The sequence below is a fragment of the Pimephales promelas genome, chromosome 5 (assembly GCF_988280905.1).
Source record: "Pimephales promelas chromosome 5, fPimPro1.hap1.1, whole genome shotgun sequence".
NCBI lineage: Eukaryota > Metazoa > Chordata > Actinopteri > Cypriniformes > Leuciscidae > Pimephales > Pimephales promelas.
The window spans coordinates 43587301-43648248 of record NC_142773.1 but is presented as its reverse complement, the minus strand read 5'-3'; the positions used below and the strand labels follow the sequence as shown (position 1 = coordinate 43648248).

At 38.3% G+C, this 60948-nt stretch overlaps 4 protein-coding genes across 9 annotated transcripts in view; all 4 read right to left on the bottom strand.

Moving 5' to 3' along the window:
- Positions 1 to 2408: 2408 nt before the first annotated feature.
- Positions 2409 to 8143, bottom strand: LOC120471327 (uncharacterized). Of its 3 annotated transcripts, XM_089131636.1 has the most exons (6): positions 7636 to 8140; positions 5411 to 5511; positions 5264 to 5333; positions 5080 to 5163; positions 4859 to 4978; positions 2409 to 3827 (listed from the first exon to the last, which is right to left on the bottom strand). In XM_089131636.1, the coding sequence occupies exons 1-6, from the start codon at positions 7868 to 7870 to the stop codon at positions 2923 to 2925; spliced, it is 1515 nt and encodes a 504-aa protein (XP_088987762.1). In that variant the 5' UTR covers positions 7871 to 8140; the 3' UTR covers positions 2409 to 2922. The 3 variants fall into 3 exon arrangements, with proteins under 3 accessions (XP_088987762.1, XP_039517066.2, XP_039517067.2); XM_039661133.2 differs by lacking the exon at positions 2409 to 3827 and having other exon boundaries at positions 4109 to 4978; XM_039661132.2 differs by lacking the exons at positions 4859 to 4978; positions 5080 to 5163; positions 5264 to 5333; positions 5411 to 5511 and having other exon boundaries at positions 7636 to 8143.
- A 576-nt stretch (positions 8144 to 8719) lies between these two features.
- LOC120471315 (uncharacterized) lies at positions 8720 to 20273 on the bottom strand. Its single transcript, XM_039661120.2, has 10 exons — positions 19840 to 20273; positions 18020 to 18109; positions 17836 to 17919; positions 17615 to 17734; positions 15612 to 15800; positions 15109 to 15214; positions 13253 to 13614; positions 11397 to 11608; positions 9835 to 9994; positions 8720 to 9691 (listed from the first exon to the last, which is right to left on the bottom strand). The coding sequence occupies exons 1-10, from the start codon at positions 20072 to 20074 to the stop codon at positions 9546 to 9548; spliced, it is 1704 nt and encodes a 567-aa protein (XP_039517054.2). The 5' UTR covers positions 20075 to 20273; the 3' UTR covers positions 8720 to 9545.
- A 484-nt stretch (positions 20274 to 20757) lies between these two features.
- Positions 20758 to 51796, bottom strand: arhgap30 (Rho GTPase activating protein 30). 3 transcript variants are annotated; one of them, XM_089131633.1, is made up of 17 exons: positions 51577 to 51796; positions 43241 to 43288; positions 42898 to 43070; positions 39436 to 39723; positions 39253 to 39355; positions 39035 to 39179; positions 37612 to 37694; positions 33146 to 33253; positions 32774 to 32892; positions 32381 to 32543; positions 31170 to 31267; positions 30646 to 30717; positions 29815 to 29972; positions 26364 to 26847; positions 26143 to 26279; positions 25455 to 26008; positions 20758 to 24280 (listed from the first exon to the last, which is right to left on the bottom strand). In XM_089131633.1, the coding sequence occupies exons 4-17, from the start codon at positions 39521 to 39523 to the stop codon at positions 22642 to 22644; spliced, it is 3951 nt and encodes a 1316-aa protein (XP_088987759.1). In that variant the 5' UTR covers positions 39524 to 39723; positions 42898 to 43070; positions 43241 to 43288; positions 51577 to 51796; the 3' UTR covers positions 20758 to 22641. The 3 variants fall into 3 exon arrangements, with proteins under 3 accessions (XP_088987759.1, XP_088987760.1, XP_088987761.1); XM_089131634.1 differs by lacking the exons at positions 42898 to 43070; positions 43241 to 43288; positions 51577 to 51796 and adding an exon at positions 42414 to 42891; XM_089131635.1 differs by lacking the exons at positions 42898 to 43070; positions 43241 to 43288; positions 51577 to 51796 and adding an exon at positions 42461 to 42891.
- A 4384-nt stretch (positions 51797 to 56180) lies between these two features.
- LOC120471329 (midnolin) overlaps positions 56181 to 60948 on the bottom strand; it is a 24753-nt gene continuing 19985 nt past the window's right edge. For both annotated transcript variants that reach the window (XM_089131641.1, XM_039661134.2), the window contains 2 exons: positions 59972 to 60196; positions 56181 to 57110 (listed from right to left, as the gene is read on the bottom strand). In XM_089131641.1, the coding sequence (XP_088987767.1) occupies positions 56884 to 57110; positions 59972 to 60196 (452 nt within the window). In that variant the 3' untranslated portion in view covers positions 56181 to 56883. The remainder of the gene's footprint in view (positions 57111 to 59971; positions 60197 to 60948) is intronic.

Here is a 60948-nt window from a genome sequence, read left to right as displayed (position 1 = left end):
CGGTTGGACACGACTTTGGTGGTCTTTGGTTTCTGTTCCTGAGCCGGTGTCGGTTCCGGTTCCGCACTGTTCTCCTGAATGGCAGGTTCCGCTCAGGCCACCCAAGGAGAAGTCTCTGCCCTGGCCGCCCAATGGACTGTCTGTTCTGCCTGGTCGATGAGATTTATTCTCGTGTCACGCAGCACGTTTGAGCTTTTGGAAGAACCAATGAGGTTTGTTCTTACAGTGGGGCCAAAAAGTATTTAGTCAGCCACTGATTGTGCAAGTTCTCCTACTTAGAATGATGAGAGAGGTCTGTAATTTTCATCATAGGTACACATTAACAATGAGAGACAAAATGAAAAAAAAAATCCAGGAAATCACATTGTAGGATTTTTAAAGAATTTATTTGTAAATTATGGTGGAAAATAAATATTTGTTCAATAACAAAAGTTCAACTCTATACTTTGTAACATAACGTTTGTTGGCAATGACAGAGGTCAAACGTTTCCTGTAAGTCTTCAGCAGGTTTGCACACACGGTAGCTGGTGTTTTGGCCCATTACTCCATGCAGATCTCCTCTAGAGCAGTCGCTGTCGCTGGCCAACACGGACTCCACAAATTTTCTATGGGGTTGAGGTCTGGACATTGGCTAGGCCACTCCAGGACCTTGAAATGCTTTGTACGGAGCCACTCCTTCGTTGCCCGAGCGGTGTGTTTGGGATCATTGTCACGTTTCATCTTCAAGGCTCTCACTGATGGAAGGAGGTTTTGGCTTAAAATCTCACAATACACGGCCCCGTTCATTCTTCCCTCAACACGGATCCTTTTTCCGGTCCCCTTTGCAGAGAAACAGCCCCAAAGCATGATGTTTCCTCCCGCATGCTTCACAGCAGGTATGGTGTTCTTGGGACGCAACTCTGCATTATTCTTCCTCCAAACACGACGAGTTGAGTTTTTACCAAAAAGTTCTATCTTGACCACATGATATTCTCCCAATCCTCTTCTGGATCATCCATATGCTCTCTGGCAAACTTCAGACAGGCCTGGACATGTGCTGGCTTCAGCAGGAGGACACGTCTGGCACTGCAGGATTAGGGTCCCTCTCGGTGTAGTGTGTTACTGCAGGATTAGGGTCCCTCTCGGTGTAGTGTGTTCCTGCAGGATTAGGGTCCCTCTCGGTGTAGTGTGTTCCTGCAGGATTAGGGTTCCTCTCGGTGTAGTGTGTTACTGCAGGATTAGGGTTCCTCTCGGTGTAGTGTGTTACTGCAGGATTAGGGTTCCTCTCGGTGTAGTGTGTTACTGCAGGATTAGGGTTCCTCTCGGTGTAGTGTGTTACTGCAGGATTAGGGTTCCTCTCGGTGTAGTGTGTTACTGCAGGATTAGGGTTCCTCTCGGTGTAGTGTGTTCCTGCAGGATTAGGGTCCCTCTCGGTGTAGTGTGTTACTGCAGGATTAGGGTTCCTCTCTGTGTAGTGTGTTACTGCAGGATTAGGGTTCCTCTCGGTGTAGTGTGTTACTGCAGGATTAGGGTTCCTCTCGGTGTAGTGTGTTACTGCAGGATTAGGGTCCCTCTCGGTGTAGTGTGTTCCTGCAGGATTAGGGTTCCTCTCGGTGTAGTGTGTTACTGCAGGATTAGGGTTCCTCTCGGTGTAGTGTGTTCCTGCAGGATTAGGGTTCCTCTCGGTGTAGTGTGTTCCTGCAGGATTAGAGTCCCTCTCGGTGTAGTGTGTTACTGCAGGATTAGGGTCCCTCTCGGTGTAGTGTGTTACTGCAGGATTAGGGTCCCTCTCGGTGTAGTGTGTTCCTGCAGGATTAGGGTCCCTCTCGGTGTAGTGTGTTACTGCAGGATTAGGGTTCCTCTCGGTGTAGTGTGTTCCTGCAGGATTAGGGTCCCTCTCGGTGTAGTGTGTTACTGCAGGATTAGGGTCCCTCTCGGTGTAGTGTGTTACTGCAGGATTAGGATCCCTCTCGGCGTAGTGTGTTCCTGCAGGATTAGGGTTCCTCTCGGTGTAGTGTGTTCCTGCAGGATTAGGGTCCCTCTCGGTGTAGTGTGTTCCTGCAGGATTAGGGTCCCTCTCGGTGTAGTGTGTTACTGCAGGATTAGGGTCCCTCTCGGTGTAGTGTGTTACTGCAGGATTAGAGTCCCTCTCGGTGTAGTGTGTTACTGCAGGATTAGGGTCCCTCTCGGTGTAGTGTGTTACTGCAGGATTAGGGTCCCTCTCGGTGTAGTGTGTTCCTGCAGGATTAGGGTTCCTCTCGGTGTAGTGTGTTACTGCAGGATTAGGGTCCCTCTCGGTGTAGTGTGTTACTGCAGGATTAGGGTCCCTCTCGGTGTAGTGTGTTCCTGCAGGATTAGGGTTCCTCTCGGTGTAGTGTGTTACTGCAGGATTAGGGTCCCTCTCGGTGTAGTGTGTTACTGATGGTAGCCTTCGTTACTTTGGTCCCAGCTCTCTGCAGGTCATTCATCAGGTCTTTTAATGTCCATAGTAGAGTGCATGTGATGTTTTTATTTTATGTGGGGCTTTTATTGAAAGCATTATGACATTCTGTTTGAGTCGCTGGTTTGGTAAGGCTTCAGAGGCTAAGAAGAAATCGCTAATAAAAGTTAGTAACAATGACAAGCAAACTGTTGGGAATTAAGTTAACAAGTATATAAGAGCAGAACAAAGCTAACATAATTGTTGATGATACAAGGCATCCCTTATCTTATGTTTTTGAATCATTGCCGTGATCTGGCCGTCGGTTCTGTGTTCCCCGATGCATGAAAACAGGTCCAAACTATCTTTTATCCCCCAAGCAATAAATTCTTCTTCCAGTGTTGATTGATGGTCAGCTGGTCTGTTTATCCTAAATCAGATTTATTTGCTTTAAATTATTGTTTGTATATGCCAACTGTGATTTCTTTTAAAAGTCTGTATGAGCTTGCTTTAAACTACTTTCCCTACGGGGACCAATGAACACTACTAATACTACAGTCGCTGTGCAAGCGCACATGTCTGAGACAGTTGTCCTGTCTGGAGAAGGTTTTACCGCACACCTGACAGCAGAAGGGTTTCTCGCCCGTGTGCACTAGTCTGTGTGTTAAAAGACGCTTTCTCTGTGTGAAGCCTTTCCCGCACTCCTCACATCTGAAGGGTTTTTCTTTCGAGTGCACTAGTTTGTGTGTTACTAGCCGCCCCCTCTGTGGGAAGCCTTTCCCGCACTCGTCACATCGGAAGGGTTTGGGTTCTGTGTGCTTGCCGGCATTCAGACTCTGTGGGAGTGTTTTGGGCAAACACGAGCTTGAATGTGAGGATGGGAGTGTGTTGAACGGCGTCGAGTCAGATGAGCTCGTTGTGGGAGAGTGTCTATGGGAATCCTGAAGATTCAAGTCATACTCAATGTCTGCAACGCCAAAGCTCTCGTTCTGCAGAACAGCCAATAAACCGGACTGAGTTGACGTGGTCGTGGGATCCTCCATCCCATATGGATCTGTAAAACTCTGGGAATGTTGTTCCGACTCCACAAGATTTTCCGGATGGTCAAACACTTTCCCGGAACACCATAAACGAGAGTTTCCGTCATGGCAGTGGTTTTGTCCTTTACACTTCTGCTTTTCCTGAACTTGACCCAGTGTCTGATCCACAAGTTCTTCCACCTGTTCGATCTTCATCTCAAACTCCAGTCCGCTGAGCTCCTCTTCCTCCGGTTCCTTCAGCGGCGGTACAGACTCTTCTTGTTTCAAAAGTTGTGCATTCACATCCGCCGCATGTGTAAAGTGAGGTTTCTCCTCTGAGAGATTCTTCACAACGACCTTTTCCTGGCTGCGATGATCAGTCTGAGCTTCCCGCGAATGAGCGGTTACACCTGTCGAGAAATACAAGACATAAGTCTTCAAGATTTTTTTTAAATTCTACAAAAAAAAACCCAATTAGGTTCATTCTCATGTTACTCAGGTATGGCTGAGTTTCTGTTCATGTTCCCTGATCAGTGTTTATATGTGAATAACAGCCTAAATTCAATCTGTTATCATATAAAGTAATCAAGTCTCCTCAGAAAATTATATTTATAAAATGTCAATGGAGGGACAGAAATCTCTCAAATTTACAAACATACACATATTCATGCAATAAATTGTGTAAACTAAATTGCCCAGAAAAACATGACCGCAACGATTTTACATCAGAAAGTCATAGGTTTTATTGTAATTTGCAAAATGCATCTAATCAATGCTTCCATTTTAAATAATTCACACAATCACAAAGTAGCAAAAAAACAACATAGAAGACACAGCATAGTTTTACTGGCTTTAAAAATAAAAATTTAAATCATGTATATAAATGAAATGCATTGTATGTGACAGTTGAAAAAAACAAATCCTGAAAAAAAGTACATCAAACTTAAAGCAATATTACTAATTTATCATAAAAAACAAGCAAGTCAAATTTAAAATATTGTGGGATTTCATAAAATCTTGTCAGCATGGATCTGTGACTGTGAATGCTACCAAAACGCATACGCCTCCTCTTCAGAGTGGCTGCGCTGGTGCAGTTTTAGCGAGTTTAGATGCGAGTAGGACTTGCCGCATTCTTCACAACTGTAAGGTTTCTCTCCGGTGTGTGAGCGCTGGTGTGAGATCAGGTGCGAGTTGCAGTAAAAGCCTTTGCCGCACTGAGGGCAGGTGTACGGTCTCTCTCCGGTGTGGATTCTTTGGTGGATCTTCAGGTAGAAGCGAGTAGTGAAGGTCTTTCCGCACTGAGGGCAGCGAGAGCTTCTCTCCGCATTTGTGTCCGCTCTGTGATCTGACGCTGATGGAAGCGCATGGTTAGCGGCCGCGGTTCTGTACGGTTCGTCCACGTGCCGACGGTTCGGAGACACACCTGTGACGAATCGCTCACCTGTTTCCAGAGGAGAAGCGTCCAAACTCAGGCCTCCGGAGTTCGCTGGATATTCCTGGGACACCGGTGAACTCCACAGTCCACCGGGCTTCATTTTACTCGTTAGCATAAAATCACTACCTAAAGATTGACGAACAAAGAACAGAGTTCATCATTCAGAGAGGCCCATAATTCTAAAGATTGGTTAGTCCAACTAGTCCTGATATGAAGTGATCTCTGACCAACTCTAGCTGGTCCTGTTGTTCCCGTGCCGAAACTATCCTGGTCTTCCACCTCTGGACCCAACGGGGAAAGAGCCGGAGAAACTAGGGATGAAATCAATCAACCAAATAAGCACAAAATGACTGAGAATGTATATTAGAATATCATGTTTTGGCATCTGATATAAAACAGAGTGTGTTTTACTCGGCCCACTGTCCCACTGGTCGTCCTCCATGTGTTCCTCTTTGATCTGAATTGGTTTGATTCCGTCTTCCTGCAGTTTAGAACGACAAAGAATCGGGTTACTCTATGACGTCTACTGAAGAAGAATCTAATAATGAAGATCCTTACGTTCAGTGTGAACGTCTGCGCTGAAGAAACGTCCGTGTGTGTCTCCGTCTGTGATTCTCCGTCATGATTATCATTTATCTTTACGCAGTTGAGATTTACCTCTGGTGAGAAATGGTTTTTGAAAAAGGATGAAATGCAACAGACACATGCACTGCTAAAGGTGCAGTGAGCGATTTCTGAGAAACTGCTGAAACTGCTCCGCCCCCAAAGTCACGATCACCTCCCCCATCATAAGTGGACACGCCCCTTATTGCTGACTGGCTACAAGTGTGTTGTAGCGCTTGGTCTGATTCTCTTCTAACAGGGTTTCTCAGAAATCTCTTACTGCACTCATTTATTTACCCTCATGTCTTTCCAAATCCATTGGACCCTATACCGCCTAAGCTACTGATATATCCATATCTAGATCAGATGGTGGACCTGCGCCTGACACGACCACATCGCATCCCTGAAGTGTCGGCAGGAATTGTGTCAACTAGACTCTAAAAGTTTTTTCCTCTTTACAGATAAAAAAGTTTTTCAAAAAGAATCCTGTTCACACACATCCGTGTGTTTAGTATTAAAGCTGCATTAAAGAAACACAGGTCTGGAACGATATGAGGGCGAGTACATGATAGAAGAAGGATCATTTTTGTATATAATACTCCTATAAGTGGTATTAACAACAGTACGCAGCCATCTGACACCTAGCCTATGTTTATATGTTGTATGATGTGTTTTTGCAAGCATTAATACTTAAAGTTAATATGATTTAGAATTTGCAACCCGTTTTACTTCAGTAACATAATAGTACTGAATAAAAGCATATGGAATGAGAATGTGAAAATCAGATGATGAAAAGTGAATGTTAAAGACCAGAATAGAGGCAGATCTGAATGAAGGTATAACTTTATCATAGATGAGTTTTAAAAGGATACAATGATTGACTACAGGGGGACTTTGAGTTATTCCAGTAATGTTAACAGAGCGTTTGTTTAGTTAATTGGTCTTCAAGAATGTTCTCAAAATATTAGCATAAATGCATTAAATACATTGTTACTGAAACGTTTTTATTTAAGTTGGATAATCATCAAAATTGTTTTAAATGTTACAGCTAATTTCAGAATGATCAGAGAACACTCAAAAGTAAGTTCCAATATCTGCAAAATTATAAACTTAAACGGTCCTTCAATATTCGCATAATAAAAAACGGTTTTGAAAAACTGGTGGAACTCTACAGCCTTGCCTCATTTAGTATTTTTTTTTGTTTTTATTTTATTTATTTACAGGGTCAATGCACATTAATAAACAAGTGTAAACGTGCCAGAATTAGCCCAAGAGGCTATTTTTCATCCGTAGACCCTTGACAGAATGTTACACAGTCACCCTAAAAACAGAGACAAAGCATCACATATACAAAAAAACAAAAAACAAGATAAAATAAAATAAACATATATTATCTAAAACAAAAACAACAACAACAACAACAACAAAAAAACATGAGAGAGAGAAAAAGAAAGATTGCTACACAGTATACGCGTTCTATATGTAAATTAGCCCCGCCTCCACTCACTCACAGCATCTCAGAGATCACACGTTGACCTGATTGTTTTAAACCTCGATGGTTGTAAAAACCTGGACTTTTAAGAGCATTCAAAAATAACATTTTTCATTACTTAATTTTTTTTCGGTAGCATGTTTTTTTTTTTTTTTTGGGCACTTTTTGTTAGGGTAGTAGCGCTTTTGAAGTTGGTGGCATACCAACGGTGTAAACTGACATTAAAATAATTTAAAAAAATGTAAGTTAATACTGTAAGGCAGATTGGTTTAATAAATAAACTCAAAATTGACCAAGCCATGATATTAAAGGCTTTTTAACTTTTCTATTTGAGTGTGCCTTGGAGTTCCTTTGCCTTTTCGTTATATCTAGTTTCCAATCCAAGAGCACCTCTATTTTAACCTAGCCTTGAAGTCCAGGAAGCGCTCCTTTGCCCTACTGTTGACTTTAAACTATCAAAGCTGTTTTTGACAAGAGCTGAAAAATCATGAAAATGACAGATTGAAGGGGCGGAGTCAAAACTTAGGTCTCTAGCTATTGGCTCAACAGCCGCGAGGCCTTGCATAGTACTTCACCGGTTTAAGAGCAAGTTAATACATTATGATTAAAGAGTGAATGGAGCAAAAGGCAGGGATGAGTCCCGCGTCATGTCGAGTTTAAACAGTGTCATCATGTGTGCCTGAAGTACCTCTCTGTCCGCTGGTGTTGACTTGTGTTCCCACTGAGCGCAGGTTCGACTGGTTCTTTCGGGCTGATCGCAGTTCGCTCTCGGTAAACTGCAGTTTGAGCATCAGCGTCTCGACCTCCATCTTCCGGCGCGTCATCTCCTGCTCCACCGCGCGACTCATCTCCAGCAGCGCGCATTTGGCGAAGCGCTCGAGGATCGACGCGAGCGTCGCGTGGATATCAGCCGACGCAGACATTACAGCCGCTTACAGTCGAACAACACAAGACTATTGTTTGTAAAGTGTTTTCCAAAGAGCCTCGCGTCCAATCTGGTGTTTTTTCTTTCTTTCTTTCAGCCGCGCGCTGGGTTCGAGGACGCGGACAGTCGAGCATGTATCAATAGTGTTTACACAAATCTCACAAAACAGTTGACCGTTTTCCTGGTGGAGTGACGTCACCGTTTAAAGGACCAGTATGCTCATTATGACCGTAAATCCTAGTGTAGAAGTGCCGTTATAAATCATCAGGGGATCTTTCGCTTTAAATCTCGCAAGATCCCTTTTCAGACGGTGATGACGTGTTTTAACGGTCATCATTGCAAATCCCGCAATTTTTTTATATTTAAATTTTTTAAATGTCTACAATGTATAACACTAATCTTTGTATTATAGTATGTATTATTTTACTTTTGCATCGAATTACAAAAAAAAAAAACTAGTTAACGCCGTGTAAAATTATTTCTCCCTTCGAACTGTGAATCTCTCTGTATTTTTTCTCATTTTGAAAGTTGTGGAAACAAGTTTTTCTTTTGCTATCTGAGAAAATTGGGACACATACACACTTAAAAAAAATGTAATCTCGTATTCACCGCTATAGAAGTTTACCCAACTATGCCAACGGCCGGAAATGGGTAAAATGTTTTTGTATGCACCCAAAAAATGAAAGCTGGTGTTTTGCATATTTAATATCCTATTCAAAAACGAGTAACAGAATCAGCCACAACTGGCCTAAAAAAGTGCGAGAATTGCAAATATAATATTCATATATTGTAAAATTTATTAACTGAAGAAGAGGGTGGGAAAAAGAAACTACAGAAACTAAGAAAATGCGAAGTATAATCCGTTTTATTAATACAGACAAAAATAACAAAAATGCTGAAACCCAGGTAATAGCACAAATGAAACACGGTGTTAAAAAGAGTCAGATGAACATAAGATAAAACTAGAATAAATAGTAGCCTAACAGTAGAATATATAATAAAATGTAAATTTAAAAGTTGTAGTGTATAAAGTTGCACAAATAACATAAACTAATGAACAAATGTGGTATATAGCCTAAGTGACAAATGAAAAATAAAATCTATACTTCTAGATGTGGAGATGCAAAGTGTAAATGGTTTTATGGAAGCTCGTTTCCACCACGGAATAAAAAAGGTAGGCTAATTGCGATTTTTAATCTCGCAATTCTTTATATATCGCAATTCTGACTTTATATCTCACAATTCTGACTTTATATATCGTAATTCTGACTTTATATCTCACAATTCTGACTTTATATCACACAATTCTGACTTTATATCTCACAATTCTGACTTTATAACACGCAATTCTGAAAAATAAAGTGACAATGTAAGATAAAGTGCCAGATATCTTTTAAAATGTTTAATTCTGTGGCAGAAACAAGCTTCCATAGAGTTCAGATAAGACAATAAAACGAAGGCAACAAATAAATAGGCACCCAAATAAAAAACATGCAATAAATATTTCAAACTATAAAGATGCACTTGAATATCTAACGCGGCATTGCATAGGGTAAGTGAATATAAAAGACTAATGAAATATAAAATATATCGACGGATGTGCAAATATGTACAGGCAAAATGCAAAGCAAAACAATACAAATGTAAAGGTACTGATGAACGCATGTTTGTCCTCAGTTCTCCAAGCCGACGTCTTGCAGCGGCGTTCTCTTCTTCCGTCCACCCTCGCGGTCGCCGGCCAGATGAAACCAGCGGATGATGGCCTTCTCCACCTCCAGCTCCGTTATCTGCGCACACGTGGGGTTTCTCCGCACAGCCTCTACACACACACACACACACACACACACACACACTTCTACTTTTACTCTCCCGCACGTCATCAGGAGATGAAACGCACCATTATAAATCGAGACGCCGCGGTGCCACAACACCCGGAAGAAGATTTACCTTGAAAGCACTTACCAATCACAACGTTCTTAAACTCTAAACTTTGGAAGGATGTTTTCCCGTTCACTCCTCTCCAGTTGACAGTTTTGGCCAGGTCGTTTTTGATGGCCTGCTTCATGATCCGCCACACCGTGTCCTTCACGTCCACTCCGCCCAGTAAGCCCAGCTCATCCACCTGCAGGTGTACAACACCTCTTACTGTGCCGTCGGGGAAACACACGCTCTGAATGCACTTTAACCACAACAGGGTTTTCTAAGTGACACTGATATTTTGGCAAATTACACTAAAGAATAAAGAACTAGAGAGTAATGTTGGCTTGACAATTCCCAGATAGCAAACTGACATTAAATCAACGTGGAAACATGAAACAAACAACGTTGATCTGACATTGTTTTGCTCATCGATCGAATTAACGTTGAACCAACGTCATTCTTTCAAAACTAACGGAAAATCAACTTGAAATCAACTTGAAATCAACAATATGAAAGCAAACCAATTTTCGATTTTCCGTTAGTTTTGAAAGAATGCCGCGTCTGACGTTGGTTCAACGTTAATTCGATGAGCAAAACAATGCCAGATCAACGTTGTTTCGATGTCATGAGAGACGTCGTTTCCACGTTGATTCAATGTCAGTTTGCTGTATGAAATTTAGAAAGCTTTAAATTTAGTGAAAAGGAAAGAGAAAGATATTCCTAGCATGAATTAACATCTTTTGCTAGCATATTTTAACACATTAATAACATTATTAGCATGAATTAGCATTTCGCTAGTATGAATTAACCGGTTTTAACACTCTGATAACATTTAATAAGCATTTTAATAACATGTTTTTACACATTTTAACATGTTGCTAGCATGTTTTAACATTTTGTTAGCATGTTGCTAACGTGAATTAGTATGTTATTAGCATGATTAGCACTTTGAGGTTTTTGTTAAATGTAAAGTGCTTTTACAAATAAAATGTATTATTATTATTATTATGATTAGAATATTTTAGCATGAATTAACATGTTGACCAACGATAGTCATGTTATTAGCATGATTAGCACTTTGAGTTTTTTTTTAAATGTAAAGTGCTTTTACAAATAAAATTTATTATTATTTTTATTATTATGATTAGAATATTTTAGCATGAATTAACATGTTGTCCTACGATAGTCATTAAGCTTTGCAAGTGATCAACAACTTAAATACTACATTTAGTCTTTTTAAGTTTAAGTTTTCTTGGTTCTCCGTGAAGTTTGAGTCCTATCAATATAAAGTGTTCTCACTCACACACACACACACACACACACACACACACACACACACACACACACTCATAAACAGTGTTTGTGTCCGTGTAATGGAGGAATAATGTGTTCTTCTGTTGCTGTTGACGGTGAGGGACTATTTTTTCCAGCGGAAGGAACGTTTTTAGAGATTTTACTTCATGAAAGTTGCATAAATACATATTTTCGGCTTTAATATGTGAATTGTGTGGTAACCGTTTAATAACAGCACTAATGTACTCGAGGCTAGCGCTGTATCGGGAATAATACAGCGTACGTAAAATAAGCATAACCGAGTCACGCACCACTTTCCTTCGGGTCTCGGGACAGGAGCGCAGCTGGTTCTCCAGGGCGGATAACGACCTCAGGTCTTCGATGGGAAAGCGTCTTTGATTTAAGCAGTCGGCGTCGGAGTTTTCCCGCACACCGTGTGGTTGCAGATCCTGAACCATCCTTATTAAGCTCATCTGCTGCCCGATAACAATCTCCTGTTTAGTGGTCAGGTCGTGAAGGAGCGCTGAAACATTAAACAGGAATCGTAAAGTTACATTCGAGTGTGTGTTTATTATAAATGATTTATAGGTGCACATCATCATTATTGTTTTGGTAATCTTGAAGCAGAATCAGTTCCTCTTGCAGCATCTCTTCTCTTCTTTGATGATGTGGGCGGGGCTATAACCTGTCACTCACATGACCTCTGCCAATAGTAAACCACAACCATCCAATCAATTCCTCACAGACACAATCAAGCTCCGCCCATGTGATCTCGTTACAGAAGCGTTTCACTCGATATACGACACAATAGAGAAAAGAGCAGTCATTAAAGTCCCCCTGTGGTGTAAATCCAGCGTTTAATGTTGTTTATGTGTGTATGTGGTGTTTTTAATTTGCTTTAACACACACCATGTGTAAGTTGATAAGTGGACAGAATTGCTGAGTATTTCCTCCTTAAAACAAAAGACAGTCTCAAAAAAATCGCCGGTGTTACTGACGTCACAAACGACCTTGTAACCAATCAGGGGTGCGTTTCCCGAAAGCATCGTTAGCCAACTATGGTCGCAAGTTTGTCGCAATTTCCATTGAACTCTATTGGTAACGACGGAACTTGCGACCATAGTAGGCTAACGATGCTTTCGGGAAACGCACCCCTGATCAACGTGTGATCGACAACCAGTGGATCTCTGAGTGAGTGAGTGAGTGGAGGCGGGGCTAATCTGAATATTCATAGAACTGCGCATACTAAATGAGGCAAGGGTGTCGAGTTACATTCAAGATATTTAAAGGCATGAAGAATTAAAAACGTTTAAATTAGGGCTGTCAGTTAAACGCATTATTAACGGTGTTAACGCAAACCCATTTTAATCGCGCGATTAACGATCTTTTTGGCCTAGCAAACTTTTTTTCACATGCTTTTGCAAATGGACGCGGCATGTGCGGCGCTGCGTTATTAAACCCATTCATTTCAATGGCGTGTGCCGCGCGATGATGTTTTGTCGCTTCGTCTACCAAAGCGCAAACGGATCTAGCTAGACAGAAGGCACGTCGCACACACTCGTTTGGGCTTGAGAGCCGGCTTTTCCATGTTGAATAGAGCATTAAAATGAGAAAAAAGAATGGGACAAAAATAAATCAAGAGAGATTTAGAATAGATAAAAATATGCGATTAATCGCGAGTTAACTGTGACATTAATGCGATTAATCGCGATTAAATATTTTAATCGTTTGACAGCACTAGTTTAAATATGTAATTTTGGTGATCAAAGATGAGTTTTAAAGGATAAAATAATTGACTACAGGGGGACTTTAAAGCCTGTTAAATGTGTGTGAAAAATTTGAACTTATGTTTTTAAAAAAAAAATTAAAAAATTTTTTTTTACGTTTTGAAAAAAAACAAAAAAAATTTTTCCCTAAAAAAACACACACACTGCAGTGTTAAATGTGTGTGAAAAAATTGAACTTATGTTTTTTTCAAAAAAATTAAAAACATTTTTTTTTTACGTTTTGAAAAAAAAAAAAAACAACGTTTTTTTTCCCTATTTATTGTATTAAAAAAAGGTCTTACATGTGGGATCGCTCATGAGAGCTCGTCTCCTGGCTCAAAGCGCTCCGCATGCGTATAATACACGTAAATTACACGTATGATGGAGTATGTGCTTCTTACATCTGATGAAGGGGTCGCAGCACGAGAGGCTGGCCTCCTGATGCCACAGAGACGGAGCCGCCGGTTCTGGAGACTGGGGGTCCGGTGTGGTTCTCTCGGGCCACGGATCGGGCAGCTCAATCGCCTGGCATGAAGACGACGACGACCCGAGAGTCACATGATGCCACTCCAGCGCGGGGGGCGTTGAGGGTTCACTCGGGCCCGTCTGGGTTCGGGCCAGGGGTCGACTCGGCTCGTTAGACGCTGATAAAATAGTTTTCTTGCATGGAGGTTGTATTTGAGGGGCTTGTGGTAAATTAGTGTTTTGGGGTGCGACGGCCTCCAAATCAGCGTCGTATTCATCCAGAAGCCGTCTGTTTCGTCTAGACATTGGATAGTTATTAAGTTAGGCTGGTACATCCATGATATTCAGTGAAATATGTGTGTTTGTGAAAAATCTGTGTGTTTCCCTGCACTAATATCTAAACATTCTTAAATCAAGACATTTACTGGAGAAGAAGCAAAATGGCCGTTTGTGATTAAAACGAGTCTGAAAAATAATCTTAATTTAAAGAGAAAACAAGGATATTTGTTCTTGTTTTAAGCTCAAACTCACTTCATTTTAATATTTTTTTTTTTCAATAAACAAGACTTAAGATCTTCTGTCATTTTGCTTTAGGGATTAGAGATGCATGATATATTCCTTATGTTCATTTTTAACGTTATGGTTATCGGCGTGATGAGACAATTTGGCCGATACATTAACCCTCAGGTGCTCTTCGGTCATTTCTGACTGAAAAATTTTCTGTTTTGAAATGTTAAAAATCACAGCTTCATCGGAATGTTACGAAACTTGGTGACCTTTATGGCATTGGGTATGTGAACACACAAAAAAATTGAGGTCATGATCTGAGCATGCTAAGTGGTCTTAAAAAATAGTCACACTTGTGGTCTTTGGTCAAAAATGACCCCATAGGAAATGAATGGGAAATTGTAAAAAAAAAAAAAAAAATGTGAATTTTTGTTTTTTGTCAATTTTTTTTATAAGAAATAGTTTTTGAGATTGTTTCAACTATATATTCAAATCCACCACCACCAACAACAAAAAAATGTGTCCATAAACACCTGGGGAATTCACATGCCTCTCCATAGAGAGCTGTACACGCCATCTAGTGGTTACATCATGATTTTAAGCTTTTTCTCTATACTTGAACCAGATGGTGCTAATTTTCTTCCAAAAAATTTTTTTCTGAAGGCCTAGACTCTATATTAAACTAAAATACTGCATTCATATTTTTTTGAAAAAAATAATATATATATATATATAAATATATATATATATATATATATATATATATATATTTCCATGGCAAAAATAAACCATAAATATTGCATAAATATTAATAAATTCAATTAAATTGTCTCAAAATACTAAATTAAAAAGAATAAATATTATAGAACAAAAATAAATTGCATTGGTTTTATTGGGATGGAGAAAGTTTCATTTTTAGGTGTCCGGTCACTTTTGACCGGGAAGATAACAAGTGTGACTCGAGGGTTAAAGCGATGAATAATGGATTATTTCCTTCAGATGCGCAGTGAATGTGACGTCATATCGGCTACATAAAATTAAACTGAGAACAGCATTATAATCGTGTGTTTGGGACGTGGCTTTTAATGCTTAGACTTTTGTTTTTGTAATCAGCCTCTCAAAAATTATATTAAAATTTGGATCTAGATTTATCGGCCGATATATCGGTTATCGGCTTTCAAATGTAAAGGATTATCGGTGTCAGCGTGGAAGTATTGTGGTAAATATGGCCTAATGTAATTGCGTGTAAATGTGATTCAAAGACCTTTTAGACATATTTACACACTTTATTTTGTGTTTGAGTGTCCTCGGGGAGCCGGGCCCGTCCTGCGAGCGGAGAGCGTTCTGCTGTTCCACGAGAGGAAGTTTCCGCATCGCTTCACTGTAGTTATCTATCAACGACACCATTACAAAATCAAAATACACACACGTGTTTACTGCGGTTACACTGCAAAAATACTTTTCTTACTTGGTATTTTTGTCTTGTTTCCAGTCCAAATATCAAAACATTATTATATAAAAGTGCATGAGTCCAATGCCATAAGATATTACATATACGATTATATTACGATTATTTTTCTGACCCCATTGGCAGATCATTTTGCTTGTTTTAAGCAACAACTCACTAAATTTTGATTTATTTCCCCGGAAAACAAGACTGAATATATTTACTCATCTAGTAAATGCTTCTTGATTTAAGACTTTTTTGATGTTTGGACTGAAAACAAGACAAAAATACTAAGTAAGAAAAGCAGTTTTTGCAGACATGACAAAAGTATTTGTACATACTTGCAGTGTAGATGATTTTGACCTTATGTGCGGGCCAGGACTCCTGCGGCTGCTCCGAGCTCTCGCTCGCTCTCTGAACGCCCTCATCCGTGTACGGAGGCCATGAACACACACCGTTCTTCACCCAGAACGCGGGCACGACCTCCACCTCTTCGGTGTCCACAAAGCTGATAATGTGGAACGTGTTTCCTGTCAACACGACTAATATCAATCAAATTATTCCACTGTCTAAAGGGCTGATATGCTCATGGTTCTCTGAACAGCAATTTCATATAATTGATCGACTGACCTTTGCTTGGATCCCATGATTTCACCTGCTACTCTTGTAATTCATTTGACTTTGTACGGTTTCTGTATGGTTCTGTACGGTTTCTGTATGGTTCTATACGGTTCTATACGGTTCTATAGGGTTCTGTACGGTTCTGTACGGTTTCTGTACGGTTCTATAGGGTTCTGTACGGTTCTATACGGTTCGGTGCTGTTCTGTACGGTTTATGTACGGTTCTATTCGGTTCTGTACGGTTCTGTACAGTTTCTGTACGGTTCTGTGCGGTTTCTGTACGGTTTCTGTGCGGTTCTGTACGGTACTGTACGGTTCTGTGCAGTTTCTGTACGGTTCTATACGGTTCTGTACGGTTCTATAGGGTTCTATACGGTTCTGTGCGGTTCTGTACGGTTTCTGTACGGTTCTATTCAGTTCTGTACGGTTCTGTACAGTTTCTGTACGGTTCTGTGCGGTTCTGTGCGGTTTCTGTACGGTTCTATACGGTTCTGTACAGTTTCTGTACGGTTCTGTGCGGTTCTGTGCGGTTTCTGTAAGGTTTCTGTACGGTTCTGTGAGTAGTTTCTGTACGGTTATGTACGGTCCTGTGCGGTTCTGTACGGTTCTGTACGGTTCTATAGGGTTCTGTACGGTTCTATACGGTTCTGTGCGGTTCTGTACGGTTTCTGTACAATTCTATTCGGTTCTGTACGGTTCTGTACAGTTTCTGTACGGTTCTGTGCGGTTCTGTGCGGTTTCTGTACGGTTCTATACGGTTCTGTGCGGTTCTGTACAGTTTCTGTACGGTTCTGTGCGGTTTCTGTAAGGTTTCTGTACGGTTCTGTGAGTAGTTTCTGTACGGTTATGTACGGTTCTGTGCGGTTTCTGTACGGTTTCTGTACGGTTCTATACGGTTCTGTACAGTTTCTGTACGGTTCTGTGCGGTTTCTGTAAGGTTTCTGTACGGTTCTGTGAGTAGTTTCTGTACGGTTATGTACGGTTCTGTGCGGTTCTGTACGGTTTCTGTATGGTTCTGTCAGTTGTTTCTGTATGGTTCTGTACGGTTCTGTGAGTAGTTTCTGTACGGTTCTGTGCAGTTTCTGTACGGTTCTGTACGGTTTCTGTATGGTTCTATACGGTTCTGTACAGTTCTATACGGTTCTATAAGGTTCTGTACGGTTCTTCACGGCTTCTGTACGGTTCTGTACGGTTTCTGTACATTTCTGTACGGTTTCTGTACGGTTTCTGTATGGTTCTGTACGGTTTCTATACGGTTCTGTGTGGTTCTGTACGTTTTCTGTGCGGTTCTGTACGGTTTCTGTACGGTTTCTGTACGGTTCTATATGGTTCTATACGGTTCTTCACGGCTTCTGTACGGTTCTGTACGTTTTCTGTGCGGTTCTGTACGTTTCTGTACGGTTCTATATGGTTCTATACGGTTCTTCACGGCTTCTGTACGGTTCTGTGCGGTTTCTGTACGGTTTCTGTAAGGTTCTGTATGGTTTCTGTATGGTTCTGTACGGTTTCTATACGGTTCTGTGTGGTTCTGTACTTTTTCTGTCCGTTTTCTGTGCGGTTCTGTATGGTTTCTGTACGGTTCTGTGCGGTTCTGTGCGGTCTCTGTACGGTTTCTGTATGGTTCTGTACGGTTTCTATACGGTTCTGTGCGGCTCTGTACGTTTTCTGTACGGTTCGTCCACGTGCTGACGGTTCGGAGACACACCTGTGACGAATCGCTCACCTGTTTCCAGAGGAGAAGCGTCCAAACTCAGGGCTCCGGAGTTCGCTGGATATTCCTGGGACACCGGTGAACTCCACAGTCCACCGGGCTTCATTTTACTCGTTAGCATAAAATCACTACCTAAAGATTGACGAACAAAGAACAGAGTTCATAATTCAGAGAGGCCCATAATTCTAAAGATTGGTTAGTCCAACTAGTCCTGATATGAAGTGATCTCTGACCAACTCTAGCTGGTCCTGTTGTTCCCGTGCCGAAACTATCCTGGTCTTCCACCTCTGGACCCAACGGGGAAAGAGCCGGAGAAACTAGGGATGAAATCAATCAACCAAATAAGCATAAAATGACTGAGAATGTGTATTAGAATATCATGTTTTGGCATCTGATATAAAACAGAGTGTGTTTTACTCGGCCCACTGTCCCACTGGTCGTCCTCCATGTGTTCCTCTTTGATCTGAATGGATTTGATTCCTCCTTCCTGCCCGAGTCTGCATACCTCTGATGAGGAAACAGTGAAACATGATGGATAAAACATGATATACAGCGATTTCTGAGAAACCGCCTCAATTCAATCAGTTCATCATTTAAAACCACGAGTCTCTTTAGAAAATTTGGTCTAAACCGGTCATTTCATATTAATTGTACATCTCATTATGAACTTCTCAAAGTGTCGCTGCATAGAGTGTCAATGGAGGGACAGAAATCTCATTTGTGTTCTGAAGATGAACAGAAGTCTCTGTTTGGAATGACTTGAGGGTGAATAATTATATGAAAAAATTTTCATTTTTGGTGTGAACCCTTATATTATTATAACATAAAAATTAATCAAAGCATACCGAGGTAGCAAATGTTTTTCCGCAGGCTCAGTTTTGCCTGCGGAAAAGGTCACATGGGCCACATCCTGGCCACACACAGCAACTCACACTAAATCCAGCTTGATGTATGTGGGCCAGATGTGGCCCATGTGACCTTTTCCGCAGCCAAAGCTGAGCCACGTGCGCCACAGATGAGGCCCGGATATAGTATGCTATCTGAGACGTGGAAAATTAGATGATGAGAGCGCAATTGTCAAAAGTTAATACGTTTATTTATCAGCGTTTTAATATGCTCTCATTCATAAAGATTTTTAGAGGGTAAACAAGGCTTTTTATGTTGTGTGGAATCTGCGATCTGACACAGTTTGTTTGCTCGTTTCCAAGCCTAAAATACCCTCCCTGCGTCCCAATTCGCATACTATCCGTCCTAAATAGTATTCGAAAATAGAATTAGTACGTCCCAAATCGTAGTATGTTGAAATGAGTGTTTCAAAGATACCCGGATGGTCTACTTTTTCCGGTCAGAATCCAAAGTGTAGATCGATGCACACTCTCTAACGGCTGATATTGCCCACAAACCATTGCGCGTCGGACGAGGATTCGGTTAGAACTACAAACACGAGTATAAAAGTGTTAAAAAAAACTACAGACACGTAGTCGATACGGAGGACGGTTGTGTAGAGAGGTTTAGATAAAGAGGTTTGAGTGATTAATTATCAGTATCTAACCTGACGAAAATGAATTATTCAATGTTGTCCACACAATATATTGCATTTGCAGCAGCATTGTGAACTTTTGTAAAGACACGTTTAGCCATTATACGTTTTAAATGCATCATTATATTCAAATTGCAAACACGAGGAGAGCATGAAAGACCCACAACGGGCAGATGAACGTGCTCTCCGAAACGGTAGGAAATAAAAGATAGAATGGAGGATTTTAACTGTGACAAGATGATTGACAGGGCAGTTTACGGTCGCAGCGCGCGACAGAGCCGTCCGTTAAAGATGACGTGATAGTATGTCCCAAAGCTTGCCTACTCTTTTGCTACACACTCAAAAGTATGTACTTTTTCCTCACAAAAAGAGTACATACTTTTAGGGCGTAGTATAAGTAAGCGAATTGGGACGCAGCATGAGTTTCCTGCCATCGCGGGGTGAACTTGCAGTGGGCGGAGTCACACAGACCAAAACAAAAACAGACATTCCAGCACGGAACGCACATTTCAAAGTATAATACCTGGCTGTAGAAGTGTTATTCTGAGGAACGAGTGTGTGAACTCATGTTTCCAATGCAAACATGGTATTTTTATGCTTTCGTAGAGTTAAAAAGTTACATACAGCATTCTTTAAAGAGTGAAAGGGGCGTCATGTCGAGTTTAAACAGTGTCATCATCATGTGTGACTGAAGTACCTCTCTGTCCGCTGGTGTTGACTTGTGTTCCCACTGAGCGCAGGTTCGACTGGTTCTTTCGGGCTGATCGCAGTTCGCTCTCGGTAAACTGCAGTTTGAGCATCAGCGTCTCGACCTCCATCTTCCGGCGCGTCATCTCCTGCTCCACCGCGCGACTCATCTCCAGCAGCGCGCATTTGGCGAAGCGCTCGAGGATCGACGCGAGCGTCGCGTGGATATCAGCCGACGCAGACATTACAGCCGCTTACAGTCGAACAACACAAGACTATTGTTTTAATATGAAGACTATGGGGATTCTGAGCCTGTCCTCGCGCTGGGTTAATAGTCGAGCATGTACCAATGTTTACACAAATCTCACAAAGAGATGACCAGTTCCAAGCGAAGTGACGTCACCGTTAGGAGGACCAATAGAAGTCGGATGGTTTCGTTTCAATGCAATAAAACCTAGTTTAGAAGCGCCATAGAAAAACGCACTGACCCGAATTACTGAGAGATGAATGCATACTGAAAGATTTTGGTTAACTTACACTATTTTTGATAGTGTCATTGTAACAGTGTTAGTTAAGTGCTGAGTATTATTAACTAACTACATGTACAGGTTATGGATTAGGTTGAAAGTTAGTTGCATGTAATAATGCAGTATTTACTGTTATTACTATGGTACTGTAAAATAAAGTGTTTACCAAAGATTTAATTCCAAATATTATTTTTCAACAGAGTAGAAGTTAATTCTAGTGAATGTTTGACAATGGTGAAAGAGGTAATCATTATCACATCAGTATTTCTTTTCGCATCTCATGATCACTTTGTTGTTTATAATAAACATTTTGTGCCGAATTTTAGAAATGGTCAGACTTACCATTCTGAAACCTGAAATATATATAAATGAGTAAAAAACAGCAAAACATAAACCATATATTTATAGTGAAAATACTAATTTATTGAAATTAAATGCATAGCGTGTTGGATGTATACAACAACAGAAATAAAAATACATAAAACAATTTCCTGTCTATACAGATGTCTTAAGCTGTTGGGTTAGTCTTTATGTGTGTGTCCTTGAATGCAACGATCACAACATTAAACCATTAAGGGTGAAAATGAACACCACTGACATCAGATAATTATTTAATATGGAAACACTTTACAATAAGATCTCATTTGTCAACGTTAGTTAAAACAACAGCTAACATGAACTATCAATATATTCTTACAGCATTTATGTTGGTTCACATTTTGATCTGCATGTTCAAATTAACATGAACTAAGATTAATAAATGCTTCAGAAAGATTTATCATTGTTAGTTCATGAAACTATTTTATAGTAAAGTGTTACCATTAATATTCACAAGGGTGACTGTGTTAAATGTAAAAATATTTATTACATTTTAAATTGATTTGAGATACATAAGCTATACAAACAGTCTCATCCCCATATATTTATATATTTTATCATAAGAAAATTACTATATTGAAAAAGAATATAAAAATATTGAAAAGAATGTAAAAGTGTTGGTACATCCACAACTTTCCATTCTTTGCATAATAATATTTTACACTACACGAACATGTTATGGAAGCTTGTTTCTGTCACGGAATAAAAAGGTAATTGTGACGTGGATATAAACTCGCAGTTACACTTTATTTTAAGGTGTCTTTGTTACACTGTAATTATATATTTAAAAATTAAGTAACTACATTTTACTATGGGGTAATGGTTAGTTGCATGTAATTACGTATAATTTATAGTAACAATATGTAACGAGGACACTTTAACGAAGTGTTAGCATACCAGGTTAGGATGAGGGTTTGGCTTAGTTCCATGTAATTACGTATAATTATAGCTATTAACCCCTCAGCTGTCACGCCCTTTTTTGAGAATGGGGGTTAAAAATGCACAATTCAAACTTAAATGGTTTTGAATATATACCCCAAGTTTGGTCTTGTTTTAAAGGAAACACTCAGCAGATTATTGCTGAAGTGAAAACACTTAAAAAAAATGAAAGAATGAAAAAGTTATGGACGTTTAAATTTACAGTCAATCAGAAATACTGTACTAAATATTTTTTATTTTATATAAAATATATGTTTTACAAAATATTTTTTTACTATAAAATCAAAGCCATATATCTAACCAAGTTATGTTCCAAATTTGAAGTTGATATCACAAAAATTTGGGCGTAGTACCAAAAATAGCCACCGGGTGCCATTGAATTCCATTAAATTTAGTTGCATATATTCTGCCGACATTTCTGTCCAAATATCAATTTTGAACATTGAGACACAGACCTTTCTGACAATATGTGTTTTGTCAAAATTAGAAGATCATAAATTATTAAATCTAATGATGCCCAAAAGGGGAGGAGCCTGATAAAATAACTTAGATTACCGTTTCTAAGGTAACGCAACGTTCAATTATAAAACGGTTTTCACAGGATGAATAAGCTTTCAAATGATACCTAATTTATGATAACTACTAAAATATGTGATGCGATAAAAACAGATCAGAACTCCTGTTATGGTGCATATTTTTTTTGAGGTGCACACAAAAAAACAGCAGTCAAAAATCTATTTAGCAGTAGTCTTAGACCTTTCCAACAAAATATATAGTTTGTCATGACTAGATTAGGATTAAATAGTGAAGTAAGTTTAGGTTTCCCGTATACGGGCAGGTGACAGTAAAGCGTAATATAGTATTATAGCAACGTGTAATAAAGACACTGTAACAGAAAGTGTTACCAAACTGCGAGTTATAAAGTCCAGAGAATGCCCTTTTTGATCGGTGGCGGAGACGCGCTTTCGTCAGTTTTCCCCTTTCCTGCTGTCTCTGTCCCAGTGCGCTCCGGAGAGCCGGTCCGTGTTTTCCTTCTCTCTGCTCCTCTTCTCTGTGGCGCGAGCGACGGCTTCGTCGAAGCACATGCTGACGCCGCTGTTCCTCTTCCCGTCTCGCTCCGCTTCCCTGTGCAGATCTTTCCTCCGGTCCACCACACCGTCCCAGCTCCCCGGCCGCGCTCTCGGCCCCGCGTCCTCCTCCTGCGCTCCGTCCGCCGCGTGTCTGTGCTCGAACTGCTGCCGGAGCGCCAACGCCGTGAGCTTTGAGTTCTGAGGTTTGGGCGGGACGGCGGGGACCGCTTTGACTTGATTGGCCGAGCGTTTGGGAGCCGTTGACGAGATGCTGTCGTTTTCTTCACGCTGAATCTCCTCAGCTTCATCTGGTCCTTCAAGGATCTCCTCAATGACACAAGCGTCTGTGTTCAGGCTCACCTCCTCCTCCTCCTCCTCCTCCTCCTCAGGGCTTTGTTCTCCTTCTTCTACAGGTTCAGTCTTTGCTTTTTCCATTAAATCTTCCTTTCTTTCATCTTCTTGTCTTTCTTTTACAAATTCAACCGTTGAATTTTCCTCTTCCTCACATTCTCCACTATTTTCCTCTAATTCTTTGCTTTCATCTTGTTCTGCTTTTACAGTTTCATCCTTTGCATGTTCCTCTTCTCCATCGCTTTCTCTACTAATTTCCACTAAATCTTGTTCTCCTTCTACAGGTTCATTTTCCACTAAATCTTCCTTTCTTTCATCTTCTTGTCTTTCTTTTACAGATTCAGCCGTTGAATTTTCCTCTTCCTCACATTCTACACTATTTTCCACTAATCCTTGCTCTTCTTCTTTCCTTTTTTCCTCTAAATCTTTTCTTTCATCTTGTTCTCCTTTTATAATTTCATCCGTTGAAATGATCTCACTTTCTCTAGTATTTTCCACTAAATCTTGTTCTCCTTCTTTCACAGTTTCATTAATTGAGTTTTCCTCTTCACATTCTCCACTATTGTCCTCTAAATCGTCTTTTCTTTCATCTTGTTCTCCTTCTTTTGTTGTTTCATCCTTTGAATTTTGCTCCTCTTCCTCACATTCTTCACTTTTTTCCTCTAAATCTTCTTTTCTTTCATCTTGTTCTCCTTCTATAATTTCATCCGTTGAAATGATCTCACTTTCTCTAGTATTTTCCACTAAATCTCCTTGTACAGTTTCTTCCTCCTCTTCCTCACACTCTAAGTCTTCCTTTCTCTCGTCTTGTTGTCTTCCAAGTGTTGAATTTCCCTCTTTCTCCTCTCCACTGTTTCCCTCCAAATCTTCCCTCCTTTCAGTCTCGCTCACTTCCTTCTCATCAGCGTGTTCTTCATCATCATCATCATCACACTGTCCTTCCTCGGTGTCGGCTCTGTTGATGCCGTCCTCATCCTCGCTCATGATCGCCGTTTGTTTCTCCGATGGTGGATCTCGAGGAGCCAATGAGATGCAGTCGACAACAGTGAGCTCATTGGTCGTCACCTCACTGTTACCATGGTAACCGGCACCTGGAAGCTCATTGGCCGCGGTTTTCGGCTCTGGTGAAGAAGGGATCGAGTCCGGCCCGAAATACGTGTCCTCGTCACTGGCTTCATCTTCCCTTCTGTACACAAACAAGAGATGTAAAATATTACAGTGACACTTTATTTTACGGTGTTCTTGTTACATCACATGTTCTTACCACAGTAAATTAGGCATAAATACACCAGATCAGGCACGTGCACACATAGACATCAAAGGGGGCTTGAGCACCTGCCCTTTTTATTCCTGGGGAGATAGTGCCCTTTTTTCTGGGGTGCTTTTTTATTTTATTTTTTAAGAAAATACATATTACTATTTGCGCAAAGTTTCCCTGTCAAAGAAATATATTTAACGCATAGTGTATCTAAATATCAGGTCAGGAGTTCTGAAGCGCCGATCAGAGTAAACGCGTCACCTCTGCCGTTTGGACTTTGAGCCGAGCGGATAAACAGTCGCGCGCGTCAATTGAGTTTCGTTGTGCTTTTGCCACATAAATATTATCGAACGTTTATCGAACTCTATATTGATATCGAGTATTGACGATTTTGACTTGAACTTGATATCGTTTTATCGCGAAAAATTGTGTAGTGATAATGAATGAATGAGATGTGGCTAAATTTATGGCCTTCTATGGAAAATCCGGACGTTTTTATGCATTTTTATGGCCTAAAATTCTTATTATTAAAGTTAATGACTTACATAGCTACATCAAGAGTCTTTCCCCTGAAGTTTAGAAATCTAAATTGGTGAATTTAGAAGAAATCTACAGATGCAAACAGAAACAAACTCGAAATGTGGATTTTGAAGGTTTTATTTGATGATGATACAGTTCTCTCGGGTGTATCAAATATGTACTTGATTGTGAACTGATTATTTTGTAGACATCTTTTGAAAATTAAACAATTGTATGAGTTTGAGGAAGATAAAATTAATTAACTTTTTAAATATTTAAAAAAAAATATTAGAGTTGTGTTAATATATATACTTTTTTGTTTAAAAAAAAGTAAAATAAATGTAAAAAAAATTATAAGAAGTGCCCTTTTTTTCACTTGAGCCCCTGCCCCTCAAAATGTCTGTGCACGTCCCTGCACCAGATCCTACTCCTGGCTACCCTAACCCTATAGCAAGTGCATGTTGTTAAATAATATTACTCAGCACTAATTAAAATATACAACAACGACACCTCAAAATAAAGCGTAGCCAATATCACACAAGCAGCGGAAGAGATTATAAATCCACATGCTTCAGGTACTTACATCAACGTGTGTTTCTCATTCCCAGCATCCTCCTCTTTCTGGTGTTCATCCGTGTTTAATTCACCTGAACTGAGATGAACAGAGTTTTCACTGTTGTCTGTAGGAATCACATCTTCCGATTGGTCGGCATCTCTACTAAGTGCGTTTTGCATCCCATCTGAGCATTCTGATTGGCTACTGCAGTGGGCGGCGACATCGCTGCTAGTGGTGGTTTCCGGACCCGACCAAGAGAGACCCTGAAAACACCGACTGGATGGGAGACTGTGACAAAACATGTCCTCATATTCAGACCCTTTATCAGACTCTTCATCGTCGTCATCATCATCAGCAGGGCTGTAGTCGTCGTCTGATGATGATGATGACAGAGCTGGTAGGAAGGGCCGGGACTTGTAAGGCAAACTGTGTGATTTCCCAGGAATAAGCCTGTGTGTGGTTTTCTCACAGTCATTAGTGCAGTTTTGTAATGAGAATGAAGCGGCCCGATTATCCTGGATTTGATCTTCCTCTTCCTCGTATTCCGTTTCGAAACATGGCGCTTCGACTGAAAACTCAACCTGGCGAACAGACGTCAGATGCAGGAAGACAATATGAACAGCGTTTCAAACAAAAGCTCAAGGATCAGTGTGTTGCACCGGCCCAGTCAATCTGAGGTTGTATTTACCTCATTTTAAGACCAGATTATACACACCTGGTTTGAAGCAGAGTTGTCCATCGAGTCCAAGAACCCGAACGCCTCCTGTAGATCCATCGGAAGCTCCTGGTCTGGAAACTCCATGTCCTCGTAGAAGCGCGGACTGGCCGGCGCCGGATGGTTTCCTTTCATCTCTGTAGGAAAAGTGGGACTTTAAAATTAAAAAAAACAATGTCTTAATTTACAATAAAAACACCGCCAAACTAAATTCAATATACCCATGTAATCCTCCTCTTTGACCTCTGGGATTGGATCTTCTTCCTTCTTCACCGACTCTTGATTCAGAATCTGATCTTCTTTGTCACTCGGTGCATGTCCGTCTTCTGGCACAGTTTCTTCTTTAATATCCACCATATTCTTCCCACAATCCACCTGAGCTTCTTCTAGGCAAACACTGATTTCTCTTTTACTCTCGTCATGAACATCGTCATGTTTGCTCTTGACGTCCTCGTCTTCCTCCACGGTTTGCTCTTTCTCGCTCCAGCCGCCGTGTAACACACCCAGAGCCAGCCCGGATGTGATGTGAAGCGGGACGGTCACGGAAAAAGGCCCGGAGATGTGGATCCCGGCGCGCCGGTCCGCTTTGCTGGTCATGGCTGGCGATCGGGACACGCCCTGCGACGCCCCCTCGGCCCCGTTGGCTCCGCCCCCAGAGTCCAGGCGATTGTACGTTCCCGGAGTCCCTCCGCTCACCATACTGACCTGAGCTCACAACATGGAGATGCCATATGCGTTTAGAGTAGTTATGAGTAGTTCACTTTAAAATGATAAAAAAATTAGCACATGATTTACTCTCAATCCATCCTAGGTGTATATGACATTCTTCTTTTAGACGAATACAATCAGAGGAATATTAAAAAATTTCCTGGCTCTTCCAAGCTTTAGAATCGCAATGGATTGCAACCAACAGAAAAAAGTGCATCTGTCCATCATAAAAGTGCATCTATCCATCATAAAAGTGCATCTATCCATCATAAAAGTGCATCTGTCCATCATAAAAGTGCATCTATCCATCATAAAAGTGCATCTGTCCATCATAAAAGTGCATCTATCCATCATAAAAGTGCATCTGTCCATCATAAAAGTGCATCTGTTCATCATAAAAGTGCATCTGTCCATCATAAAAGTGCATCTATCCATCATAAAAGTGCATCTGTCCATCATAAAAGTGCATATATCCATCATAAAAGTGCATCTGTCCATCATAAAAGTGCATCTATCCATCATAAAAGTGCATCTATCCATCATAAAAGTGCATCTGTCCATCATAAAAGTGCATCTGTCCATCATAAAAGTGCATCTGTCCATCATAAAAGTGAATCTGTCCATCATAAAAGTGCATCTGTCCATCATAAAAGTGCATCTATCCATCATAAAAGTGCATCTGTCCATCATAAAAGTGCATCTATCCATCATAAAAGTGCCTCTGTCCATCATAAAAGTGCATCTGTCCATCATAAAAGTGCATCTGTCCATCATAAAAGTGCATCTATCCATCATAAAAGTGCCTCTGTCCATCATAAAAGTGCATCTATCCATCATAAAAGTGCCTCTGTCCATCATAAAAGTGCATCTATCCATCATAAAAGTGCATCTGTCCATCATAAAAGTGCATCTATCCATCATAAAAGTGCCTCTGTCCATCATAAAAGTGCATCTATCCATCATAAAAGTGCATCTGTCCATCATAAAAGTGAATCTGTCCATCATAAAAGTGCATCTGTCCATCATAAAAGTGCATCTATCCATCATAAAAGTGCATCTGTCCATCATAAAAGTGCATCTATCCATCATAAAAGTGCCTCTGTCCATCATAAAAGTGCATCTGTCCATCATAAAAGTGCATCTATCCATCATAAAAGTGCATCTATCCATCATAAAAGTGCATCTGTCCATCATAAAAGTGCATCTATCCATCATAAAAGTGCATCTATCCATCATAAAAGTGCATCTGTCCATCATAAAAGTGCATCTGTCATCATAAAAGTGCATCTATCCATCATAAAAGTGCATCTATCCATCATAAAAGTGCATCTGTCCATCATAAAAGTGCATCTATCCATCATAAAAGTGCATCTATCCATCATAAAAGTGCATCTGTCCATCATAAAAGTGCATCTGTCATCATAAAAGTGCATCTATCCATCATAAAAGTGCATCTATCCATCATAAAAGTGCATCTGTCCATCATAAAAGTGCATCTATCCATCATAAAAGTGCATCTGTCCATCATAAAAGTGCATCTATCCATCATAAAAGTGCATCTGTCCATCATAAAAGTGCATCTATCCATCATAAAAGTGCATCTATCCATCATAAAAGTGCATCTGTCCATCATAAAAGTGCATCTATCCATCATAAAAGTGCATCTGTCCATCATAAAAGTGCATCTGTCCATCATAAAAGTGCATCTGTCCATCATAAAAGTGCATCTATCCATCATAAAAGTGCATCTGTCCATCATAAAAGTGCATCTATCCATCATAAAAGTGCATCTGTCCATCATAAAAGTGCATCTGTCCATCATAAAAGTGCATCTGTCCATCATAAAAGTGCATCTGTCCATCATAAAAGTGCATCTATCCATCATAAAAGTGCATCTGTCCATCATAAAAGTGCATCTATCCATCATAAAAGTGCCTCTGTCCATCATAAAAGTGCATCTATCCATCATAAAAGTGCATCTGTCCATCATAAAAGTGCATCTATCCATCATAAAAGTGCATCTATCCATCATAAAAGTGCCTCTGTCCATCATAAAAGTGCATCTATCCATCATAAAAGTGCATCTATCCATCATAAAAGTGCATCTATCCATCATAAAAGTGCATCTATCCATCATAAAAGTGCATCTGTCCATCATAAAAGTGCATCTATCCATCATAAAAGTGAATCTGTCCATCATAAAAGTGCATCTGTCCATCATAAAAGTGGATTTATGATGGATAGATGCATTTTTAAAGACTTCAAAACAGAAACAACCATTCACTGTGATTATAAAGCTTGGAAGAGACAGCACATTTATTAATATTACTCTGTATTCGTCTGAAAGAAGAATGTCATGTACACCTAGGATGGCTTGAGGATGGATAAATCATGGGGTCATTTTAATTTTAAAGTGAACTACTGCTTTAAACACAAAATTAAGGAACTGTCTTGCAAAATACTTGACAGTATTCATCCTGCTACGCATGTTTAGGAAAGATTTAAGCTTATTATTTCATTTACCTGTGAATTTTGTGCACTAGAAAAAACATTATTATTATTATCCTATTTTGGAAAGATTTAGAAACCTTTATTAAAACTGAAGTGTACGATAGATATCTGAGTATTTGATGTGCTTTTTAATAATCAGAATAGCAATTTGGAATGTAAAGAACAACATATTATACAATTATTTATTTTGTTAGGAAAATACCATATCCATAAAAAAAATGAGCAGCTCAATGCAAACCATTTTTTTTTTTTTACATTTAAAAAATGACTAAATTATATGAGAATCTTATGGAACAAACAAAAAGGTACTAAAAACATGTAATGCTTTGAAAGGACTGGATTTTATGTAATGTTTTTTATTTTATTTTTTCATGTCCTGCCAGCTAATGTTAATACATGAATATGTGAATATGTAAAACTCTTGTTCTCATGGCATTGAATTAATATACTGACCTGAGCTCCACCCGTCCGCCTGTACGTCACCGCGTATCCGCTGGACACGCCCCCTCCGGCAGAGGCCACGCCCCCTCCAGCAGAAGCCACGCCCTCTGAGCTGCCCGAGGCCGAGGCCAAAAGCAGAGGAGGAAGATGAGCGGGAGGATGTTTCGAATCTGAGACACATGAACACACACATGCAAGAGGATGCGTCATTACTACACTACCACGCAACAATACTGGAACCATTTTTAATAAGAGTCTTTTCTGCTCACCGAGGCTGCATTTATTGGATTAAAAATACAAAAAAATGTGTAATATTGTGAAATATTATTCCACTGTAAATCATCTGTTTTCTATGTGAATATATAATAAAGTGTAATTTATTCCTGTGATCAAAGCTGAATTTATTTGATCAAAAATACAGTAAAAAATTTTAAATATTACAATAATATTACAATGTTTTCTATGCAAGTGTAATTTATTCGTGTGAACTTTCAATTCATCAAAGAATCCTGAATTAAAAATGTAAATAACTATTTTTAACACTGATAATAATCATAAATGTTTCAATGTCATATTAGAGTGATTTCTGTAGGATCATGTGACTCTGAAGACTGGAGTAATAATGATAAATTCAGCTTTGATCACAGGAATAAATTACACTTCACTATATATTCACATAAAGAACAGATGATTTAAATTACAAAAATATTTCACAATATTACAATTTTTTTTGTATTTTTAATTCAATAAACACAGGCTTGGTGAGCAGAAGAGACTCTTTTAAAAACACAAAAAATCTGGTAGTGTGTGTGGCTGTAGAGTGTGTGATAAAGCTGGTCTTACCTTCGGCGGGGAACGGGCCGCAGCTCAGCGAGTCCATGCTCTTCGCCGGCCTCAGCGTCGTCTTCTCTTTGTCTGAGCGATGAGGAACGACAGCGTTAGATGTGACCGAGAGAGATCTCACTAATCAAACCATATCTTTATTACCTTCCAATTCTAAAAAAGGGGATTGGTTAAAAATAAACCAATAAAAACAAAATGGTTCAAATAAAGGGTGACTATATGAGATATCAGTTTCCTGATTCAAATTGTTTTTTCCCCTCTTGAATATATAATTGACCTGAAGAATTTATTCATTTATATGAAAATAAAAATATGTTTATAATATAATGCTCACAGCCATGAAAAACGGCTCTATCCCAGATGAGCTGCAGCGATGAAATTAAACACTAATTACACATATTATTGTCTTCATAAACACGGCTGTTCCAGGACTGGGATTGAAATATTCTATATTCAGCACTTTCAGCATGTTGTGTGAACCCTGAACCCTGAACCCTGAGCCGCTCGAGAGGTTTCGCTCGTACCTTTAGGACAGTATTTGCTCTTCTTGCGGGGATCGTGGAGTCTCCCGCCCAGATTAAAGATGGACTTCCACTTCCTTCCTTTGAGGGAGCCCTTCCTCCTGAACACACACACACACACACACGTCAAAACATCAGTATATAGCTATACATCATCCTCAAAATCATGATTATTGAACTTTTAGGCATTTTTGTCATACTTTTCTCAACTCTTGATGCGAGTGATGCTACACTGGCTAATAAATAAACTAATAAATAAAAAGAACATGAAATGAAACTGTAAAAAAATGGGATTGTGGATGAGATAATCCTCATCTAACACACTTTATAATGGTGACGCTATACTTGGGTTAATATAATTAAATAAAATCATTAAAAATTAGAAAAATAACATTAAAATTAATTAAAATATTTAATTAAATTAAAATAACATGAAATATAATAAAATAAAAAAATATATATCATGAAATAGAAAATAAAATTGATTGGGGATGCATAAAATAAAATAAAATGAAATTGCACTAATGTTGATCTCACAAACTTTACAGTAGTGACGCTTCACTTCATAATAAAATAAATAATCAATCAAATAAAAAATAATATAAAAAACATTTTAATTTTAAAAAACAAAAATAACATGGAAAAAAATACATAAATATAAATAACATGAACTAAAAAATAAAATAAAAGTAATGTTAATCTCACATCCTTTATAGTAGTGAAGCTACAAAATAAAAATTTTATTAAAAAAAAAAAATTTAAAAATAAAAACAACATGAAAAAATAAATACATAAATGAAATAAAAAATAACATGTCATTAAATTAAATGGAAAATAAACTTGATTGGGGATGCACTATTGTTAATCTCACATACTTTATAGTAGTGACGCTACACTAAAATAAAATAATTAAATATTTTTTAAATAAAAATTACTTAAAAAAAATAAAAATTAAAAATAACATAAAATTAAATTAAATGGAAAATAAACTTGATTGGGGATTCTAAAAAATAAAATAAATATAGCATGTAATAAAAAAAAAAATAACATCAATAATCTTGATTGGGGATGCATAAAACAAATGAAATATAAAATGAATTAATTAATTTAAAGAAAGTAAGACAGAAATGGCCGTTGTTCTTTTGGAGCAGCAGATTAAAGCACTGTGACGGGTTTGACAGCATCGCTCCGTGGAGACGTGGCGGCGCTCTTACTTGTCGGTGCCGTCGATGATGGCGTGGTACGAGCGCATGGCAGGAGGCCCGTCTCCGGGACTGAGGTTCCCCGGGCAGTGCAGAGGGAGAGACTTGAAGAAGTGATCGTCGCCGGGCAGAAGCGAGGGAGACGGGAGAGACTTCCGGCGCTCCACCGACAATCCTGCGTTACCACACACACACACACACATTCTCAAATCAAGAGACATTTACAGGAGAAGGACAATGACTGGATATATGACGTTTGTGTTTAAGGGCTTTAACCTGTCACTCACAGGAGATCAGCCAATAGCAAAACACAACCGTCCAATCAAGCCCCGCCCACATTTGATCATGTTCGTGAAGCGTTTCACTGGATATACGACACAACCGCCTTTAAGAAAGATGAAATACCTGTTCCAGGGAAAAGCTCGGCTACGTGAGTGAGAATAAACTCCACCACGATGGACTGAACCCGGACCTCCATGAACGCCGCCGTCCCGTTGAAGCCAGTCGACTCGATGTCCTTCGACCTGCACATCATTCAGCAAAACTGAACAAAACTCAACATTTAACACTGTAACATTACTTAGAAGGAAATTTAATCAGTAAATGTGTGTCCATAGTTTATGCCCGTATCTTCTGATCAGATTAATTGAGCACATGCGTTTCTTTATGCGATATCTCAAAAATGTGCATTAATGAGTTGGACTGAAACACAGCCCGTGTGTACTTCAGTATAAGAACACTACATTTCCCTGCACACGTCTGATGATGAACACACACCTCAGGAGGTTCGGGGCCCACACGATGGCCAGGTTTCGGGAGTGCATGTTGGTCTCGGACGCAAACGTGGACATCTTGACCAGATGACGCATCAAATACTCCAGAGTTCTGGAATACAGAGAGTGTTGGAGGAACACAAGCAGAGTTAATCAGAGTTAATCAGAGTTAATATCAGAGTTAATATCAGAGTTAATATCAGAGTTATTCAGAGTTAATATCAGAGTTAATATCAGAGTTAATATCAGAGTTAATATCAGAGTTATTCAGAGTTAATATCAGAGTTAATATCAGAGTTAATATCAGAGTTAATATCAGAGTTAATATCAGAGTTATTCAGAGTTAATATCAGAGTTATTCAGAGTTAATATCAGAGTTAATATCAGAGTTAATATCAGAGTTAATATCAGAGTTAATATCAGAGTTATTCAGAGTTAATATCAGAGTTAATATCAGAGTTATTCAGAGTTAATATCAGAGTTAATCAGAGTTAATATCAGAGTTAATATCAGAGTTAATCAGAGTTAATATCAGAGTTAATCAGAGTTAATATCAGAGTTAATATCAGAGTTAATATCAGAGTTAATATCAGAGTTAATATCAGAGTTAATATCAGAGTTAATATCAGAGTTAATATCAGAGTTAATATCAGAGTTAATCAGAGTTAATATCAGAGTTAATATCAGAGTTAATATCAGAATTAATATCAGAGTTAATATCAGAGTTAATATCAGAATTAATATCAGAGTTAATATCAGAGTTAATATCAGAGTTAATATCAGAGTTATTCAGAGTTATTCAGAGTTAATATCAAAGTTATTCAGAGTTATTCAGAGTTATTCAGAGTTATTCAGAGTTAATCAGAGTTATTCAGAGTTATTCAATCAAGCTCAAGAAGGAACAAAAACACCATTGAAGTATGACGGCTCAAAGGGACAGTTCACTTTGAAATTAATTTTTGATATGTTTTATTTTATTAATTTTATTTGTTTCCACAGTATTTTCAATTTTGACACTTTTCAGTCAAACCGTTGTTGTCTATCAGTCATACACTGGAGGCTAAGGGGGTCCACCAAAGAGCAGCACAGAGAAGTCCAAATTAAACATGATTTAATGACTCGTAAATGTAAGTACACACTGATGGCCTAAGACACGAAACGAGCGGTTTGTGTGAGAAAACCAACAGTGTTTATATTGTTTTACCTCGTGTAATCACAGTGATCTGAATCAGTTGAACTGAACCGAACTGAATCAGGTCAATGTTACGCCGGAAGTGATCGCTCGCGTGTGACGTCACTCAATATTTACACGGAGATTTCGGAAGTTTTACCTTTTACTAAACATATTTAGATATCCCGAAATCATCTTCCATTGCGGTTTCCCGTATATCTAAATATGTTTAGTGAAAGTATCTCTGTATAAACAAAGAGTGACGTCGGCGCGCAAGCGATCACTTCCAGACCGAAGCGCCTGTGCCGTCAGTGGCTGTGATTACACGAGGTAAAACGATATAAATACTGTTGGTTTTCTCACACAAACCGCTCGTTTCGTGTCTTAGGCCATCAGTGTGTACTTACATTTACGAGTCATTAAATCATGTTTAATCTGGACTTCTCTGTGCTGCTCTTTGGTGGACCCCCTTAGCCTCCAGTGTATGACTGACAGACAACAACGGTTTGAGCGAAAAATGTCAAAATTGAAAATACTGTGGAAACAAAGACGCTACATCTTGGATGCCCTTGAGGGAACATAAAACATATCAAACATTAATTTCAAAGTGAACTATCCCTTTAAGGTTGTCTTGTCTGTGTGTGCCGTAGAGGAACAGTTTCAGTGGATCGTACAGGGTTATTAGTTCATCTTCGAAACAAATTAGGATGTTTTAAAAGAAATCCAAGAGATTTCCGTCCCTCCATCGACAGCTACGCAACTAAAACTTTGACCCTTTGAAAAGTTCATAAAGAGATGGTGAAACTGATCCACACAAATGCTTTTCTTACTCAGTATTTCTGTCTCGTTTAGAGTCCAAATATCAAAAAATGATTATATCAAGAAGCATTTACTTACAGAAACCCGAGATTAAAGTAGAAATATTTAATAAGTCTTCCGTAGAAGTTTAGTGTGTGTGTGCGACCGATTGCAGATTTCTCATGAAGCATTCACACACTCGTCTCAGAAGCTGCACACGACACAAAATGCAAATATTTTTCTGAAATAACCACAAAAAATCATCATAAACCTCAAGTTCTCTTTTCCAGTAATAACTCTGTTTTAAATCCTTCTGTGTATTTCTATTTCAGAGTCCTCGACTGTGGATGATCAGATCTGTGTCGTCTGCTGTGTGTGTGTGAGCGGATCTGGACTCACCTGAAGATCTCCGTCCTCATGCCTGACCCAGTCCCACAGTGGCGGTGGTGGATATCTTAATAAAACTATTTTAGATCCTTCCTCTCTTTCCTACTTCCGTCCTGTTTCTAATTATTACAGAGATCCTGGAGAGAGTCTCAGTCTCAGTCGAGTCACACTCGGCCATGAAACATTTCAATCTGGTTTTAAAGCGTTACCGAATCTGCCCTCTCAAAATAAACTCATCTTAAATCAAATGGAAAACAAGATTTATTTATTTTTTTTCTCCAGAAAAACAGATATTTCTTATGTCATTTTAGTCATTTAGTAAATGCTTCTTGATTTAATAATGTTTTGATATTTGGACTGAAAACAAGCGTGTGGATCAGTTTTATCTCTTTATGAACAGATTTAATGTAGGCTTTAGTCACACACATTAATCAGCCAAAACAAACGTTCATTTTTGTGTGAACTATGACTAAACACAACTCACTCTGATATGGACTTCTGTAGCGTATCCTTTAATTCAGTGTATTGGTCCTTTCTGGAGCTTTGTGAGTTAGTAAATTAAGTTTAGTTCGGTTTTAGTTGATCAGAAAAAAGAAATATTCTTTTTTGGGTGAACTATGACTAATAGCAGACATGCACATGACTCTAATATGGACTACACTGAGCTAAAAAAAATGCTTTTCTTACTTAGTATTTTTGTCTCGTTTCCAGTCCAAATATAAAACATGTCTTAAATCAAGATCCATTTAATAAAGTAGTAAAATGCCATGTGATATTAAGTCTTGTTTTCTAGGAAAATAAATCAAATTAAGTGAGTTTTGGCTTAAAACAAGCAAAATGATCTGCCAATGGGGTCAGAAAAATAATCTTGTTTCTGTTTGAATAAACATTTTTCTGACCCCTTTGGCAGATCATTTAACTGTGACCCCCCTTTTTTAATAGACATGGAAATGCTCATTTCAAACTTAAATGGTTGTAATTCAAGAATGCTTTGGAATATAGACGTAAGATTGGTCTCGTTTTAAAGAAGACATTTGGCAGATTTTTCTCAAAGTGAAATAAATTAAGAAAGTGAAACAGAAAAAAAGTTATAGAAGTTTGAGTTTATGGAAATGTACAATGTAAAAATATTAATTATTTATATTTTCAAAACCTGGGCAACTCTAAAACTCCAGAAAAATCAAAGCCAAAAATCTGAACAAGTTGTGTTTCAAATTTTAGGTTGATATCTCAAAAAATGAGGTTTCAGTGAGGTTTAGTTTGGGCGCAGTACCGAACGCTTCCACTAGGGCACAACCAGACTCCATTACTGCCCATATAAGGGCGCCTCCATTTCCATATGTGTTTTGAGTGATCTGAACCATAATTTTCACAAATTTCACACAATTTATGAAGTAGAAATCCTTTTCAGAAGTAGTATGGTTAGTTTGGCAGATTTTGATTTGAATTCAACCTCTAAGAATCACATACAAACTCAAAGCACACGCATGCGCGTTATAGCTTATTGCCATAACACAAATGGTGAATCTATTTTTTTTTTTTTTCGTAATATTTGAAACATTTTCAGACCTTTTTTTTTTCTAAAATAATTGAATGGATGCTATCTTTTGAACTCTTGGCATGAAATCAAACTGAGGTTTCTAACTTTTTTTCATGTTCATTGCTATTTCAAAATAAAGGTCTGAACACGCTTTGTGAGCATGAAAATATTTTTGTTGCAAATTGATAAATTACGGCTCCTGAGTAAATTATTTTGAAAATCAGTCACAGAATATGGAAACTAGAGATTGTAAGCGTTCAAATGATATATAGTTTGTCAATATTACTTAAGGTCTTTTCTAAGATATTATTGTTTTAAAAATATAATGGCAAGCGTCCCACCTGTGGTACGGTGAAAGTTAAGTTAATAATTCTCCCGGACAACAAAACTTAATATGTTATGTCATTTTACTCATCTAGTTTACTCATTCATCTTGATTTAAGGATTTTTAGATATTAGGACTGGTGAGACTAAGTAAGAAAAGCTTGTTTTGCAGTACACTGAGTAAATGAAGTGTGTTGAGTGTTAGTTGTGTGTTAGTTGAGTGTTAGTTGAGTGTTAGTTGTGTGTTGACCTGTAGTGAAGAGCCGGTAAGTCCTTCAGAACCTCTCGGATCTTGACCAGCCGCTCGTCCTCCAGCTGGATGGCCACCGCGTCCTGACCAGAGAACAACACGTCTTCATTTAAAGCACATGAGATGAACTGCTGAAATGCACCGTTATCTTACACAGATCTAAAAGTCACGTAAAAACACATACGTTACATAAAAATACCAGATGTGATCATATATTTTGTTTTATTATTTTCATGTTGTTCGATTACTGGTTTGTTTATTTTTCTCTTTATCTTATTGTAGTGTGTTTGCAATGTGTGACGAGAAACTAGGGGAAAACCATCTCACAACGTGACATCACATGTGTGGGACGAATAATAAAGTACCTTCAACCCCTAAAAAATTATTTTTGATCATTTTCACAAAATGTTCATGGTCCCTGGAATATATTTATTGAATGATTATATGAACATGCAATATATTCAAAAAAAAAACAAACAAGCTATTTAGACGTAAACGTTTTAGATCAGTACGATTTTTTAATGTTTTTAAATGAAGTCTCTTCTGCTCACCAAGGCTGCTTTATTTGATGAAAAAAAAAATGACAAACAGTAATATTGTGAAATATTATTGACTGTTTTCTATTTTAAAATGTAATTTGAAAGCATTTTTTTAACATCATAACTGTTGCTGATTACACATTCAGTGTCACATGATCCTTCAGAAATCATTCTGATTTTATGCTAAAAAAAAAAACATGTTGAAAACAGTCATGTACCATTTTCCCCCCAAAATTCTACGATGAATAGAAAGTTCAAAAGAACAGCATTTATTTAAAATATAAATGTCTTTACTGTAACTTTTGATCAATTTAACTCATCCTTACTGAATAAAAGTATTTTCTAATTTCTTTCCCACAAAAATAAAAAATAAATTCTTACTGACCCCAAACTTTTGAATGGTAGTGATTAATGTTAAAAAAGCAGATCAATTCTGTTCTTTTCAACTTTCTATTCATCAAAGAATCCTGACATAAAAATGTAAACGTGGATAATAATCATACATGTTTCTTGAGCATCATATTATAATAATTTCTGTAGGATCATGTGACACTGAAGACTGGAGTAATGATGATAAATTCAGCTTTGATCACAGGAATAAATTACACTTCACTATATATTCACATAGAAAACCCGCTGTTTTAAATTGTAATAATATTTCACAATATTACTATTTTTTTGGTATTTTTAATCAAATAATTGCAGCCGTGGTGAGCAGAAGAGACTTCTTTTAAAAACATAAACAATCTTACCGATCTAAAACTTTTAACCGCTAGTGTACATGTAACTTTTAGTAATTGAATACAGTCATTATGTAAATATTGGCATTATATCAGTGCTTTGCATATTGATGAACAGATTTGATTGTGTTGTGTGCGACTCACAGCGAAGCGGTCGTACAGCTCGTACGTGAGCAGAGGATTGGGCAGTTCTCTGAAATACGCCTTACACACGGAGCTCACGCAGTGGATGTCCTGCAGATACACGTCCTTATTCAGATCCGGACACCCTTCAGTGTCAAACTCACTCCTGCAATCAGACCAACTCCTCGATCAGTGTGTTCAAGTCTTTACATGTCACACACACACACACACACACACACCTTAGTTTCTGTGTGTTGGATGAGACTCCAGACAGTCTGTAGATGCCGTCCACGACCCCGTGCTCCTCGATGAACTCGCCGCAGCTGCGCAACACCTGAGGAACTGCAACACAGAGAGTGTGTGTGTGTGTGTGTGTGTGTTCAGGCAGATAAATACATGAAGAACTGTGGGGATAAACTCACTGTCTTGTGCGGTGGAGGTCAGATGCTCCAGAAGATCACATCCGAACACTTTCTCCCGATTGCCTCCTTTTCTCCGGCCTCTCCTCATCTTGCTTGTGTTTCACCTCCTCTCTAACATTCAGGCCTCGTGTGTGTGTGTGTGAAGGGTTTAATGAGTGTGTGTGTGAACTGCCGAAGTTAAACCGCACATGACGGCTGCTGTCGCTGTTGAATCAGTTTAATCCTGGTGAACCTCATCCTGAGGGAATCGACTCTTCATGTCTGGAGATACGAGATCATATACAGTATCTATATCAAAGGAGAAATTAAGCCACAATATTCAGAAAATGTTTAACATGATATAACAACTGTTGTTGAAGGGTTGCTTAATGGTTCTTTGGAGATTAATACAGTTTTTTTTGTTGTTGTTTTTTTAGATTTAATGATCTATAGGCTGCACTGTAAAAATGAATACGCTTTATCTAATCAAAAAAAGTGTGGCAACAGATTACAAGCAATATTATTACGTAAATTTAACAAATTAGAATTAACTAATAATTAATTCCTTAAAAATTAACCATTTAAAATGAGTAAAACTTACAACAACAACCAAAAAACATGAATTGAGTGTTTGTTTTAAAGTGATGGTTTTCTCCTTCACTGATTCTGCTTGTTAACATCAGGTGTCTTCAACGTTGGCAATTTAAAATAAAGAATTCTTAATTAATTTTTGACGTCTGAGATATTTTTGTTAATTTTTTTGGTGTAAACTTTACTCATTTTAAATGTTTATTTATTAAAAATGTTTATTTTTAATATTTTTTAATTTTAATTTTAATAAATATTTTATTTATTTATTTTAAATGGGAATAATTTGATTAATTATTGCTCAATTCTAATTTGTTAAATGTAATTAATAATATTGCTTGTAATCTGTTGCCACAATTCTGTTGATTAGATGAAGCGTATTCATTTTTACAATGTTTAGAGCATAAACTGACTTGTTAAGTTTCACACACAAGCACAACCGAATGATCTGAGCAAGAGGACATATCCAGAAATGCCTTGTTGATGCAAGAGGTCAGAGGTCACAGCCGACCCTCTTCTGATGTCACAAAGCTCAAATCATCTCAAAACCTGTTTCTTGGTCATGATGAGTTCACTGAACTCAAACGGCTTCAGTCAAAAGATCTCCATCCAATAGAGGAGTATAATATACACCAGATTCTCTGAGGTTCATGAATCTCTGGCTCGAAGAATTGAATTAAAGGTCCAAAAGGGTAGCAAAGTTTCCTAATAAAGTGACCAGTGAGTATATATATATATATATGCACATTTCTTTATAAGTGAGAACATGAGATTTATCCACCAAAGTTACCATGCTCAGAAACAGCCTTAAAAACATGATTAACTAAGGAATGCAGATTACTTTTCATTAATAACTGACAGCTAGGAATGCACAATATATCGGCCATCATATCGGTATCGGCCGATATTCATTTTAATGTTATCGTTATCGGTCGATATATAGAAGCCGATGAAAGTTTATTATTTCCTAGATCATGATGGTTATGAATTGCTTGAAATATGATTGAAATCACTTCACAAAGGAAAATACAGTAAAGCGCAAAACATTTATATCGGCTACATAAAAATTATAATAAGAACATTATAGCCTATTAGTGTGCTTGTGACATGATTTTTAATGGTGAGACTTATTTTCGCTATCAGGCTCTCAAAAATGATATAAAATTTGGATTAAGGTTTATCGGCCGATATATCGGTTATCGGCTAGCAATTATAAAGAATTATCGGTTATCGTATCGGCAAACATTTCCATATCGTTGCATCTCTACTGACAGCCAATTAAAACATCCACCCAAGTTCAATAACATGAGCATAAAAACGTTATTTACTAGGGATGCACCGATACCGATAATTCGTTATCTTTGAAAGCCGATAACCGATATATTTCGCGATAAGTTTATAACATTTTTGAGAGCCTGATTACAAAAGTCTCAATATCCCAAACACACAATTATAATGATGTTCTCAGTATAATTGTATGTGTTTTATAATTGTATTTTAACATTTTAAAGTGATTTCAATCATATTTCAAGCAATTCAAAACGATCATGTTGAAGAGTGCGCATCTGAAGGAAATAACACATTATCAGCTTTAATATATCGGTAACACTTTACAATAAGCTTCATTAGTAAATGCATTAACTAACATGAACTAACGATGAGCAGTGCATTAGTTACAGTGTTTATCAATCTTTGTTAATGTTAGTTAATACAAATCCAGTCGTTCATTGTGCGTTCATGTTAGTTCACAGTCCATTAACTGATGTTCACTAATACAACCTTTGATTTTAATAACGTATTAGTAAATGTTGGAATTAATATTAACTAAGATTAATAAATGCTGAAGAAGTATTGTTCACATATTGTACATCTTATTGTAAAGTGTTACCCAATATATCAGACAAATCTTTTTTTTATTGAGCCGATAACATTAGAAATCGGTACCGATGTATCGTGCATTCCTATTATTTACACATTGAAACATTTTTTTTAAATGTAACAAGTTTCAAAATGTAACATTCAAATGTAACGTTTCCCAGAATGTTTGCAAATTGGAATGTTCACTAAACATTGGCATTACCATTGAGAAATAACCTTTGGTCACACTTTATTTTAAGGTGTCATTGTTACAGCGTAATTATATGTAAGTATTATTAAGCAACTGGACTTACTATACGGTCGGTTAGGATGTGGTTGCATGCAATTATCAATAATTTACTGTTATTACTACATTAAGTGCATGTTACATATGAAACAAGGACACTGAAATAAAGTGTTAACCAAGCATTTTTTTTTGAAGTCGTCTGAATTATGAACGTGCGGCCTGTGAGCAATAAAACACACCTCAGGAAACACTATAAAGAACAACATAAAAATGCAAAAACAGGACAACATCTAAACGGAGAGCAAACCTGCATATACACAACATTTGGAGTTGTAGATTTGAACCATGACACACTTGTAGAAGTGTAGAAACGCTTCACATCACGAAGCGCTGGGTTGGGTCGCGTGCCACCGTTTCCTCTTCTCCGTCCGTGAGTTTTGCACCAGTTCAAAGCCACACCCTCACAATTTCAACATGATCTTCGTATCTTTCCACAAGTATCGCAGGAGATCGACTCAAAAATCAGCCACGGTTTCTGCGTCTCAAACTCCTCTCGAGGGTTTAGCATCATGTTCGACTGATTTTTCAGCGAGTTGGTTCCTCTCGGCCTCTGGCGGAAATGACTGATCACATCTGAAGGCCATGAGAGCTTCGCGTTCACATCATCAAACAAACCCAGGACTTGAGCAGATCCCATCACACGCCGCTCGATCAGGCATCTTTACAGCTAAAGCTAAAGTAGAGATTGAGAGGAGAAAACAGAAGAATCAAGAAAACCCTCCAGTCCTTACCTTTCTCTCTGCACCGGCAACAAGCGTCAGTGTAAAGTGTGTGTGACGCAAGAAACCACTAAACTTCCCTCACTGACTTCCTGAGTCGTTCAGTTTCTGTCTTGATTCTCCATTTCTTATTGACGCCTTTATCTCGAGCTCTCGCTGGTTCGTCCATACGTGCAACATCAGGCCTAGATATGAAGACACAAAACTGTGAATCATACTACGATTTGCATTTATTCATTCAGCAAATGAGGAACATCACATGCAATGCAACATAAAAGCAATATTCATGGTACACAATAAGCTGTATTAATGCATAAGCCAGAAAACAACGAGAATGATTAGCTTATTGACTCACCACGGTATTGGCATGTTACTCCAGGGTACTTCGAAGAACTGCATCGTCCTAATGTGGTAAATATCCACATTTGCATGGTAAATATATATATAAAGCAGGGCATTTCTATTGCACCATGTTAAAAATCAAAACCAACCAAACAAAAATAGGCATTTCTATGATTACTATATGCATGTACCATGGTATTGATCTGATATAAGATGTCAATGAATGCAATGGTGGTACTATTGTGTGTGTGTGTGATGATACTTTGTTCTGAATGTTTTTTTAACCCTTTAACTGTCACCGTCCCGGTACCAAGACGCCTAACTTCACTTCACTATATTTCTATTAAATCCTAATCTAATTATGACAAATTATATATTGTTGGAAAGGTCTAAGACTTCTAAACAGATATTCTACCCCTGTTTTGTGTTAAAAAAATTTTGTAGGAAGAGTAATTGATGAATTTATGACAAGAGTGCACCTCAAAAAAAGTTTTGACCTTTGTCACAAAAAGTCGATGCACCCACTTTTAATCATTGAAAGTTCATAATAAACATATAATCTAGTATTTTTCAATAAAAAAAATATATATAGTACAATATTATCCTCTAAAAATGATAATATTTATATTTATTATCCTCTAAAATATAATATTATTTTTTATCGCCTTTTTTATTATATCACATATTTTAGTAGTTATCATAAATTAGGTATCATTTGAAAGCTTATAAACTCAGAATTCATCGTGTGAAAACTGTTTTATAATTGAAAGTTGGGTTACCATAGAAACGGTACTTATTTTATCAGGCTCCTTCCCTTTTGGGCATCATTATATTTCATAATTTATGATCAAAACCTTTTCTAATCTTGACAAAACTGATAGTCAGAAAGGTCAGAGTCTCGAGGTTCCAAATTTTGTGACAGAATTGATATTTGGACAGAAATTTATTAATTTGTTATGGCAGAATGTATAGAACTAAATTCAATGGAATTCAATGGCACCCGGTGGCTATTTTTGGTACTACGCCTAAACAAAATCTCATGGGAACTTCAAGTTTTGTGATATCAACTTCAAATTTGGAACATAACTTGATAAGATGTATGGCTTTGATTTTATAGAAATTTTAGAGTAAAAAAATATTTTATAAAATATATATTTTATATAAAATAAAAAATATATAGTACAGTATATTTAATTTACTGTAAATTTAAACTTCCATAACTTTTTCATACTTTCATTTTTTGAAGTGTTTTCACTTCAGAAATAATCTGCTGAGTGTTTTCTTTAAAACAAGACCAAACTTGGGTATATTCCAAATCATTCTTTAATTACAACTATTTAAGTTTGAATAGTGCATTTAACCCCCATTCTCAAAAGACAGCTAAGGGGTTAAATTTTCATTATGACATTAAAAGTCATAATTATGAGATACAATTTTGACTTACTACTGTAGGCTGTCATAATTTCAGATTTTTTACTTTTTAATGTCACAATTATGACTACGTTTTCATCTCATGCTTATGACTCACTACACCAAAAATTCGACCTTTTGTCATAAATATGACATTCTTAATCATCATTAAGAAAATTTCACTCATAGAAATCCTTAGAAAAAATAACTATTCTTCAAGCTCATTTTATTAGTAAAGTTCACATATATTTTTAAGTATACCTCTACTAACTAAGTATCCTTATATCAATGCACTAGTGGTAAACTTGGGAATAAATTGGCCCACTTTTTAGTGTATAAAAGTATATTTTAAGAGTAATAGTAGTAAACTTTGAGTACACAACTAGTTTACAACCACATTTTTTCATTTGTACTGCAACTACACGTGAACTTTAGGTTTACTGACAGTTTACTAGTCAAATACTTGCAACACATTTCTTAGTTATTGACTTTAAAGTACACTCTCAATAAACTATTAGTCAGTATTTTTATACTGCAAGTATACTTGTACTGTTTTATTTAAGTGAACTTAACATCATACATTTTATATTATATTTACACTTTACATATACTACCATGTTTCTAATTTTGTTTTGTTTTTTACTTGACATTAACCTTTAACTGTACTTTAAGTAAATTTGAAGCAAATTCTTAGTATTTAATAGGCTACTCAATCCCAGAAGAGTAAACAACACGACGACAAACTTATTTATACTTATAAGTATATCTCGATCAAAAGATTGAGTGCAGCATAGGCCAAATATACTTAGGCTTTTCTGTAATTTAAAGTATATTTCTGATAAATTAGACAAAGTAGATTTTCTTGTTATTAATAGCTCATTTGAATAAACTTCTGTGCCACATCCAACACTTTCAGCAAACGGTGAAAGTTATAGAAAATATTTAATATTTAATTTAAATATTTAATATTTGTTATATAATAAATATTATATAACATATTTATATAATATATATGATTTACATTGTGCTTTCAGTGCAAAAGCTTATAATACAAACACATCGCAAAAAAAAATTCTTCAATCAAGATACTTTAAATTCCATTATCATTATTTTTCCAGATATGAAAATTAAGTTTATGACCACATTGGAAGATTTCTTCTTCTTTTTAAAATTAAACTCGCCTCAAATTTTTCAGAAAAGAGCTCATTTTTATCTCGAGCGAATGTACGTCATCGAAACACAACAATTCCCAGTGTGTGGAAAACGACTCCTCTTCGTCACTGTAATCGCCATCCATCATCAACACTGTTAGTTAGAGGTGATAAATAATCTTCATTTTCCGTTTAGTTTTGAGTATTGATCATTTGATGCCATACCTTGAATATGTTCACTAGTGTAAAACAATCCTGTCTGCAATCAGTGATGCTGCGATTTCAGAGTCACGTGATGTCAGTTACACTACGTCATAACTGCTTCGAAATTTAAGTGGTTCGTTCGTTGGCTACTAAAGGCCAGTTCCCACCGATAACGATAAACATTATAGTTCTCAATATTAAAGAGTAGCAGAGTTCACACCACAGCTATAACGATAATGGCACAGACAAATACTAACTGTTGGAATCGCTTTCAGAACGATTTTATCCAGCAAATGAACGATAAAAACATTGACAGCCAATCACAACCCTGATGTGAGGAGCTCGAGCATTTATGATTTAAAGCGACAGAACAAAAAGTACGATATATTTATCGTTCTTGACTTGAACGGGCCTTAAAGGAATATACTATATTTTTTATTTTGTTTGGTGAATTTTTATACATAAAATTTTTGGGCTCACGTTCTACTAAATTCTTGAAACAATATGGTGATGCTCTTCATGTGGGCGTGTCCATTTTACTCTTTGTTACTTTAAATAAAAACAAATTGAGGATCTCTGTCAACCATAGATATGATGTCTATGCTGTGAACCCAGGAACTATTGCTTTTACCTGATCTGGGATCAGTTTTATACATTTTTGTAGACATGTTTTTTTAACGAATTAGGCTATTCATGTACTAAAAATTAAGATTAGTAAATAAAAACAAGCCTATTTAAGGTAATAACATATACACTTCATAATTATATTAAATGGTTTGTTAATTGGATTTAATAGATGACACTTTCAATAAAACATTTGTAATTGGTTTGTTTTTGTGCATATTTTGGCCAGACATTTTCGTTGCATTTACACTGATCTGACCAGCAGGCGTCACCAGAGAGTCGCGCTTCCAAACACTGAGTCGTTTTGCGAATCAATTGATTCAAAGTTCATTAATAATGTCCATATCGTGATGATCAGCAAATTATGGCTAAACTGCTACACCTCCTGTGAACTGGCAGAGGAAAAGCAAATAATTTGCACATCATATATCAAATATGACTTATTGTGATAGATTCAGATGTTTGCAAAACGTTTGAGGAAAATAAAAGTCCCTCGTGTCGTGATGCCAGCGTGTGTCACATGACCTTCAGATGATTCAGTCTCGCTCGCTCTGTTATTGACCACAGTTTGTTCTTTGCCAAGGAGAGATTAAAGGAACACGTTGCAAAGGTGGAGTTAAATAAAATGCAGCTTCTCATATAGGCCTATCAGTCGAGTCAGGAATCAATCAGACGCTTGATCAGACAAGAACAACAGCAATGTGTTTAAGAACCACTAGACGAGGAAGCAAGAAGAGGAGAATGTGTGTGTGTGTGTGTGTGATGGGTAGGTTTAAGTGTAGGTTTAGAATATATAGAAAAACCATTGTGTATACGTAGAGTCCCCACGTGTGTGTGTGTGTGTGATTTGACTAATGTGTCCCTGATATTTCTCTCTCTCTCTCACACACACACACACACACACACACAGTTGATGACAGGCACACAGAGCGTGGTGTTCTGGGTAATAATAGATCACACACACCTTGCTGAATCCATTAAAAGCGTGACACTGTGATTCAAGTTGTTAATCCGTGACTCGGATCGGATACATGAAGTGTGTGTGTGTGTGTGTGTGTGTGTGTGTGGAGAGCTTCACAACATCTACTATCACTCAGACTGCAGCTTCATTATTAATTTACTTCATTTTCAACTCAATAATAAAATTAAATTAATTCTCGTTAGTGTAAAACATGATGATCTCCTCGTCTCGTTTTCCAGAACACACATCTACACATTCTTAAATTAGAAAATCGTATATAGGATACAACAGGCGACAGATTGTTTGTTAGATTTGCAACATGACATCATGACTTTTGCGTAAACATATACGCCACTTTCGCGCCAGGTGGCGTGTTATCTCTACGCATTTTGAGCTATCCGCGTGTATCCGTGTGTATGCGTGTATGTCTACGCCATTAACGTCCGCGTCATTCCACGTGTCTGTACACGACGTCAAATCCCCAGTCATAAATGCCATTAACCCCAGTGACGGTTAAGTTTAGGGACGGGGTTGAGGTAAGTCATATATTTATATAACGTTAAGCCAACGGCGTTCATAAACACGCTGAAAGGCGATTATGCGTCTTGATAGCACGCCAAAAATGGAAATACGAATTGGCGTGTCATACACACACTACTTCATGAGATCAGTCTGAGATTTAGATTAAATATAAATAAATAGTAGAATAAAACTACTAATAATATAATAAAGAGTTACACAGACCAACAAATAACAGCACTGCACTAACACAACACACACACACCAGCAGGAGGAGGAAGAGTCTGTGTGTGGAGATGAAGAAGATATTCAGTGACAGTGCGCCACCAGCAGGGGTCTCCACACACACACACACACACACACACACACACGTCTGATTCACTGCCGCCTTGCTCTACTGAAGCCTTTAAATAGCTGTATTTATAGATAGAGTGTTCTACAAACAATCTGTCTCGGCCATCGATGAGTTAATGTTGTTGAAGGTCCATCAGCTCTGAACTATTTCTGATAAAACGAATGAAAGTTTATCAAATAAGCTTTGAGTGTTGGAGCTTTGCTGAGTGTTAATGTTGTTTTACAGCAGCATCAGCTCATCATACAAAAGGCTGGTTGTCTGTTAGTTCCACAGAAACTGACGCAGCAAATACACACTCATTCACACACATGTGCTGATAACTGTAAGGTGTGTGTGTGTGTGTGTGATGATGAACCAGTTGAGCCTGTCATAAACAGTGCAGGAATGAGTATGAGTATGTGTGTGTGTGTGTGTGTGTGTGTGTGTGTGTGGGCGACGACAGGTGAGCCGAAGCACGGCCGGATGTCACTGGTTCAGTTAGAAGAGCTGCTTAGTTACTGGCCAACACACACACACACACACACACACACACGCACACTATGGCAAGCCGTTTTAGCTTTTATTCATTTCCAGGATATGAATTCTTGATAAACAATTGAATTTCTGATATCTGTAATTGTATTTTCACTAGTGAAATGTCACCATAGGCTGCCATTCAAAATTAATTGTTGATATCAAGAATTGATTTTTTAACTAGTAGAAATATCATTTTTGATATCAATAATTACATTGTTACTAGTAAAAATGCGAATTCCTGATATCAATAATTAAATTGTCACTAGTTGAAATGTCTATTCTTGATATCAACAATTCAATTGCTACTAGAAAAAATTACAATTTTTGATATCTGAAAATGTATTTCTGATATCAATGTTATTTCAGATATCTAAAATGGCTTTCTTATAGTAACAATCACATTCATGATATCAGAAATTAAAATCGCCACTAGTAGCAATTCAATTGTGGATATCAAGAATAGACATTTCAACTAGTAACAATTGAATTCTTGATATCAAAAATAAAGTGTTTTACTAGTAATGATTGTATTTCTGATATGTGAAATTGGAATTTCAACTAGTAAGAAATCAATATCAACAATTGGTTTTGAATGGCAGCCTATGGTGACATTTCACTAGTGAAAGTACAATTGTTGATATCAAGAATTCATATCCTTGAAATGAATAAAAGCTAAAACGGCTTGCCATACACACACACGCACACACTTCTTGGGACTGTTAAAGGAGAGTAAATGTTAAAATTCAGTGTTATTTAATGTGTTTCGCTGATATTTTTGAGATCTGATATTTTTTAATGCTCTATTATTTTTCTGGTATGTGTGAGTTTTTGGGTTATCATTGTGATATCTAATCACATCTATATATTATGAAGTATATTACTGAATATAAAGTTACATACATTATGATATACAAGTAAATGAATTATCACATATTTTTCAATATATGAAAAGCGGCCATTCTATATGTATGTCTGATATTAAAACTGATTACATCTGTCTTTATGAATGAAAAACAGCAGAAAGATTTATGACATTATAATCATTTTACCCGAGTCACACATGATATAAAAGTAAATTCACCTGATTTTGCTTCTTCTGCAGTAAATGTGTCTTCATTTGATAATTGATTGTTATTTTATTGTTTTTTTTTGTGTTTGTTATGTTTTAATTATATTTGTTGTATTTACATTGTATTTTTAGGTTGCCTATTGTACATCTGGCCCAGGACTGCAGATGAAAACTAGCCTTCTGGCTAACTCTGGCATATTTTGACTTGTCATGTTAATCTGCACTGTCCTTGTAATAAATAAATCAATAAAAATGTTCATATATTAGTGCTGATGAAGTAGAAAAGGGCAAAGTGTTCTCTGTCTCAGTTCTCTTCTGATAAATGTGTGGAGCAACACTTCATGAAGACGAAACACGATGTGAATTTGAGTCACAGTGGTGTGTGTGTGTGTGTGTGTGTGTGTACTGTCCAGTACAGAGGAGGAAGTGTGTCTTTTCACACACTTTAGTTGTAAAAGCGAGTGTGAAATGAGTGTGGAACAATACAAGAAGGACAACTGTGTGTGTGTGTGTTGCAGTAAGATCACGTCTCATCTGTTATGATGTCTCACACACACACATTTACATTCTTAAAAAAGAAACTCTGATGAGACAAACAGAGCAACATTTATTTATGTTTATTCGATCAGTGTATTTTATTCTCTTCTACTTCATTCAATGTATTGTTTGTCTCGTTTTCCAGCACACACACACACACACATCTAAACATCAATAAATCAGGAGTCATTTCCTGGAGAAGAAGAACAATGACTGAAAATGTGAGTTTGTGTTTAATTTAATTCAAAGGGGAAATGATTATTTGACTCCATCGTGTGCAATAAAACACATTTCCAGCTAATTAAAGCACGAACGAGCCCCTGATCATCGAGGAGAGCAGATCAATGATCCATCGATCAGACGGCAGAATCGGCGACTCGTTTATGAAGCGGATTAAAGCGCCGTAACGGCCGGAGGGACGTCACGTTCATCAGGGTCCATTGATCCGGAGAGGTCAAAGGTCAAAGTTCCTGCGTTCAGACGGAGAGTCGAGCTCAGGGTCAATACGGCCCGATGGTGATTGAACGCATTTGAATGTGACCGTCACGCCGGAGGTCAAAGGTCACGCGGCGACGGGGTCGACGGTCTGAGGGCCTCATGTGTCATTATTGCGTGACGGAGCACACGAATGATGGTCATGACGATCCTCCTCAGTGTGTCTGTCTCGTTCTCCAGCACACACACATCTACACACTCGCACATCACGACACGTTTACTGGAGAAGAACAACAGTGACTGAAGAAGTCAATGGGGACCAAAAGGGGCTTCAGTAAAAACTCTTTACTGGAACTTTCTCTGAATTTTATTCGTGTTCCTGAAACACCTGCAGCTCCTTCCTGTGACGGTTTGTGTCTCTCGTGCTCATCTAGGTCAGGTGTGTGTGTGTGTGTGTGTGTGCTAACCACATGATAGTGAGTGAATATAGTTAATGATGTTGTCATGCAGAGAGTACACTGGCGCTCGATGAGTCTACACACACACACACACACACACACACTCTTACCTGTGTAAACATGTCTTCCTCCTTCACTAGACGTGCTTCATCGCCAGCCCTGCAGGGACGATGTGTCTGAGGTCAAAGGTCAAGGGTCGCAGCGCTGACCTCGGCTCTTCAGGAGACTCACAACAGACTCTCTCTCTCTCTCTGTAACTCAATCACTCACACACAATACTGGAGTTTCATTAAAACAAGATCAATGCACTTCAGGAGCGCGTCCGCACGGTCCACTCAGTCCTCAGCTCATACACACCTACAAACACACACACACACATCGAACAGGAACTCTCTCGATTTCCCTTTTCAAACACAACCAATCAAAACACCACAGTAATTCATCAGTTCCTCACTCACACACTCCTCACCACACACACTCATTCACACACACACTCCTCACTCACATGTGCAGACACTCATTGCTTTCCTGAACACACACCGATCATGGATTTAGAATAGGCCTAAAGGTCAAAGGTCGAGTAACGGGTGTTTCGGACTGTAACACTGGATCCACAGCCACAGAAAGATTAATAGTTAGTTTCAATCAATAATAGTAATAGTGTTTCTATCTTGCTTTCGTGTTTCGCGTGACCTGTTCAACATCTCTGACGATTGCGTTCACAGCTTCAGGTTCAGCATAACTGTGTGTTTATAGACCATTTCACAAGATGTAAACAACACTGGTCCAGAAGCACTTCCTGTTTCGGTTTTTTAACACTACATAAAAGCTGGGATAAAATACAACCAACAGAACATTTAAAACTGAATCAAAGAGTTAAACAAACATCTTTACGATGTTTTCTTTACATGTGAAATAAAGAAAACAGTTACAAACTGAAACAGGAAGTGCTTCTGGACCAGTGTTGTTTACATCTTGCGAAATGGTCTATATCCCCAAATATAATGTGTTTACAACGCTATACAAATGTTTGTGTTAAAGTTGTGTGTGATATTTTCAGCCAGAGATGGAGTGCAGGGAAGAAAATCAGTTTGTGGAAGAAGCTCATTTCTGCAGTGTGTGTGTGTGTGTGTGTGTGTGATGAGAAAATCCCTCACGTGTCAACGCCGCCCGGCAGTCAGATAGACAGGATGTGATGCGTCACGGTGAACGCTGCTTCCTCTTTCCTCACTTCCTCTTCTCCCTCAGCAGGACGTTGGGTAAGATCTACTTCCTGTCTGAGATCACGGACACAGGAAACTGCTCGTGTCACTTCCTCTGAGCTCAGGAACTTTCGCTGCTATCTCCGTTCATTAACACCAGAAATTACCATTAATAAGCCTGAAATATGCCCAATATGATCAATAAGACAACATGTGTTTTTACACCATTGGTTTAACTCACCAAAACACACTGCAAAATGCTTCTCTTTTCGTTTTCAGTCTAAATATCTAAAAATTCTTGAATAAAGAAGCGTTTACAAGATGAGTAAAATAACACATTATGTCTTGTTTTCTGGGAAAATTCATCAAAAATGAGTGCTTAAAAAGCTAAATTATCTGCCAAAAAGAAAAATAATGTTAACAGAGAGACTTATTTTTTTTCCTCCATTGTTTTAAGCAAAAACTCACTTTTTATTTATTTATTTTGATTTATTTCCCCAGAAAACAAGACTTAATATCTTAAGGCCTTTTACTACTTTAGTAAATGCTTCTTGGTTTAAGATTGTTTAAACCTAGATACAGGCCCCCAAATCCCCCAATAATATTCAACGTTTCGACGCCAAATTTTTATCGAGTGGAAGCGAAAAACGCATCTCGGTGAAGACTCAACGTATCTGTCGGAGACCGGGCTCCTACGAGCCGTCTCGCCGAACTGAACAAAACCATATGCGTTTGGTCGTTTTTGTTGGAGTATTCGCGGAGATATTAGCCGAAAACCGTCGGCCGCGCTCTGAAATGGCGCCACGAGCTCGGGAGAAAATTGCAAATATCTCGGCGAAAAATCAACTTTTCGACGCCAAATTTTTATCGAGTGGAGAACGGGCCAAGGCCTTTCCAAAGAGACCACCCCCAGCCTCGTGGGCCCGAGATACTGGCCCACAAAGCCCCTCCGGAAGCGAAAAACGCAAATATCTCGGTGAAGACTCAACGTATCTGACGGAGACTGGGCTTCTTCGAACCGGCTCGCCGAACTGAACAAAACCATATGCGTTCCGTCATTATTGGTGGAGTATTCGCGGAGATATTAGCCGAAAACCGTCGGCCGCGTTCTGAAATGGCGCCACGAGCTCGGGAGAAAATCGCAAATATCTCGGCGAAAAAGTCAACGTTTCGATGCCAAATTTGGGGGCCTGTAATCGCTGGTCTCGGCCCGTTCTCCACTCGTAGTTTTCGCCGAGATATTTGCGATTATCTCCCGAGCTCGTGACTTTTACTACTTTACTTCGTCCTGTGATCTGCATTCTGCAGATCTACAATTACATCCAATGTCAAGGCAAGCTAACCCAGATAGCACAAGGCTGTTTGATGTGCTATTTACATCTGGAAGACGTAGCCTATTTTTAAGAGTGTTTGCTCATCTGCAAGATGTCTATAGGACGTTTCCTGTCAGATGTCAAATAGATGTCAGTTTAACATGCATTCTAAATCATTTCACCTTAGAGATCTTATAAACGTCTATTGGACATCTGACAGGAAACGCTCTTAAAAATACGTCTTCCAGATGTAAATAGCACATCAAATACCCAATTGTCCCAGACAGCAAACTGACATTGAATCAACGTGGAAACGACGTCTCTCATGACATTGAAACAACGTTGATTTGCTCATCGAATTAACGTTGAACCAACGTCAGACGCGGCATTCTTCAAAGCTAAATGAAAATCGAAAATTGGTTTGCTTTCATAACGTTGAAACAACGCGTTGATTTCAAGTTGATTTTCCGTTAGTTTTGAAAGAATGACGCGTCTGACGTTGGTTCAACGTCAATTCGATGAGCAAAACAATGTCAGATCAACGTTGTTTCGATGTCATGTTTCCACGTTGATTCAATGTCAGTTTGCTATCTGGGGTGCTATCTGGGAAATGTTTTGTGCTAGTTTCTGTAATTGTGTGTTTGATTGTTTTTGTTTCAGAATGTCAGACTCTGGTTTCTGTTTCATATCCTCTTCAAAAACAAACAACGGAATGAATGGAGCCGCAAGAACACACACACACACACACCTGTGTTTGAAGAAAAACACATCAGTCACATGACTCACCCGGCGTCTAGACCGACCAACGTCATCGCTGAACATTATCTATTGTTGTTTAATACAGTGTCTAACTTAAATGTCTTAGTAGGAACCCATCAGTCATCAGGAATTACATTATGAAACATTGCACGTTTTTTTAATCATGTTTAGTCACCGTTTGATCAGGCGACACTGGTATTTAAAGTGAAATCCGAAAACAAAAAACGGCAAACATTTCTTTATCTTAATTTATTACCTAAAAAGAAATAAAAACTAAATTGCAAGCCACACAAATGCATTGCTCATGAAAACAAACGCACAATCCAGCCAACACAAATATGCAGAACGTAACTGCCACAAACATGACGAGACGCTCCAAAACTGGTCACATTTACAAATGTTCAAAGTAAAGTGTTCTGAGAGCGTTCCCTGTTTACATGGAGATGAGAAGAAGAGAAAGGAGGAGTAACACAAAACCACAGTCAGTTTCACAGTCAACAGATGCTTTTATAAATTAATACAGTCGTTTGAATGAATGTGCGACATAACCATCGCTTCATGCCTGAGAGATAACACACACACACAGATCCCGATCCCACGGGGAAACACATTCACACTAGAGTTGGGGAATCCACACGATCAGAGATTTGCATTCGCTGTTCCTCAAAGACAGACAGTCACTGAGGGCATGAGTGTTTATTCAGCTTTCCTTCTCTTCAGATCAACATTTGCTCCTGAAACTGTCCTGGGATCAGTTCTGGATTCACCAGCGTTTGGGTCAGAGTCTCAGATTCACCAGAGAAAGCACAGAAACCCAGAACAACACGAACTGTGTCTGAGAAATACATGGACGAATCTCACAAAATCATATTTCACCCCAAAGAAGCTGTATTTCCCTTTGAGAAATGAAGCCTATTTATATATAGCTCTTGGCATCCCACATAAAAATGTGTGTTTACATAATATATGTGTGTGTACTTGTGTATAATTATATACATTGTATATATAAATACACACATGCATGTATATATTTAATAAAATGTGTTATTTATATATAATTTAAATTATAGAGAGTATGTGCATTAAAATATTTTTTAATTATGTACATGCATGTGTGTATTTATATATGAAGAGTTCAGATGAAAAAGCCTCTTAAGTGCCATTTGAAATTTTCTTCTAGAATGATCATTTTTATCAAGCTAGTATATTTAAGTTAATTAATTTCACTTAAATGGGGATGAGGATTACCTATGAATTGTCATTTAAGTGAAATTACTGAACTTAAATATACAAGTTTGATAAAAATTATCATTCTAGAAGAAAATTTCAAATGTGCACTCTTCATATACACAATTGATATAATTATACATATATAATTAAGCCTTTTTTTCACGTTAAAGTGAAAAATATTATCCATTTTGTTTCGTTTTTGGGGTGAAATATGAGCGGTTCTTATTTTCACGAGATCCAGGATCGACCTGATAATCAAAAATATCGTAATGCTCGCGAGAGAAATGAACTGTGCAAATCATCACCTGACGTGAGAATGCTACATCCGCGCTTCATAACATCAGCAAGAGACTGAGAATTATTAATCACACTAATAAACCATCTGCTCGTTTTCCAGCACAAATATCCAAACATTCTTAAATCAAGAGCGAGATCAACATTTTGGCCGATACCGATAATTCTTAATATTTGAAAGCCGATAACCGATATATCGGCCGATAAATCTAAATCCAAATGGTTTTTGAGAGGCTGATTATAAAAACAAACGTCTCAGCATTAAAACCCACGTCCCAAACAAACGATTATGATGTTCATGTAGCCGATATGACTGCGCTTTACTGTATTTTCCTTTTCAAAGTGATTCCGATCATATTTCAAGCGACTCATAATCATCATGTTGAACAGTGCGCGTCTGAAGCGTCTCAGCTTACATTATTTATCAGCTTTAATATATCAGACACGATACCAATGAGCGTTTATCAGCCTATACCGATATATCGCGCATTCCTAATCAAGACACATTTACAGGAGAAGAAACTGACTGAAGATATGGAGACTTGCTTCTCCAGTAAACGTGTTTAGATGTTTGTTCTGGAAGACGAGAGCATCAGCGTCTCCTGAAGTGTTTCACAGCTCAAGCCACAGCGAACTCTGCGCTCCTGTCGGACGGGCCGTCGGGTTTCCAGACCGGCTCCTGGAAGTCCAGATCCAGGGCGGCGGCGGTGCGGCGTGAGGGCCAGTGGAGCGGGGTCCGTGTGTCCCTCCGAGCCCTCCGCCGGAGCCGCCGCTGCCGCAGTAAGAGCCGCAGCTGCTCCAGCTTACAGCGCGTGGTCCTGTTCTCCGTCTGACGCACGCGCTCACCTGAGACACACACACACACACAACATCAGCCGCGGTGATAACTGAAAATATGCACAATACATTTTGCAAAAACATCCATTTATCGTACATTTTTGGCGCTCGCGTGAAGAGGTTTTTCAGGCGGTTCGAAAAAGAAATATTTCGCAAAAGAGTTTTTGCACATTTACAGTCACATGATGTACATGAAGGGGTGTGTTTGGACAAAAGATGAGACGGAGTTCTTTAGTTTACTGTCACCGTGCCACAGGTGGGACACTTGCCATTATATTTTTAAAACAATAATATCTTAGAAAAGACCTTAAGTAATATTGACAAACTATTTATCATTTGAAAGCTTACAATCTCTAGTTTCCATATTTGGTGACTGATTTTCAAAATAATTTACACAGGAGCCGTAATTTATCAATTTGCAACAAGAATATTTTCATACTCATAAAGCGTGTTCAGACCTTTATTTTGAAAGCATGAAAAATCATGAAAAAAAGTTAGAAACCTCAGTTTGATTTCATGCCAAGAGTTCAAAAGATAGCATCCATTCAATTATTTTAGAAAAAAAGGTCTGAAAATGTTTTAAATATTATGAAAAAAAAAAAATAGATTCACCATTTGTGTTATGGCAATAAGCTATAACGCTCATGCGTGTGCTTTGAGTTTGTATGTGATTCCTAGAGGTTGAATTCATATCAAAATATGCCAAACTACCCATACTACTTCTGAATAGGATTTCTACTTCATAAATTGTGTGAAATTTGTGAAAATAATGGTTCAGATCACTCAAAACACATATGGAAATGGAGGCGCCCTTATATGGGCAGTAATGGAGTCTGATTGTGCCCTAGTGGAAGCGTTCGGTACTGCGCCCAAACTAAATCTCACTGAAAGCTCATTTTTTGAGATATCATCAACCTAAAATTTGAAACACAACTTGTTCAGATTTTTGGCTTTGATTTTTCTGCAGTTTTAGAGTTGCCCAGGTTTTGAAAATATATATTTTATATAAAATATGAATAATTATTTTTTTTACATTGTACATTTCTATAAACTCAGACTTCTATAACTTTTTTCTGTTTCACTTTCCTAATTCGAGAAAAATCTGCCAAATGTCTTCTTTAAAACGAGACCAATCTTAAGTCTATATTCCAAAGCATTCTTGAATTACAACCATTTAAGTTTGAAATGAGCATTTCCATGTCTATTCAAAAAAGGGGACAGTTAAGAGGTTAAACTCATAAAAGAAAAAAGAGTGACAGAATACTGGATTCTAAACCTGAAAGAAAAGCCACGATCACGAGGAGAAACACAGAGAAACTCCTGGAATGAGTCTTTCCCTGACAGTAATGCTGGATAACACACACACACACGTCTCATACATTAATAATAATGTCTAGTGTGGCGGCTTTGATATGTAAACCCATAGATATCTATAATAAAGGATAATAAATATCTATATAATCTATCGTCATCACCGGCGGCCATCTTGGCACAGGCAAGCTTTCTGGCGGCTCTGTGGTTCCTGATGAGTGATCAGCACGAACACAATTACTCTTATCTCGTTGAAATCTTGACAGATTTACAAGTCACAAATCACAAGTCTGCAGTGTCATAACTACATCTCTGACGTTTATAACAAACCAAACCGTTTGAAAATCGGTAGAAAATGGAGCAAGTTATGGTCATTTAAAAACTACGTGACCATTAAAACAAAAAGCTACGAGTGAGCGAGTTGCCTGTGGCAAGATGGCCGCCAGTGTGGACGTCTACGTCCTTTGGCCAGAAGTGCAAACGAGAGATTTAGCCTTTAATATGGAGATCTATGTGTAAACCGTTAGTCAGATCCAGTTTCTGAATGTTTTTTTTATATAAAAACACCTATTATGGTATTCATGATTGAGTAGTATTTTATGTGAGGTAATACGCTTTAGTTTAAGATAGAAACACATTACACAAATGGTTCTTGATGTAGTTTTGCGGAGATCCTCTGATTAACGTCTTGTTTTGGCATTTCGATTATTCCTCCTCACTGTAACTTTACATAAATCAACCTGCGGATCCTCGAGGTCTGATCTCTCCAGACGTCACACACACACACACACACACACACACACACTGCGAGGCTCCTGGAGACCCCTGAGGGCCAGTGTGTTGGAAAGATGTGTGGAGAGATAAGTGTGTGTGTGTGTGTGTGTTAGGCCAGTACTGCTGGTTAATGTTCACTAACGGGGTCGTGACCCTCTGAAAGCTCGGCGTGACCCCGCGGATGACCTCTGAAAGGTCACGTCTCATTCAGAGCTCAGAGAACAGAAGATGAGACACGACGAGCCGCAAAAATGCCATTTTAGTCAGATGATTATATTTTAAGAGGTTGTTCTATATATAAATATTATATTTATCTACAATATGTGGTTTCGGCTTTCCTGAAGCCGCTCGTGAGTTTAGATTCAGTCTGACATGATGTGCTGATTTTAGCAGAACGAGCAAAAAAAAGAAGTGAGCAGATACACACTGCTCGATGAATCAGAGGAGAACAGGAGAAGTGTGAGCGGATGGCGTCAGAAAACATGACTTCCTCTTACACACACACACACACACACTCACGACTCGCTTTATTTGCTTTATTTATCAATAAGTCAACGGCCTGAAGTCAATTATTCTGCTTTTACTACGGTCACCACACCTCAAAACATTGTTTTGTTGAAGATTTGTCCGGTTGTTATCTCAGAATAAACCCCTTCAGGTGTGTGTGTGTGTGTGTGTGTGTGTGTGTGTGTGTGTGTGTGTGTGTGTTCAGGCTAATGAAGATATCAGCCGGCTGGATGCATCACATTCTTAAAGACACTCTAGCAATAACTCATTAAGCTCACCGGAGGGCCGGCGCGGGCGTCCGTGCTGCTGCCCGTCAGAGGTCGGTGAAGGTGGAGGTGAACAGGTCGGAGGTCGGGGCGTCGGGCAGCCGAGGTGCGTCAGGGTCGGAGCCGCTCCGGGGAAGTGACGTGTGGCGCTCAAGAGGTCGTTGAGGATCTGGAGGATGGTGGTGATGTCACGGCGAGGACGCCCGCTGCCGTCCTGACAGTTCGGGTGTAGAGTACCTGTGGAGGGAGAGGTCAAGGTGAGGTCGAGACGAGGTCAAGGTGAGCCAGCTTGAAACATTTACCGAAATAAAATGGTTTGCTTGTTGACTGCGCTGTGCTTAGATCATTGATTATATGGTTGTATTGTGTGATTTGCATTCAACTTTGTTTCTCTGCTGTCTGTGACCCATTAGAATACACACTCACACACACATACTAACACAAACTCACTCACTCACACACACACACGCACACACTCACTCACTCAATGACTCACTCAAACTCACTCACTGATTCACTCACTCACTCAATGATTCACTCACTCACTCACTCAAACTGACTCACTTACTGATTCACTCACTTACTCACTCAATGACTCACTCACTCACTCATTGACTCACTCACTCACTCACTGATTCACTCACTCACTCACTCACTCAATGACTCACTCACTCAAACTCAAACTCACTGATTCACTCACTCACTCAATGACTCACTCACTCCCTCAAACTCACTGATTCACTCACTTACTCACTGATTCACTCACTCAAACGCTCACTGACTCACTCACTCACTGATTCACTCACTCACTCAATGACTCACTCACTTCCTCAAACTCACTGATTCACTCACTCAAACGCTCACTGACTCACTCACTGACTCACTCACTCACTCACTCACTCATTGACTCACTCACTCACTGATTCACTCACTCACTCAATGACTCACTCACTCCCTCAAACTCACTGATTCACTCACTCACTCACTCA

What these genes read in the sequence shown, in the direction of transcription:
- LOC120471327 (XM_089131636.1), bottom strand. Translation starts at nt 7,870, where the DNA reads ATGTCTGCGTCGGCTGATATCCACGCGACGCTCGCGTCGATCCTCGAG. An exon ending in CAACACCAGCGGACAGAGAG is followed by an intron (nt 5,512 to 7,635) that starts GTACTTCAGGCA and finishes ATTTCTCACCAG; the next exon opens with AGGTAAATCTCAACTGCGTA. An exon ending in CGCTTCTCCTCTGGAAACAG is followed by an intron (nt 3,828 to 4,858) that starts GTGAGCGATTCG and finishes ATTTCTCGACAG; the next exon opens with GTGTAACCGCTCATTCGCGG.
- LOC120471315 (XM_039661120.2), bottom strand. Translation starts at nt 20,074, where the DNA reads ATGTCTGCGTCGGCTGATATCCACGCGACGCTCGCGTCGATCCTCGAG. An exon ending in CAACACCAGCGGACAGAGAG is followed by an intron (nt 18,110 to 19,839) that starts GTACTTCAGTCA and finishes TTTCCTCATCAG; the next exon opens with AGGTATGCAGACTCGGGCAG. An exon ending in CCAGTGGGACAGTGGGCCGA is followed by an intron (nt 17,920 to 18,019) that starts GTAAAACACACT and finishes TTTCATCCCTAG; the next exon opens with TTTCTCCGGCTCTTTCCCCG.
- arhgap30 (XM_089131633.1), bottom strand. Translation starts at nt 39,523, where the DNA reads ATGAGGAGAGGCCGGAGAAAAGGAGGCAATCGGGAGAAAGTGTTCGGA. An exon ending in CGAGCTTTTCCCTGGAACAG is followed by an intron (nt 32,544 to 32,773) that starts GTATTTCATCTT and finishes GTGGTAACGCAG; the next exon opens with GATTGTCGGTGGAGCGCCGG. An exon ending in ATCATCGACGGCACCGACAA is followed by an intron (nt 31,268 to 32,380) that starts GTAAGAGCGCCG and finishes GTGTGTGTTCAG; the next exon opens with GAGGAAGGGCTCCCTCAAAG.